The following is a 72,089-nucleotide window of genomic DNA, read 5'->3' as shown; positions in this document are numbered from 1 at the left end:
ATGACTTTGATTCCATTCCTTTTATCAAATTGCACCATAAATTCTTGGTATGGATGGTAGATCAAGTTGATAGACCATCATCCACTTCCTTGCATTGATTACTTGGCCAAGTCTTCCATCATTCGATAGCCATATGAAACTTTAGTTACTCTCGACCTCGCTCGATAGAGTCTGTGACCCAACCTCACTTGGTAAGGAAAGTGACTCGGTAGAAATAGGTACCCTTTCACTTGATGATCCCTTTTTATCTTGAATACAGATATGGATCTTTTGTTCTTTCAATATGGGACTAATATGAATGTCTTCTTTAGTAACCTAGTCCCAGTTTCTCCTTTGAGAAATCAAGTAGAGATTGTGGAGTCACCCAATTCTTGAGTGACTTGTTCATCATTGTTTGGACTTTCATTCTCAGTAGACTTTGGAACCCATTACTGTCTCATCTTTTTTCAGATGTTATCAGCATTTTCCTTCTTCTCATCTTCAATTCTACCAGTATTCATGTAGTTCTTGGAAAGATGACCAAATTCTGTATAAATAAAACATCTTTTAGTAGTATCTCTTTTCCTCAAATGATGCTTTACACAATTCATTCCAATGTGTCCAAATTCTCCACAATAATGACATCTACACCAAGTGTTGTAGTCCCAACCAAATATAGCTTTCATAATTTGTTCTGCTAGATTTGATATATTGGTTTTTCATTTTGATGATTTGTACCCATGCTTCTTACATTTGTGACATTTGCCTTCAAATCTTGGTTTTTCTTTGCATTCATTAGCTTTATGACCAGTTAATTACAATTGTAACATTTTTCATTAAATTTTTCTTTTCCATTGCTCCAACATTTGTTTGAAGTATGACCTATCTTACCACAGTGATTGCAAGTAGGTCTTTGATTCTTTTGAGCTCCTTGCTTGGATGATTTTCCTTCTTCTATATATCCAATTTATACTTTTCCTTTTTGTCTATAGAGATTTTGGTCATTCAACTGATTCATGTCTGCTTGTGATTTCATCATTCTTTCATTGATTTATATTTTAGAGTTTAGGTCATTCCGCAATCTTTCATTTTCAGATCTTAGGCTCATGATTTCTTCATTTGCATTGGAGAGCTGATTAATGGAGTTTGCTTGCTGAAGTGATTGGTGATGGATTTTACTATTCTTTCCTTCTATCTCTTCTCTTATCTTGTTCTTCTCTTCCATAACTTCACATAGTCTTATTGACTAAAATTCTTGCTCTCGAAACCATTCTTTTCTAGGAGTTCTTTGATTGCTTCATTAGCTTCATCTAGATTGCTTGAATGAAGGTCTTCAATTCTTTCTTCAATGTAGAGATAATCATTCATTTGAATTGCAAGCTCTTTTCTTCTTTTTAGGGATTGAGAGAGTTGCTCCTTTGCTTTCTTGAGTTGAGCAATAGTCATTTCCAAATCTAGCTTCTCGTTGTCAATAGCTTTGTCAAGTCTGAATATCTCCATGGCCTTGATCTTTGCTCAAGCTGTCAAACTTTCTCCTGAGAACCAGAATGCTCTGAGACCAATTGTTGGAAATATTCTTAACAAGGCTAAGTTAATGAGAGGGGAAGGGCGAATCAGTAACTTCTAAAACTTTACAAATTTTAATCCAATTAACACTCAATCCAATATGAATATTCTGATCTAATTGCATGCATGAGAAATTGAAAACATGAAAGCATTCATAACACTTTGACACAAAGATTTGGTGACCCAGAAACAAATAGAAAGTAAAATTGGGGTGGGGATGATACCCACAAGCTTTAATACTATAGTATAAAGTTGGCCTGTTAAGGTTTACATTGATCACTTCTGATGATCTACCCTATTAGGAGCAATAAGGATTGCTAGGTCCACCTTGTTAGAGGATTTACAAATATACAATGAAGTATGCACTCAGTGAAGAGATTTGTAAAAGACTATTAGGTCTACCTTGTTAAGGATTTGACTAATCCACCTATTAGGATGAAGCAGTGGTTGATCTCTGTTCTGCAACTTGATTTTCTGAATGAGATTCCTTTAAGTGTATAAATCACCTTGTTGTGATATATGAATCTTTGTTGCTCCTTACACTACTGTAGCCTTTGCAATTCGCACTTTCTACTCTTCTCTAATGATTACATTGATTCCATGTATATATTTGCACATACATTCTCACTTTGGATGTGATACAATACATTACATATATACCAATCCAATTATACAAATTACAAAGTCAGTCACAATACAAGTTTACACAAATATTACAAAGTCAACTCAAATGTAAACACTCAAGTTTTGAAGACTAACTCGGTGAGGTTCTGATACTTGACATCCACTGTCACTACTTAGCATTGTCATGCACTCGGTAGACATAGAAGCTTGCTCCATATTGATCACTTCCAAGTAGTCTTGGACTTGGTCTGCACTAGTGACTTAGTAAATACTATGAAACTTGTCATATAAACTGAATCACTTGTTTAACACTACATAGCTCGGTAAACACTATCTCCTTGTCACTTGGTTAACACAAAGAAGCTCAGTTAACACTGGACTTCCATCACATTAACTGTGAACTCGGTAACCACTGCACAGCTTGGTTTGCACTGGTAAACTCAACATATATTGCTGATCTTTACACTAACTGTAACTACTCAGTAAACACTGGAATTTGTCCAAAGGACTCAGTAGTAACTGTAGAACTTGGTAACAACTGAGATGCTTGGAAAACACTGTTAACTATATAATAAGCTCAATAGATACTTACAACCTACATAAGTGTATGTAACTAATAAAAAACTTGACTGATATGTCAACTATTTTACTTTTGAGATTGTTAATTTCACTGTGTGGACTCTAGTTGCATAGTTTGGAGAAACTCCTGTCATGTTTGCATCAGTCTTGTATCTCTATCTCTTTTATCCTTGTGATGTGGTCTTAAGAACATATGACATAATCAACCACCCTTTGTCCATTGTTTTTTTTACAAATAATGTTTCCAAAATTTGACCACACTTTCATACCATTATATATGACCATGTTGTACAAGCTTTATAAGCCCAATAACTCTATCCAATAATGAATAGTATTGTTTTTCTTGTCCCCTAAAAATCTTTTTCAAACATGATCAATAACATATTACTTCTTTCTTTGTACCATCTTTACAAATTAAGGACGATTATTTGTTGTCCCAACATTGAAGTCGCCTATTATAGGCTATACTATTGCAATGAGTTTTGCTAACTTTTATTAAACTCAACTATATCAACCAATTATAACTCAACATTTTTTAATTTATAATTTTTTAAATTGTTGTCTAAACTATAAATGCAAAAATTTTAAGTCAAAATTATAACTCTTTAATTTATCAAATAAAAAGATAATGATTTATGTATTTTTTTAATTATGAAAAAATGATTGAAAATAGATAATAAATCTTATATGATAATGGGCGCAACTATCCTCCCTACAAACTGTGTAGTTGACCAATTTTCAAAAAATCAAAAACATCATAAACATATTACACCTCTTAAGGTTTTGTGATGTTGAATCACATTTAAGTTTAGTTAATACTAAATCCAATACATTAGGTTTTGAAAATACGATAGTTCAATTTTCACTAAAGGTTGTCAAGTTTCCATTTCATTATCAAGTATTATAGATTCATTAAAGTTTTTGAGTCGACACTAGTCTCAACACTCAAAAAATCATAAAAAGTTGTTTAAACATAATTTTCATAGCTCAATTTGTTATCAAAACACAATATTCAATAAACATACACATTATAGTTTTTTTTGTCTTTCCAAAGTATTATATTTACCAAGGTTTTCGAATAATAACATTTCCCTAGCACAATAAATCATTTTCATATAAAATTGTACCATCAAGCAAAACCCGATTTTACCAACTTTTCCCCAATTCACAAATCACAATTTGTTGTACAAATATATTTTAATAATAAATTAATTAAAGACTTCAATTAAATATTATTAAAATTCAATAGAAAATCATTAAATTATTAATGATTAAAATTATCTATTAATAAAATAACTTATGTTAAATTATTAATAAAATAATTACTAATATATTAATAAAATTATAATGAACAATAATAATAATATAATTAACAAATTATATTAATTAAATTAATCAACAAAAACCCATATTTAAAAATATTTATTAAATTACTTAAAATTTAATAATTTTAAATTTTAAAAAAATTATATTAAAAAATATCATTAAATTAAAAAAAATACATAACATTTTAGGCCCGTCAGCCCTACTATTTGTAATGGCACTGTTGTTGTCACAGCCCTAACTACCTTTGCAACTAGCAGCCGAACCTTGGAGGGAAGGGGGATGGAGGATGTCATGGTCCTCGATCTTCCAATTACATATATATATATATATATATATATATATATATATATATATATATATATATATATATATATATATATATATATATATATAATTTAGTTATATTTTATAAACAAAAACATACAACACCACATCCCCCCAGTAATATGCAGTTTCACGATTTTTGTTATGATATGTGATAAAAATTATCACAGTAAATTTATTTACTAGGGTAATTTTTATTAGCATATTTTTAAAAATAAATTCCTATGAAAGATCTAATACAACAATTACGAATAACCAATCTATTTTTACAAATCAAATCTTGATATCTTTTCCCAAACCCTCATCTCAATTTTAAAAATTCCAAATACGAATCTCTAATTCAACAAACAAGGGTTTCTAATTTCAATTTATTTACAGAGATTTTTTGAAAATGAAGAACAATCAAATTCATAAAAAAATCATATTTTCTCTTATAACTCATATCCCAAATTTTGACACATGCAAATACAAAATCCCCAAATTCATCAAACAAGGTTTCCAATCTCAATTTTGTCTACAATTGTTTCTAAAATGAGAAACAATTATCTTCACAAACAAGGCTTTCAACCCAAACTAAATTTTGAAAATAGAAACACAACAAACACAGAGAAGACATATATCTTCAATGCAAGAACTACTATGCAAAACTCACAAGATCTTGCTTGGATCTTATGCTAAAAAATGAATGCACAAAACATGCAAGAATTTTCCTTCTCTTTCGAAAACCCTCTTCCCAGAAATCAGCTCCTCCAAACATGTGTTGTGGAGAAATAAACTCTAATTTCTTGATAAAGGGGTTTTCTCCCAAATCAAGGCTTTGATTTTGTAATACTGTGAAAACCCTTTTTTCTTTATTAATTTATTATATTTAAATTTCATGCACAAGCTTTATGCAATTTAATTAAAATAAACTTTATTAAATTGATGCTTTCTCTCTCTTATTAAATCATGAGATGCTTCTAAATATAACATTTATAATATTTATTAATTTAACTAATAATATTATTTAGAGTTTATTAATTAAAATAAAACTCCTAAATAAATCATTATTAAATTAAATAAATATAAATATGCCAAAATTAGAACTTCGATTAAATCTTTAAAATATAATTCTTTTATTTAATTAATTTATCCATTAATTAAATATAATTAAACATTGAATTTTCTTTATAAAATTTCCATTAAATTAAATACTCTTTTAATATGATTTAATTATAACAGAAAATCATCACAGACCCACAAAACCAAATATGAAAACTCAACTGAAAGACAAAGCACATAATCAAACTCCAAGATCAAATCAAAAATTCACGTCACTTAACAAATTCAAATGGGAAAACAATTTAGATACTTGTCCTACTTTCTAGGACAATTGACTTAAGTTAGGGTTTGGGCTCAAGAATTATCTCCCCACTTATACCATTGAGATACTATGATAGGGTACACTCATCTTGGTTATTCAGGGAAGTTGATACCTAGTACTTGTAATCTGCATAAAATTCACACATGTACATACTCATATATTCTAAACTAAAGAGGTAATGACGGAGAGTGGTACATCGTGTAGATCCCGACTAGTAGGTGACTATGACTCTCTCTCTCAATGACATCAAGAATGTCAATCATAAAGTAAAATATACACGTGCACCATACACATGCAAGTATGGGGTAAGTATCAATTAAATATCACACAATAACTGTATGAACATACATATATCATCATAAAAATAATCATGAACACATGAAATAACTTAGTAACTCATCACATATATAAACTCAGTACGAAATACCTTTAATCTAATTTTCTAACCAAGTACCAATAATCATAATCATAAACATAAAATAAGCCTAAAAGAATCTAACAATAGAGCAAGAAAGTAAACTAGGAGTAAGCATTGCATGATCTGCATAGTTTGTAGTCAGAAACAACAAAAAATTTAGAAAAAAATCACTATGTTTTTGTGAATCTAAAAAATAAATAAATTTGACTTTGTTTTGTCTTTAGTGCATTTTGTTTGAAGATTAGCTTGTCCCTATGATAATGGGTTGAAGCTTAGATTAATTATTTATTTATTGAGATTAATTATTAGTATGTATTAAGCTTAAGCAAAATCAAAACCAAGATCTTTCATCTAAGAGGCTCACAAGTTACCATTGTGTTATAAACTCCTACCTATGATTAAAATAATATATTATTATTTCATAATTATACAATACATACAAGGCAAAAGGCTACAACACAATGGTAAATTATGAGTCTCTTATCGAAGAGGTCAACTTTGACTATTTAACACTTTTAGTGTTGGAGTGAGGCTTAGTATGTGATGTTTAAGCCATTGACCAATGTGTCCTAAGCTTCTCACTTTTGATTTAAGTTAAAAAAAATTGCCTACGACCACCAATCACTCTCTCTTCAACCATCTTCAACTATCATCAATCATGTGCCAAAATTTGATGTCTTCAAGTCAACAAAATTGATAATGAGTCTTTATAATGAGGTATTTTTGGCTTGTAACTTTTTTTCTCATTTATAAAATAAACATTTTTAAGAAACTAAGCTAAACTGATTGTCCTGAATGGAAAGTGCTAATTAATTGGATTGGAGGGAGAAAATCGTTCTATTCCACAACATCATGACAATATGAGCAACTTCAGATTATCATGAGTAGCACACACAGAGAAAATTAAGGAAAATAACAAATAAAGTTCATGTGACCATTGATTTACTGAAAACATAAGAACTTTTCATAGTACACCAACATGTGTCAAATGAAATGTTGTTTGGAGATTCCTAATCCCATTTCCATGTTGATAATTGCAAGAGAGCTATGAATAATACAGAGGTAAGGTTGAGTTATAAATTGAAGGTCTATGCGTTGAAGCATAAAAAAGGTTAATTAGGATGCATTTCAAGAATAAATGTTTAAACATCTGTCTCAAGATAATTCTACACAATTATGTCATTTAAACCTTGGTGTAATTCTACACAATTATGTCATTCAAACCTTGGTGTATTGTGTAGTGGACACCCCTGATTTATTGGCTTTCCTCTTGAAATTTGGGCATATAATGTTTTGCCAACACCCACCAATGAAACATGCATTATTTTGGTAAGTTTCATTCAACTCATAGTAATTTATTTACTAAAGCTGATATAGAAAAGTCTTACAAGCTATTGTTCTAGAATCAAGATATTTTGGCAAGATAGTTTGGCATTAAATATGGACAAATAACCAATATATGATGCTAGCCATTGAAATTTTTATATAATGTTTTGGAGGTACAAATAAAAGAAATAGTAACTAGAATATTATTAACTAATGAGGTGAATTTCTTAAAGAAATAAACTCTTAAAAAAATAAATTTCTATTGTATCAAATGAAGACAACCAATCAAGCTTAGTAAGTATTTAAAGCTAACAAAATTATAAATAAAATTACAAGCTTTAAATCTAATTAAAAAAATTCATAGCAATTTAAATATTATCAATCAATAAAATATGCAATCAAAAAAATTATTACAAACAAAATCTACAAATTTTTAACTTAACAAAAGTTATAAACAAATTTATAAGTAAGCTTCAATTTTTTTTGGCCATTGGATATATATTTATATGTATTTTATTGATATCAAATATTAATATTTTACTAACTAAATCATAAATTTGAATTTAATCCTAATTATAAGTTGTTCTCTAGACTTTGCAATGGTTATTCTTGTGGTTGAAGCATTGACACACACATATATAAAGCTCTCATTGTCTAAGATACTATTGAATAAATAATATACTTAAGGAACAAGTTAAAGTAATATACTAGGCAAGAGCCTACAATGCATCACTAAATTGCGATTGGTTAATATTTTGAAACTTTGGAAATATTTATGTGAAAAGAATTAAAATTTAGAAAAAGGTTGAAGTAAATAATATTAAACAATTTAATATTAATTAAAAAGTTAAAGTTTATAGAAGTTAAAAGTATCTTACCATAATACTTATAAAAATAATTAAAACTAATAATATTTAATTATTTAATTATTTTTATTTTATATTACATTCAGCTTGGGATAGTAGTATCATCTAGGAATGGAAAGCTATACACATTCCAATGGGAACTCATCCAAATCCAAAATTAATTGGTAAAGTTGACAAATCAATAGTCATATGGACTCCCCCATCATTTGGTTTTGTTAAGATTAACTTTGATGGTGAATCACGTGAAAACTAGGCAGATTAGAAATTTGAGCTTACATTAGGATCAAACCCCAACCTTTACCTCCAAGGACAAATAACATGGCAAAGGCACACGCTTTGCTAGCTGGATTAATATTAGCAAGAAGAAATGGTTTTCATTCAGTTCATATTGAGGGTGACTCAATGATTATAATTAATGCATGTCTCTCAACAAATTCTTACAAGTGGAAAATTACATATATTCTAAAGTAGATATGATGGTTATTTGATTTGTTTTGAGAGTATCAGTTATCTTATGTTTGTAGGGAAGGTAATTTAGTGGTCGATTATTTAGCAAATATTGGATGCAATGATCAAAATGTAGAGTTTGTTGCTTTGGCTATGCATCCCATTCTTAATACCCATCCAAATGTTCTGTCTACCTTTCCCACTCTACCATAACTTTTTATCAAGGACTCAAATTAAAGCTACCAATTGCAGCATTTTGAAGTTTGTGTATTTGTAGTGAAAAACTTTTGCAGGCTTATTCATATATTGTGGCTTTGTACACCTTTGCCAAAAAATAAAAATAAAAATTATATTATAAAATATTTACATTTTAATAAATATATAAAATATAAAATATAATATAAATTTATATAGTTTAAAAACCTTAGCATAATGTTCTTGTCATTTGATTTAAAATATTTTGATAAAATGATAGGTTGTTCAAAAGCTTGTATCTTTATTCATATTTATTGATAAATTTAAATTGAAATATAATATAGTTTTGTATTTATTAATAAAATACCTTACAAAGTTTGGTAATAAGATAGCTATGAAATAAAAATAAAATTGACACATTAAACTTTGTTAAGGTTGTGTGATTTGGTTTTCCTAAAATCCTCCATTATGACTCATTTGTTTTGTGATTGGGTGAAGTTAACTTGTTTAATACTAGTTAAAGAAATGTCATTGCTTATAGTTCTATAGCGTTACGGAGGAACTAATAATAATTAATATTAACAAGATGTTACGCAAACATTTTTCAATTCAAAAAAGATGAATTGAAAGTGAAGTAAAAAAGATTCAGTATCAAATACCTTCAATTAATCTTACCGAGCAGAATCTTTTTAATTTTTTATGAAAGAAATGATGCATTTTAAAAATCTACTTGTTTGAAAAATAAATAAATAAAGTAATCAAATTAAAAAATGTTTAATAAGTAATTCAAAAAATACAATATTTTATTAAAAATTATTATCTTGTATTTAATACTTTATAAATTATAACATGTTTAAAATAAAGAATGATGATAATAAGGTTAAACAAAGAACCTTGACACAAGTAACAAAAAATGTGATCTTCTTGGATTAAATGGTATGGTGAATGAAAAGTTTTTTTTTATTTTAGTAAGAGTTCATTTCAAAAAAAAATGTGATCTTCTTGGATTAAATGGTATGGTGAATAAAAAGTTTTATTTTATTTTATTAAGAGTTCATTTCAAATTGTTATAGAATGTGTTTGTTAAATACTACAATAATAGATTAAAAAACTACAATTAAATCTATAAAAAATTAAACAATACAATTTAAACTATGTCATATTTTAAATTCTTATACTTTCACTATAAATATGTTTATAATTATATTATAATTTAAATTAGAAATATATTGCAATAGTTTTATTAAAATATTTATAATTATTTTTATAATTTTAATTTACACGATGATTTATTATTTTAGCATTATTGTACTTGTTGTAGGCAATGTACTATTGTATTCAATTTGAATTTATGTATAAATAAAAAGATGTACATATTGAAATTAAGCATTAATACTATCCAAAAATTAAAGTGCAATATATTTGGTTAAATAAATACTTGCTTTTATTATAAGACAAAAATGATTAACCAAAACTCTCAAATTTAACAAGAAAAAGAAGAAATATATAAAACAAGAATACAAATAAAATTGATTTTGTAGGGAATCTTTTAAAAGTTTAAAAGTGATTTTGTTTAATAATAGTTTAGAGTTATCTAAATTTGTAACTATTGATAATTATTTTTAATTTAGTTAATAATAAATTATCACATATATCTGTTTTAATATTTCACTCACTTTACCACATTAAACCATTAACAATAAACTATCACATATAATTTCTATCTTTTTAATAATTCACTCACTTTACAACATTAAATTTTAGATTCTTTGATATCTAGATTATAATATTTATGAATAGTTATAGAAAGTTAGATGTGAAGGGGAAAAAAACATCTTAACTTATGAACTTATGAACAGTATTTTGGAGTCTTCTAGATGTTCGCAACAAGCCACCATGTAACCAAGATGATTCCAAAGTTTTACCTATTGTCCAAATACATAAATCCTCTGGGCTTACACTACCAAAAATCAACAATCTACATTGGCATAATGGAGAGGGCTTGATATTCACAACCATATCTAGAATCAAGTAAAAAATATTAAATAAAAAAAATCATTTCTGATCATTTAGTGTATATATATATATATATATATATATATATATATATATATATATATATATATATATATATATATATATATATATATATATAATGGAGGGTTTAGACCAGCGAGGCACGAAACTTATGAGCAATGACCTAAATACATACATATTTATATTGCGAACCATTGCACCTTCTTTTGGTGCAAATGCTAGTAATACCTTTGAAGGATGCAAGGGTTAAGCCGATAGCCTTGTATACTTTTGATGATCTTCTTGAATAGTTATTAATAAACTCTTTCTATACACTTCCTTACCCCAATCTTTATATTTCTCGTATTCATACATGGACAAACCTATCTCCATCTCCATCTCTATTTTATCTGATCCTCTTTATTGTTTATTCCTTATGTATCTACATGTATAATTCTTTATTTTTCTTTGATTCACTCTATGTATGTACTCTGACCATCTATCTACCCACTATCCATATGTCACCTCATATATCTATATCATTCTCTCTATTTATTACCTCCCCTCCTCTTTGTCTCTCTCTTTATAGCTATCCTCCACTTTGATATTTTATTTTAATCTATTTGTCTATACATACACTGACTCTCAGTATGTTTCCCTATCTATTTTTATCTTTATCAATATTCTTACCTGTTCACTTCTCTTTTTCTTTTAGATTATTCATGTTATTCACTTTCCCCCCATGCCCCTCACTTCTCTTCTTATCTCTTATTATAATTATGTATTTTTTTGTTTGATATTTCATAAATGAAATGGGCAACGTAACTATTTTTTCTATATCATCATTGCTATTATTTCCTCTCCATCTTCCGTATATTTATATATTTTTCTATTTTTACTCTATGTAATTTGCACATTCTCCCTATCTAACTTAATATTTTTTCTTTTCTTTCTATGTATTTCTTATACACATAGACTCCCCAACTTATCTTACCCCTTTCTTTACAAGTCACTTTTCACTACCTATATTTTATTATTTCAATTTCTCTTTGATCTCTCTCTCTCTCTCTCTCTCTCTCTCTCTCTCTCTCTCTCTCTCTCTCTCTCTCTCTCTCACACACACACACACACACACACACACACACACACACACACACACATTAATCATATCTCTCCATCTCACTGCTCTCCTCTGTCCTTTCTCTATTTTCCTAGTGTTTCTCTCCTTTACATATGCACACCTTGTCTTGCTAATTTTCCCTTTTTATTTTTTATGACTATGAATTTTTTTATTCCCCTAGCATGTCTTCTCTTATCCTTTCCTGTCACTCTAAAATTAAAATTAATTATAATATATAATATTTCAAATTTTCTATTATCATTTGTATTACATTGAAATTATAACATGTTAAATTATTATTATTATTTTTTGATCAATAAGAGGTCGAAGCCAAGATTAATTATCATGTATTGTGATTAATTATTATTATTATTTATTAAGCACGAGTAGGTTCGAACCCAAGACCTCTTCAATAAGAGACTCACAATTTACCATTGTGTTGTAGATTCTTGCCTACAACATATTAAATTATTAATATATTATTTTATTTTATATATAATTACCTTTTTTCAACCATGTTAATTAAAATTCATCAATTAAAAATAATCATTATAATTCTATAAGTAATAAATATTTAAATATATATTTGAACACTAAAACATCAAAAACAATAACTAAAACAAAATATTAAAACTACTAAAATAGAAGAACTGCTACATAATATGAATTTGTAAAAAGCAATCAATATATGTAAAATATGCTTAACGAAAGAAAAAAATAGTAAGGAAAAAACACTTAAGCTAGGCTTCGAATGAAATGCTACGTACGTCATGATGACTACTCATTAAAATGGAATGGTGTGAGTTAAAGAAGATAATAGTAATAATCCAAAACAATTAAGAAGTGGAGTATTTTAGAAAAGGAAAATATGTTATGAATACATATAAAAGTGTGAATAGAAATTAGCAGTATAAAATGACTAAGCTTAGTCTATTTGATATTATACAAAACTGGAAATAGATATATCTAAAAGACATCATATTTTCCTCTTAATATGGATGGCTGGAAATGTATTTTAATCTTTAACATTCAGTATTGGTCCATTACTAACCTTACATCAATATGAGAACTTGGAAAGTAGGTTAAGGGATCTAGAAAAAATACACAAATCTAAACTCATATAATCATGTTTTAATAAGTATTTTATCATGTATATTATAAATTTTACTAAATATTTGCTCATATAATTTTAAAAATGTAACTTTTATTAGATTTTAAAATTGTTCATTTTAAAATACATTTGACTATATTTATGGTTCTTATGGTGAACTCATTCCTTAAATAAAATAGCTTGTGTTTGACTTGTATACAAGATACTAAGTGGCATTATATGTAAAGATTGTGTTATATTTGTCTTTAGTAAAATTTTATTAAATATTATTTAGTTGAGAGTTTCACCATTTTTCATTTTCCGGTAATTTTGATGGTTCACAAGTCATATTTAATGTTCTATACTCAATAGGTTAAGTTATGTTCTTGTGTATCCAGATATGCTAATTCGTTTGGGATCATTCTTTTAGTTCAAATTTACTTCCAAATAAAGGTTGGAAAGTTAATTTGGGTATATCATTGGTGTGTGAAGATTCACATTCTTTTTAAGTGGTTTATAAGGTGTACTTGGTCAATCAGTTCTACAAGCTTTAATTTCATATTTACATGTTACATTTTGGTGATGAAATTGATTGATATACAAACCATTAGACCTATCTTAGAAGAGTGTGTTTAGATATATTTGGATCCTCTCTTTCTCTTGGCATGAAATTATTCACGTATCTTGGGTACAAATGATGCACTTTTTGCAATATTATTTTATCTATAAGATATTTAAGGACTTCAATTCAAAGGTAGAGCATGTAAGTAAAAAATTGTGGAATAGATGTGTGAAAGAAGAGAGTTGTATGGTTCTGAACACAAGTATGATCATAAAGAAATATTTATAGAGAATGTGTTGTTGATTAAAAGTTTGAGGTTCATGTAATATATTTATAGACAATGTGTTGTTGATAAAAAATTTGAGGTTAACATAATATATTTATAGACAATGTATTGTGCATCAAAAGTTTGAGCATGACAAATAATAATATTATAAAATGGATAATATTAAAAAAAGCTATATAACATAAATAATTCACCACAAAGAGTTCACCACAATTAGAACCTACATGATAAAGACTGAAATAATTTTAGATTTTAACAATCTCATTTTTTTCAAGGGAATGCCATTTCTTAAACCCTAATGTTCTTAAGAGTAAGAATGTTCTCTATAAAGGAAAATAATTTCATCAATAAGACTAAATCTAAAAGGACTTCGATCAATAATTCTATTGTGAAATTAGGTTTTAAAAAATTAAATTATTTTACCAAAACAAATATAAGTAACTTGTTTTGGTGTATGAATAATAATCTTACGACAAGACACTCAATCATAATGCAAGTATTTGAATGGTTTTAAATTCTACATAATATTTTACATCACAAATGTTTTGGTAAATGGAAGGCCGTTAACATATGCCAGTATTCTGGCATGTTGATCAATTCTATATATTTTCCCAAAAAGTTCTTTTTCCCAACAAAGTTCATTTTCATAGATACAGGATAGAAGAATGATTTACATCTAATTGTTGGATAATAATAAGTTGTCAAATCAAATTTTATTTCAACCAAGATTATGAATTCTATTTTAAAACTCAAAGAAGAAAAATTATATTGATGTATGGCTACCAACACAAAAGTAATCAGAAATGAGGAATGACATCCCTTCATAGAAAATCCACTTGCGGCAACAAATTTGGGTGAAAGAATTGTAACATAGATTTTTAATTAATGAACATTGTAAAAACAAAATTCAATCAAATGGATATCAAACTCATTTAAATACAAAAGAGAGAACAATCAACCATTGTGCCTAGCTGGGATCGTTGGATCATGTCATGCATTGGTGACCATCTTGAGTCCCTGCATAGTCGAGATCATAGAGTCTACAGAGAATGAGGAAGGGGATGTTGTGAATGAGGCGTCTATCTTGGTAGAACAACCTTTCAACAGGGTTTTGACATTAACATTTTCTAATTAAGAGGTAGGCCATGGCAGGAAGAATGAAATTGCAGAGTGTGGAAAGTGGGATGCTGTAAACGAGGTGTCTTTTGGTGAAATTGTTGGTGGGTACTCAAGTGGCAATATCTTTTCCCTTTCGGTGAAAAGGAGGGAATATTTTATTCCTTCATGTGTGCCCATCAAAAAACTAATTTGTTGGAATGCGCAAAAGGTTGAAGTGTAAAGCGGCAATGTCCAAAAACCTAAGCAGAACTTTCGGCAGAAGTAGCGGCAAGGACCAGCCCTCGTTTACCAAGATTTTTCACTCAACACCTATAGTGCACCCAGTACATCCCAAAAGCCACGGGCAACCATTTCGACATGGGCTTCAGCACAAAGATTCCTTATCTCAGCCACGGAGACATCAAAGCATATTTCAGGGTAGAGCTCATGTCCAAGTTGCTTTTCCTCGTAGGAATGCACAATCCTCCTTTCCTCGCAGCATTTGGGAACAAGGTTCTGCAACAAACCACACGCCCTTTGATATTTGTATCAAGGATAGACTGATTCAGGATTACTTGCCCAAAAGTGAGGAGGATTCGAAACTGTCAAATCTTAATGTATAGAAGAGGGCCAACTATAATAAACAGGCAGTCCCTCATAATTTTTCCCATATTTTTCGCAGACAGCCTATAGTTCAAAAAGCTTTTCGCCGTCAGAGACCCTCCCCACCCACTTCTGATGAGCTTGGCGTCCTTGGTTCAGGGCCGCCAATAGGGCTTTCCCACTTTCAAGAAGTTGCACCCCGTTCTGGACATTGCATAAGGTCAAAGAAAATTGGAAAATACTCAAACTCCCTAGATAGTACGAGGTTTCTTCTACAGGAGACTGGCATAGTGAAATCCTGGTTTAGAGCTCATAACATGCAAAAACAAGCACACAGAAAATGGTTTGGATTTCATAAATGGGTTTCAAGGAGGGAAACTTACAAAGGAAAACAACCAGTTTCTGATATATGTGTTGGTCTGTCGCCTAGGTCTCAGGGAGTGTCTATGCAAGAAGAAATAGAGCGAGAACAAGGAGCAACCATTCTTTCAAGTCATAGTGGGCAAGATAATATGGAGAAATCATTCTAGCCAATGGAGATTGAAATTCCAGAGCACATGATCCAACCGAATATCTCAGTCTTAGAAGGGATGACTCTCATTGGTAGGTTTTCAGACTCATCTCTTCAAATTGAGGAAATTTCAGCTTGGGCCAGGGTTCATTGGGAAGGTTTCAAAGAAGCTTTTTTTGTAAATCGAGAAGCTGAGTTTGCTATTTTTCTATTTGATTCTTCAAGGGCAAGAGATCTTGTTCATAGATTTAAAGGGTGGTTTTGTAAAGGAGTAGGACTAGCTACTCTACCTTGGACTCCAAATTTTCATGCAAACCCATAGATTTGTCCTTTTCTACCAAAGTGGATCTCTTTCCCTACCTTACCCTTAGAAAACAGGGATCCAAAAATTATTGAAACAATTGCTAATTATCTCGATATTTTTGTGAAGCATGATCTAATTTTGTTAAAAATTTTACAACGTGATGTTAGAGTTTGTTTGTTAGTTAGTGATCTGAAACCTTTACCAAAGGTGGTTTCTATTAAAACAAAGAGAGATTCTTGGGAATAAGAGCTTGTTATTCAAGATAAGGTGATCATAGAGAAGTTTTCTAATAATCTAGGTCATTTTAATCATCAATGTCAATTTAATTTCAGGAAGAACAAGAATGTTTGTAATGATACTGTTACAAACCCTTCTCTATGTGCTTTCTACTCTAACAATCTTCAAACAATAGTGCCCTTCCGAGTTTCAAATAACCAGACTATGGTCAGTAAGAATATCAGAGGTATACAACTTAATCTTCATTTTCAAAAGGATAATCATCCTGAAGATAGATCATTTAAACTGCTAGAGTTCATTCTTCATCTGTTCTATGCTTTTCAGCGACATTGGACAAGTGTGAAGATTTTAGGACCTGGAGAATCAGAGAGCAAGAATTCAAATCCTCATTTAGAATCTCATATTGAGTCACCACCTCCTTCTGATTTTCAAAAGGGAATAATTGAGACATTGATGTTTCAAAATAAGCCACTACAATTGTCTCAAATAAGGCAGATTGGAAAAAAGTGTAAGATGCCTGATGATCAGTTGGAGAGAATTGCTAATGAGATGTTAAGATCCTTGGCTTTGGATATGATTGATGAAATTGCTCAGAAAGAAGGAGCTTGTTCAATAGAAGAGGAAGACATAATGGGGTTGGGAGTTATCAACCAGAATAAGGATTCATTAGGATGTCAAAGGAAAGTTTTTTTTAATAAAAATATCTTGGTCCAGCATGAGGATTCAGAGGGTTTAGGACAACTGAATGAGGTTGAGGTTTTACTGGTTGTTCCCCCCTTTTTTTCTGATCTAAAATGTCAAACTCCAATTCCAATAAAAAATTTAGATTGCTCCATGACTGAACATGATTTAGAGGAATGTTTTAACGAAAAAGATGAGTTATGTTCACAAGATTTTCAAAAATTTTAGGGAGATAAGGAGTCTTCAGATTCAATGGGAACGAAGGTTGATCTTGGCCCTGATAAATGCTTTGACTATTCTCAAACTTTGTCTCTTTCACAATCAACTGCAGTCAATTTGACACCAAAAAAGATGCCTAAAGTGAGAGGCAAAAAATCTAAAAGCATGATAACAAGAGAGGAGGTAGAAGCAGGCTTTCAATCCACTCTTGATGAAAATTTTTCTATCTTGACACATTCGACAAGGAGAGCAAAAGTCTCTCCTTGTCAGACATGAAGATTATTTTGTGGAATGTCAGAGGCATTAATACCTTGACAAGAGACAAAGAATCAAGCAACAACTTGAGTCTTTGAAGGCAAATATTATTATGTTACAGGAAACCAAGTTATTACAAGGAAATTATGAAAAATCAGTTATGACATGGAAGGGTTGGTGCTCTATTCATGTGCAGGGAATGGGTGCTTCAGGGGGTCTTGGCATCTTGTGGAATCCTAAGACAGTGCAAGTCCAATTGATTCAACAACAAGCAAATTGGCAATTGATAAAAGTCCAACATTTTCAACTTTCTTTTCATCTTTTTAATGTGCATGGTCCCTCTGCTACAGATGATAAGAGAAGGCTATGGGAAACTTTAATAGGTGTTATTTAGAGTATCTAGGTACTTAATGTTATCATGGGTGGTGATTTTAATGCTATTCTCAATGCGGATGAAAAAATTGGAGGTATTTGCCCTCTAGCTAGGACCGTTCAAGACTTCTCCTCTTTCCTTTTGGATAATGATTTCTTAGATGTGATTCTTGATTTAGTTGGTTATACTTGGTCTAATAAGCAGATGGGATTCCATCAAATAGATGAGAGGCTTGATAGATTTTTAATATCTCAGTTATGGAGAATTCAAAATTATAGTATTTCTTCAGCTACTTTATCCTTCCCAGGCTCTGACCACTTCCCAATTGAGCTGTTAATAAATCTTCCTTCTTTGGCTTATCACAATCACAAGCCATCTTTCAAGTTTGAACGAATGTGGTTCAGACATCCCCAATTTCATCTTTTACTGAGGGAGTGGTGGTTAAATGCTCCACGTGTTAAGGGCACCAAGATGTATCAGTTTTGGTCAAAACTCAAACATATGAAGACTCAGATAAAAAAATGGAATAAATTTATTTTCAAAAATGTTTTCTTTGAGAAAGAGGTGGTCAAGTAAAAACTTTATCAAATTAACAATCATGTCATTCATCATGGTTTGTATAGTGATACCTTTATGACAAAAACATCTACAAGAAGAGTGGGAGGAACTTTGTTCACGAGAAGAGGCTTATTGGAGACAAAAATCACGAGAGCTTTGGCTACAAGAGGGGGACAAGAATACCAAATTTTTTCATGCTACTACAAAACAAAAGCAGGCTTCCAGAACTATATTCTCTATCAAAGATTTAGATTCAGGCAATTATATTCTTACTGTTGAAGGTATTCAGCAAGAAGGTGTAAAATTCTTTAAAAATTTATTAGACCCTCAGGAGGCTGATGTTCCCTCACATCAACAACAAGAAGAGTTATTGAACAATATCCCAACTCTAGTTACAGCTCAGGATAATTGCATGTTGATGGTCCCTTTCACTATGGGAGAACTCCATACAATTGTGTTTTCCATTTCTCCTGATAAATCCCCAGGGCCTAATGGTTTCTCAACCCTTTTTTTTCAAAGATGTTGGGATTTTATTTGTTGGGACCTCTTGGCAGCACTGGAGGAATCAAGGAAGAGTAAAGCCATGCTTTGTAATTTTAATACCACTAATATTGCCCTTATTCCTAAGGTCAAAGACCTTAAAATGTCTGCTAATTTTAGACCCATTTCATTGTGCAACGTGATCTACAAAATCTTTACTAAAGCTATTTACCTCAGATTGAAGAAATTAATTCCTAATCTTATTTCTCTAGAGCAAGCGGGTTTTGTGCTAGGAAGGGAAGCTTTGGAAGGTACCCTGGTGGCACATGAAGCTCTACATTCCATTAAGACTCACCGGACTCAAATTTTTTTTGTTAAGTTAGATATGATGAAAGCTTATGATAGACTTTGTTGGGACTTTTTATTCAAAGTTTTGGACAAGTTTGGTTTCTCTGATGCATGGTGTAAATGGGTAAAAACATGTATATCTGAAGCATGGTTTTCAATCATTATTAATGGTTCTCCAACTGGTTTTTTCTCTTCCTCACAAGGTATCAGACAAGGTGATCCACTATCTCTGATTCTATTTATCTTGATGGCAGAAGCATTCAGTAGGTCAATTAAGTCCCAACAGGTGCAAGGAGTATGGAAAGGTGCTCTAATTACAGGCACTAATGAGTCTGTTACACATTCTCTTTTTGCGGATGACACACAACTTTTTGGTTATGCCTCCATTCAAGAAGCGAGACAGATAAAGATAACCCTCCAAGCTTACACACTAGCCTCAGGTCAGAAAGTTAATTAGCTCAAATCAAAAATTTATTTTTTCAACACAGAGTCTGTTTTGGCTTGCAAAATCCAAAATATTTTACAATTTCCATTGGGTAAACTTCCATCAACATATTTGGGAATTCCTTTTTTTGTGGGAGCAAACAAAGTTGTCTACTGGAACAACATCATTGAGAGGATAAAACATAGACTTGTAGCTTGGAAAGCAAGATGGCTATCACTATCAGGGAGAATCCTATTAGTCAAAACAATGTTAACAACAATTCCAAATTATTTTTTTGCTATCTTGAATGCTCCTGCCTCTGTTATTAGCCAGATTGAGAAACTGATTAGAAGTTTTCTTTGGTCGAATAATATGTCTGGGGATAACAAGATTCCCCTAATATCTTTAAAAGAGATGTCTCATTCTAAGTCTAAAGGAGGGGTGGACTTGCATGAACTTCTAAGTAGAAATGAAGCATTTGGAGGCAAATTCATTTGGTTTATGTATGAGAAACCAGATAGCAAGTGGTGTTCTATTATGCATAAGAAATATTTGGATATTGATGACCCATTGCATATCTTCACTTTAGCAAATCCTCCAAAGGGGTCAACAATTTGGAATTTTATGATGGCTTCGAGAGAGGTGGTCTTCAACTACATCATGTGGGAAGTACATAGTGGGTTATCTATTTCTTTCTAGTTAGATTCTTGGTTGGGCTTCCCACCTCTTGTTAACTCTTGTAATGCCCTGCCCGAAGATCCTTGTATGGTCGATGTATCCTTAATTAAATGTTTAATTTAAACCTTTCGGTGATTATTAAATCCGAACTCATTTGCATTATGTGATTAGACCAGTAAGCGTGTCTGTGCATTTAGAGTTTCGCTTTGTTGCGAAAGTTGTTTAGGAGATTTATGTGTTTTTGGGTTTTTGGGCTTTTTAATTGTTTTATTTTAATTTCTGGTAGCTTTTCCATAGATGAATTTCTATTTATAGGAATAGCCTGTTTTCATTTGGGTCGATTCGGGGTTTAACTAAATTGGCTGGTTAAATGCCCTAATCGATTATTCACCCAAAAAGTGAAGAAGTATCCAAAAGGAATTTAATTCCTCACTTCTCACTTTTGAATTGGAAAGTTGGAGAGTAAAACCCAAAATCCTCTTCATGAGGATTTACTGTTTTGTTCGTTGTGGGAGCTACGGGCGTGGGATCATCGCGAGGTTAGGCTCATTGGATCCAGCTCGGGGAAACCTTGGATTGCTGCGATTTTCAGCCACTTCTGCGAGATATTTATTTTATGGTTCAGATTCTCGTTTTGCCCTTTTGGCTGTGAGGTAGGGCTTTCCTGTTTTATTGTTTCTGCTTCTGTTTTTGGTAGCCGTTTGTTTGGAGGCTGAGAACTAGTGTTCCCCTCCGTTTCTGTATGTTAGTTCTACCCAGTTGGGTGGGTATGAACATTTCCTTATTTTTCGGGATGAGGATTTGGAGTTTCGCACCGTTATGCTGGCCATTTTTGCATATGGTGTTCGATTTCATTTATTTTTGGATTTTTGGGGTTTTTGAACCCAAATGCCAAATGGGTTTTAATTTTGAAGTTTCCCAAATTTTTGGGGTTTTTACCTCATTTTGAGTGCCACCCTATTTTCTCGGGTTTTATTGGCACAATGTGGGTCATGGACCTTGATGATCCGTTTGGATATCAGTCAGTCCACTTTTGCACTTTTATGTTGCTTTGGGATGCATGTTGCATCCGTACTCCCGACGCTGTGTTCGGTCGAGTGATTTTATACTTGTTATGATTTTTTGTTGGACCTTTGCTTTTGTTTCATGAACGCTAGGATTCGTGTAGAATCCATTCTCTCGGATTGAGGCCAGTTGAGTGAGTTCACGATGTTTGGTCTTGTTACATCATTGGGATTCGTGTAGAATCCATACTCTCGGATTGAGGTCGGTTGAGTGATTTCATGATGTATGTTTATATTGGCTTTGGGATTTGTGTAGAATCCGTCCTTCTCGTGTTGCTTTCAGTTGGGTATTTTCTTTGCATTGTGTTCTCATTCCTGTCCTTTTTTTTATGATCTTCGTGATGGTAGTGCGCCACACACGAGTACGTTCGCGTACATTTGTCGAGTGACTTGCGAGGCTCGATCTTTCATGGTACTTTCAAAAGTTATGATCATTGGGGTTGGGATGGGAGTATGCATGCCCACGGGCACTTGTCGTAGGATGAGCATGGGTAGGGTAGGGTAGCATATGGAGGGGCCTTCTATCCTGTAACCTGGTGACTACTTCCTGGTTGGCAGAGGAAGTTTTATATAAGTGATAATTAAATTAAAACTTTGGGTGGTAATAAATACAATATAATTAAAATGTGTGGGTTGTGCGCCTTCCGTCGTGAAGAGTAGCTGCCCTAGGTTGTGCGCCTTCTATTGAGAAGAGTAGCTACCTATGTTAGCTTGGGCTTGTCAATGCCGAGTGACTCTCCATGATGTCAATCCCTACTTAGTAGCCTATTGAGCGTCTGACCAGGACCTGTACTCCTTGCATTGTCTTAGGTTCTTGGTTCAGCCATCATACTGTCTGGCATGAGTGTTAGCCATGGATGTTGTGATTTTTGTGTGTTTGTGGTTGGATCATTATCTCCATTAGCACGGTGGGTGTGGACCTATGGGTGCCACGTGGTTGGGAGGCGTAGCTACCTTCACCATTGCTAGGGACTGGTGTACAAAGATGGTCTCTTATCCTAGTGCAACCGTTGCTGGATGTTTTCACTTGGTACTTCGAGTTCCGAAGTATGCTTTCTTGTGATTTATACTTTCATTGGAATGCTTGGATACCATGTTTAGATGATGTTAGTTTACTTGACGCATTCCCTTATCATGATGTTTAGCATATGATTAGATGATGTTATTTGATTTAGTAGTATATCTATTGCTTATTGTTGTTTAGCATGTAATAGGAGATGTTATCTACTGTAGGATTATCTTATGCTTTACTACTAGCATGTTAGATTTTCTTATGCTTATATTGTTGCATGTTTTAGTAGTGATATCCCTATTACGACAGTACTGACGATCTGGTCGGTGGCTTGGGATGTTACGCGCGGGGGATGGCTATTATCCACGATGGTCTTATGATGCTATTGATAGTTGGGAGGAACCGCGTACTTAGTTTGTTTGTTCAGCTCTCTGCGATGTTTATTTCAGTGTGTTCTTTGCTGCTGTAGTTTAGATGGATAGATGTTCTCCTTTCTGTGTTGTTCTTGCACTCGAGTGTTCATTCCTCGAGCCTTTGTGGATCCGGTACTCCCTGGTGTGGAGGTTCTTTGCTCTAATTTTGGTCCTTTTTGCTTCTGGGAGTGTTTTCGTGTTTCTATGGGTGGCATTTGTTCAGCATGGTGCGACACTTTAAAAAGTATTGCACGCCCATGCAAACTATGTCGTACGACACTATAAAGTATCGCACGCCTTCTTGAGAAATGTCGTATGACACTGGAAGAGTGTCGCACGCCTTCTTGAAAATGTCGTACGATGCTGGAAAGTGTCACATGCCTTCTTGAGATATGTCGTACGACACTGGAAGAGTGTCGCACGCCTTAAGGAGAAGTATCAGCCTCCCTTAGTAAAAAGTGTCGCACGATTTTTGTGGAAAACCTGCGCATGCCATCAGCGAGCACTTTTCTTCGTGATCCGATCTTTTTGAGAGTGGTTTTGGATACCCTTTTGGGTGTTCTTTGACCCTATGCTATTGCATTTTGAATTCTGTCGGTTTCTCTTGAAATCAAGTTTTCGTGTTTCTGTTTTAGTCTCTTGGGGTTTAAAATATATCGTTTAAGTATAAGTTGACGTATATTTTAATTTCTTATATCGTTTAAGTATAAGTTGACGTATATCATTTAATTTCTTACACTTAAGATATAGTTTAATATATGCGACAAATCATTTGAGATAGGTTTCAGACCTCTCGGAGATAAGTTATGGATTCTAGGAAATTTCAGGGCTTCAGAAATCTAGACTTAGCCAATTTTCAGGGCTTCAGGATTTCAGGCTTAGCCAAATTTCAGAATTTTGCATTTTACCCCAGTTTGGTGTTTTGTTGATGAGTGGTCATTTCTTGTGCCCTCATCTTGTTGTGGTGGTTGTTGGCTTTTGTTTGGGTGTGTCAGTTGGGTAGTGGCATTCGAAGATTCGTTGGTTGCCAGGACTGTGTTGAAGTCTTCCGTTGCGATCTTTGTGATCCCTGTATGATGTTGTCTTGTGCATTCATACTTGTAAAAAAAAAATATCTTGGCTTGATTTGAATCCTTGTTTCCAAGGATCTCCGGGCGGGGCATTACATCTAGTATTAGAGCCCATGTTCAAACATTGGGATCTCTGTGTTATGTTGCCCTTGTAGTTGTTGCTGTGTTGGTTGAGTGTGAGTGTCCTGGTGAGAACTCGTGATCTTGTTGCTTTGGTATCTACTCGAGATGGATTTTCTTGTCCAGTAGATGTGACTAGAGCAGTTCATGGAGAGGGAAGTGAGTCTTCCTAGTTTGGTAGCGGAATCAATGTGCCTTGGTTGGTTGGCTGCTTGTGTGACCCTTTTTGGATGGAACCACTAATTGATTTCCATGTGTTGGCTTGTGTGCCTCTTCTTGTTTCTCCTTGTGGGGTTAGGTGCATTGTTTACTTGTTTTCTTCTAATTGTAAGTTGATAGATGAATCTTATTGTGATTCCTTATTTTGTTGTTATAATGATGAATGGTTCCTTTCATTGAAAATGAGTGTTATTGTGAATCATTGCAAAGTAGTAGTTTTGCATTATATCCTTGGGTTAATGACTTAAGTCCCCAATCTAATTACTTTTTAAGCTTATGGAAATTTGTATTAGATAGATGAATCTCTAAATGTTGCATTGCATGGAAATTTTTGTTTTTGTTTTTTTGCATATGCATGAGATTACTGATGGTATATTGTTTGATGTGTGTGAGTGTGTTCTCTAACATTGCTAGGATGATGTATTCCTTAGCATTGTGTGGTCATTTATCCCTCTTGTGTGACTGTACTCAGTCATCACCTGTAATGTGATTTGTTTGATACTTTTTTTCTTTTGGCTAGAGGTACTTTCCTCATGTTGTTGGGCTAGCATTGGTTTTCAGTATTTTCCTCTCTTGGAGTAGTCATCAAATTTTATCTATTGCTCTCTTTGTGGCAGTTGTCACATTTGACTTATTGTTGAAATTAGCTCTTTTTGGTACTCACTGTTGGAATCAGCAATTCTCCCATTTGGGCTTTTTATTTTGTTTCATGATGACTATTCTGGATGTGTTTTACTGCTGCCCAGTTGTGTGTTGTGACTCTATCATGTTCATCTCGAACCTCTAGTAGTACGTTCAAGGGATAACATCATGGAGAACATGCTAGTGTGTCTTTGATAGATTTAAAGTTGTTATTGTAACTGAATAGTTTAAATGGTGATTAAACTTAATGTTATTTTTTAAAGAAATTGAAAGGTATGTACTTGTTCTATAGTGACTCTTGGACCCATGCTTGAAAATCTTTCAGTTCATTGTGCATTAGTGCTTATATTATGTTTAATTAATGAATTTATGAAAGAAAAGTAATGATGGTTTCAATGTGTGACTTACCTTTCATTCCATGCCTTATGTTGTTTTGGGCATGTGTGCTCTTGTGTGGATTTGGACATTTCATCTGTTGCTTGTCTTGGTGACCAAGGCTGTTGGTTTTGTCTTTGTTGTTTTGATTTGAGTGGTGGCTCAGATCATAGGTCTTGGTCTCTCTTAGCTTCTTCATGTTTTAGTCCTTGTCGATATCTTTTCGACGCTTTTCAAATGGATTCAATCCGAGTCTGGCTGTGAGGCTATGGCTTTTGGAGTTGTTGATCGATGTTCTGAGTACCTTTTCGAGTAGAGGCCAATTCAATCATGAAATATCATATTTATGGCCATTGGAGAAGTTTAACTCTTCATGTTATTCATATGGAAGAGTTATCTTGTTTTCATAATCTACTAGGTACCTGTTGGGGTTCGTGCTTGGGTTTTGTGTTTCCTATTGCACTGAACTGCCCTTGTGAGGTGTAGTGTGGTTTATGAGCGTTCCTTGTTGTGGATGATGTTGCCTTGTCTTTTGGGAGTGACTCAGTTCTTTGATGAGTCTAGATTCTCCTTTCTGGATGTTGACTTTGGCACATCTCCATATCCTCTTCTCTCTTGTGAGAGTAGGCTAGCGTGGTTATGCCACTAGCTCAGTTAGCATTTTCTGTTGAGTATGTTGATGGTTGGGGGAATTGTGAGTTCCCTAATGCATCTTGGGCTGATTTTGTGCAGAGGTTGAGAGAGACTCCCTCTCAGTCCTAATACTCTATAGTATCCTTCTCCCTAAGCTTATATCATCATGTGGATTGTCTCAGTCAAGTTTTCTCTTTAACTATTGACTTGAGGCTAGAGATTGAGTTTAGCAATAGGTTGGGTGTAGTTTTCCTAGCATGGTGCTAGAGGGACATGGTATCGTTGGGCACATATTACCATCTCGTGAGTTGGTATGCAGACATTACATGATTGTGTTCACTGACAAAAGTCTTTGAACCTTGTGGAAAGGTGATATCTTGTCTGGTTGGGTTGTGTTACCCTAGTTTCCAATGGTAGCTGAGTTTTTGTGCCTTGGTGAGGTGTCGTGCTCCTACGCTTGGTGGTGAGTAGTCCTTTGGAGTGTGTCCTTTTGTTGGTAAACTTTCATCCTCTTTGTTCTAAGGGTGAGTTTACATGGATTCCAAAATGATCATGTGTGACATGATAGTATTCTTGGGAGTTTGGGATGGTTATTCCCCATGATTCCAACTTTTGTTGGAAGTGCTTAGTGTTTTGACCTGGTTTTGTGGTCATGTGGTTGGTGCATGTCATGGTTGGGCACCTGTTGACAAGGTAGAGTGGCTTATTCCTTACCTTGTATTGTTGTTTTTATGGCTAGTTGGTTTTTCCTAGCGCATAGAAGGTTCCTTGTTGGAGGACCTTGTGTCTGTGTAACACCCATTCTCTCGTAGTTAACCAATTTGGGGGTTAACGTGAAGGTTTGAGAATGTTGGAGTGATTTGGGTTTGACTTGTAGAGAGTTTCTTGAGTCATTCCTATTGCTCGCTTTTGATTTTGGTTCTTGTGTGTTTTGGTTTCTATTCTTGGATTACAGGCTTCCAGGAGTAAGCCTAGTCTTTGGGGGGGATGATGTAGTGCCTCTCCCATTTGACTTTTGTAAGTCGTCCTGATGGATGCACCCTTGCTGATCTTTTGTTGTGATGGATCATGATTGTGACCCTGAGTGGTCTACACCGTTGAGGTGTTTGGATTTATGTTTCTTTATTAGTTGTGTTGATTATGCTTTTGACTGATCTTTGAGATTATGATGTGATTTTTGGTTCATTGAGGTTTGTGCCAGTGGTTACCAGGATCGATGTGGTATCATGAGGTTGTTCTATGATTACCCTGAGATGTGTGCAGAGATTGCACTGTGTACTATTACCATGCTACACTGGACTAGGTTCCTGTAGCAGTGGTTAGTCATGTTTATGACTATGTTTGCTTAGGTGTTTTAAATGCCCTTTTAATGCAGAGTAATCAATCATTATTAAATGCTTAAGTAATTAGAATGGATTGTTCTTGTTGGATTATTTGGTTATGTGCTGCGGACATTTACCTTGTTTTATTTTGATTAGAGAGATATTTGTTACTCATGTTATGATTTACATTTGAGATGACTTGAGGGTCAAATGCTACTCTTTGATTCCAGTATCATAGATATTAGACTACTATGCTATTCAGTTAATCATATTGCATGATGATGCTATTTTGAGATGACAGTGTGTTTTATGATGATATCTGGTTATCTGGTATTTGGACATACCTCTGAGTTTGTTATGTGATGGATTTAATGCTATGGTTATTTACTTCATTCCTGCGTCGTTATGCGAATGTGAGTGATGTAAATAGATTGTTTTAATATAATTAAATAAATGGTTAAATTAGGTGATTTAATGCATTATTGCTTCAGCTATGTTACTATATGCAATTGCACTTGATCATGTTGATTAGTGTGCAGGATTATATCCCTGGCAGTGGCACATGGAGTTAATGATTCAACCTTTCATATTTTACCAATGTCGTCCTTGTATGGTCGATGTATCCTTAATTAAATGTTTAATTTAAACCTTTCGATGATTATTAAATCCGAACTCATTTGCATTATGTGATTAGACCAGTAAGCGTGTCTGTGCATTTAGAGTTTCGCTTTGTTACGAAAGTTGTTTAGGAGATTTATGTGTTTTTGGGTTTTCGGGCTTTTTAATTGTTTTATTTTAATTTCTGGCAGCTTTGCCATAGATGAATTCCTATTTTCGTTTGGGTCGATTTGGGGTTTAACTGGATTGGCTGGTTAAATGCCCTAATCGATTATTCACCCAAAAAGTGAATAAGTATCCAAAAGGAATTTAATTCCTCACTTCTCACTTTTGAATTGGAAGGTTGGAGAGTAAAACCCAAAATCCTCTTTATGAGGATTTACTGTTTTGTTTTTTGTGGGAGCTACGGGCGTGAAATCATCGCGAGGTTGGGCTCGTTGGATCCAACTCGGGGAAACCTTGGATTGCCGTGATTTTCAGCTACTTCTGCGAGATATTTATTTTATGGCTCAGATTCCCGTTTTGCCCTTTTGGCTGTGAGGCAGGGCTTTCCTGTTTTATTGTTTCTGCTCTATTTATGGTAGCCATTTGTTTGGAAGCTAAGAACTAGTGTTCCCCTTCGTTTCTGTATGTTAGTTCTACCCGGTTGAGCGGGTATGAACATTTCCTTGTTTTTCGGGATGAGGGTTTGGAGTTTTGCACTATTATGTTGGCTATTTTTGCATACGATGTCTGATTTCATTTATTTTTGGATTTTTGGGGTTTTTGAACCCAAAGGCCAAATGGGTTTTAATTTTGAAGTTTTCCAAATTTTTGGAGTTTTTACCTCGTTTTGCGTGCCACCCTATTTTCTCAAGTTTTCTTGGCACAATGTGGGTCGTGGACCTTGATGATCTGTTTGGATATCATTCAGACCACTTTTGCACTTTTATGTTGCTTTGGGATGTGTGTTGCATCCGTACTCCCGACGTTGTGTTCGGTTGAGTGATTTTATACTTGTTATATTTTTTGTTGGACCTTTGCTTTTGTTTCGTGAATGCTAGGATTCGTGTAGAATCCATACTCTCGGATTGAGGTCGATTGAGTGAGTTCACGATGTTTGGTCTTGTTACATCATTGGGATTCGTGTAGAATCCATACTCTCGGATTAAGGCCGGTTGAGTGATTTCATGATGTATGATTTTATTGGCTTTGGGATTCATGTAGAATCCGTCCTTCCCGTGTTGCTTTCAGTTGGGTGTTTTCTTTGCATTGTGTTCTCATTCCTGTCCTTTTTGTTATGATCTTCATGATGGTGGTGCGCCACACAAGAGTACGTCCGTGTACATTTGTCGAGTGACTTGCGAGGCTTGATCTTCCGTGGTACTTTCAGAAGTTATGATCATTGGGGTTGGGATGGGAGTATGCATGTCCACGGGCACTTGTCGTAGGATGAGCATGGGTAGGGTAGGGTAGCATATGGAGGGGGCTTCTATCCTGTAACCTGGTGACTACTTCCCGATTGGCAGAGGAAGTTTTATATAAGTGATAATTAAATTAAAACTTTGGGTGGTAATAAATACAAGATAATTAAAATGTGTGGGTTGTGTGCCTTCCGTCGTGAAGAGTAGCTACCCTAGGTTGTGCGCCTTCTGTTGAGAAGAGTAGTTGCCTATGTTAGCTTGGGCTTGTCGATGCCAAGCGACTCTCCATGATGTCAATCCCTACTTAGTAGCCTATTGAGCGTTTGACCAGGACCTGTACTCCTTGCATTGTCTTAGGTTCTTGGTTCAACCATCATATTGTCTGGCGTGAGTGTTAGCCATGGATGTTGTGATTTTTGTGTGTTTATGGTTGGATCGTTATCTCCATTAGCAGGGTGGGTGTGGACCTATGGGTGCCATGTGGTTGGGAGGCGTAGCTACCTTCACCACTGCTAGGGACTGGTGTACAGAGATGGTCTCTTATCCTAGTGCGACCGTTGTTGGATGTTTTCACTTGGTACTTCGAGTTCCGGAGTATGCTTTCTTGTGATTTATGCTTTCATTGGAATGCTTGGATATCATGTTTAGATGTTGTTAGTTTACTTGACGCATTCCCTTATCATGATGTTTAGCATATGATTAGATGATGTTATTTGATTTAGTAGTATATCTATTGCTTATTGTTGTTTAGCATGTAATAGGAGATGTTATCTATTGTAGGATTATCTTATGCTTTACTACTAGCATGTTAGATTTCCTTATGCTTATATTGTTGCATGTTTTAGTAGTGATATCCCTATTATGACAGTACTGACGATCTGGTCAGTGGCTTGGGATGTTACGCGCAGCGGATGGCTAGGATCCACGATGGTCTTATGATGCTATTGACGGTTGGGAGGAACCACGTACTTAGTTTGTTTGTTCAGCTCTCTGCGATGTTTATTTCAATGTGTTCTTTGTTGCTGTAGTGTAGATGGATAGATGTTCTCCTTTCTGTGTTGTTCTTGCACTCGAGTGTTCATTCCTCGAGCCTTTGTGGATCCGGTACTCCCTGGTGTCGAGTTTCTTTGCTCTAATTTTGGTCCTTTTTGCTTCTGGGAGTGTTTTCGTGTTTCTATGGGCGACATTAGTTCAGCATGGTGCGACACTTTAAAAAGTATCGCACGCCCATGCAAACTATGTCATACGACACTATAAAGTATCGCACGCCTTCTTGAGAAATGTTGTACGACACTGGAAGAGTGTCGCACGCCTTCTTGAGAAATGTCGTACGATGCTGAAAAGTGTCGCATGCCTTCTTGAGATATGTCGTACGACACTGGAAGAGTGTCGCATGCCTTAAGGAGAAGTATCACCCTCCCTTAGTAAAAAGTGTCGCACGATTTTTGTGAAAAACCTGCGCGTGCCATCAACGGGCACTTTTCTTCATGATCCGATCTTTTTGAGAGTGGTTTTGGATACTGTTTTGGGCATTCTTCGACCCTATGCTGTTGCATTTTGAATTCTGTCAGTTTCTCTTGAAATCAAGTTTTCGTGTTTCTGTTTTAGTCTCTTGGGGTTTAAATATATCGTTTAAGTATAAGAAATTAACTTATACTTAAGATATATTTTAATATATGTGACAAATTGTTTGAGATAGGTTTCAAACCTCTCGGAGATAAGTTATGGATTCAAGGAAATTTCAGGGCTTCAGAAATCCAGACTTAGCCAATTTTCAGGGCTTCAGGATTTCAGGCTTAGCCAAATTTTAGAATTTTGCATTTTACCCCAGCTTGGTGTTTTGTTGATGAGTGGTCATTTCTTGTGCCCTCATCTTGTTGTGGTGGTTGTTGGCTTTTTTTTGGGTGTGTCAGTTGGGTAGTGGCGTTCGGAGATTCGTTGGTTACCGGGATTGTGTTGAAGTCTTCCGTTGCGATCTTTGTGATCCCTATATGATGTTGTCTTGTGCATTCATACTTGTAAAAAAAAAAAATCTTGGCTTGATTTGAATCCTTGTTTCCAAGGATCTCCAAGCGAGGCATTACAACTCTCCCCAAGCTTTGGAGATCATGCATATCACTAACCAACATTGGGGCTCAAAATTGATTGATTTTGTGGTTGCAATTGAGTTACACTCAGGCAAGGGTATTTGGAAGAATCTGACATCCTTACCGCTGGACAATAATCAATGTTCCTTTTTATTGGGATTTTTTAAGGAAATAAATATTTATTTTTCTTTAGATAAGGATGTAGTAAGATGGGCTCCTTCTAAAGATGGTAGGTACTATGTTAAAGAAGGTTATAAAGCATTACAAAATCTGGCTGAAATTAGGCCCCCACATCGTGCTTTCAATCTTTGTTGGAATAATGTTGTGCTCCCCAAAGCAGGCTGTTTCACTTGGCTTGCTTTAAAAAAAAGGATTTTAACTAGTGATAAATTGTCTAGACTTTCAATAGCTCAACCATTTAAGTGTGTTTTGTGTGAAGAAACATGGGAGATTGCAAATCACATACTATTACAATGTCCTTATGTGCAACAGTGCTAGTTACATGTGCTCAAGAAACTCAATTATGAGATGCCACTTCCGAACAGCTTGTGGAATCTTTTTCAATCATGGCCCTTGCTTTATCCTAAGTCAATGTTTTATGGTATTTGGAAGTGTGCTGCTTTAGCTATTGTTTGGACACTTTGGTGGGAAAGAAACAAGAGTATCTTTTGTCATGTTTCTTCACATATGAGCAAGGTGCAAGATCAGATTGAGAAATCTATATCTGAAAGCGTTAATTCTTCAATTGCTTCTGTTAGTTTTAATCACTATTTATCAGATTGGGATAGTAGTATCATTTAGAATTGGAAAGCTATTTGCATTCCTATGGGTACTCATTCAAATCCAAAATTATCCGGCAAAGTTGATAGATCCAATGTCAAGTTGACTCCTCCATTATCTGGTTTTGTTAAGATTAACTTTGATGGTGCATCACATGGAAACCCAGACAAATCAGGAATTGGAGCTTGCATTAGAGATGAGCGTGGAAGGGTTTTAGCAATTAAATCTCAACCTTTACCTCCGACGACAAATAATATGGCAGAGGCACACGCTTTGCTAGTTGGCTTAATACTAGCAAGAAGAAATGGTTTTCATTCAATTCATATTGAGGGTGACTCAATGATTATAATTAAAGCACGTCTCTCAAAAAATTCTTTCAATTGGAAAATTACTTATATCCTAAAACAGATTTGGGGGTTATTCGTTTCGAGAGTATCATATATCTCATATATATAGGGAAGGTAATTCTGTGGCCGACTATTTAGCAAATATGGAATGTGATGATCAACATGTAGAGTTTGTTGCCTCGGCTTCACATCCCAATCTTAATTCTCATCCAATTATTCTGTCTGCCTTTCTTGTTCTAGCAGAACTTTTTATCAAGGATTCAAATTAGTGTCTCCAATTGCAACCCTTTGTAGTTTGTTGTCATAGGGGAAATCTTTTGTGGGCTACTTTTCTTCTGCTTATTTCTTTTGTATTTCAACGAGGAAATGGGGTTTTCTTTCTAGTTCTTTCCCCATGGAGTTATCAAACTAGCTATTTTAATATATAGTTTGTGGCCCCATCCACATTTGCCAAATTTTTTTTTTTTTTTTTTTCAATCAAATGGGAAAGAAGAATATTTTCATGTGCTAAGTATAGCAGTATAATAAGGTTGATTACAGACTACATATTAGCTCCCACAACTAACTAAAGATCGATCAATTCATTTAAATCACATTTTAAACAATTTTGTAAATCATATTATAATTGTAAATCTTCCCTAGAAAATCACCACATTACATACCAAGCTCCTAGCGCAGTTCAATTTTTAGAGCAATTTGTAGAAGAATTACCAACCGTGCCCAAAATTTTTTTGCCATTTTTCAATTTTGACCTTGCCTGACATTGCCGGAAAGCTAGATTTTTTTGATGAAAGTCCCATATAAAAAAAAGCCTATTGGCTCAATTATCATTTATTAAATTTTATTTAATACTAGCAATTACATGCTTTTGTGCTTGCAACGATAAGTTGATAGGTGCTCGATAACAAATTATTTTTAAAAATATAATCTTATGTAAACAAATTAGATTATTAATAATTTTCAATTTAACAACCATAATATTTACTAAACTCTTTTAAATAGATTAATAAAATATTATTTATTTAAATTCAATTTATCAAATATGAAAAATCCCCCCTCAAAAAATCTATTATGAAACATTAATAAGAAAAACACAAACAAAATAATATGAAAAATAATGTCTTACTAAAAAATAATATTTAAAGAAAAAATTAAAATAATATAAAATAATTAATTTAACTAATTTAAAAACTAAAATCTAAATCAAGTTTAAAAATTAAAAGTTAAATAATACAGATCACAGCATGAGTTAATGTGGAGATCACAAGTAATTATTTTTTAAATAAATAGGAAAATAATAATAATTGAAAATGGAGATTTAAAACATAATCTTATGTGAACAAATTAGATTATTAATAATTTTTAATTTAAATAACATAATATTTACTAAAATCTTTTAAATAGATTAATAAATATTATTGATTTAAATACAATTTGTCAAATATGGAAAAAAATCATTTAAAAAACCACATAAAAAATCGACTATGAAAAATTAATAAGAAAAATTCAAAAAATAATATGAAAAAATTAACAATGTCTCTAACAAATATTCTATTCACTAAATTATCAAAATTAAGAAACAATATTTAAAGAAAAAACTAAACTTATATATATATATATATATATATATATATATATATATATATATATATATATATATATATATATATATATATATATATATATATATATATATATATATATAAAATTTAAAAACTAAAATCTAAATCAATTTTAAAAATCAAAAGTTAAATAAATAGAGATCACAACATGAGCCTACTCCCACAACTAACTAAAGATCGACCAATTCATTTAAATCACATTTTAAATAGTTTTGTACATCAGATTATAATGATAAATCTTCCCTAAAAAATCACCACATTACATACCAAGCGCATAGCGCAATTCAATTTTTAGAATAATTTGTAGAAGAATTGCCAACCGTGCCCAAAAGTTTTCTACCATTTTTCAATTTTGACCTCATCCAACATTGCTGAAAAGTCAGATTTTTTCGACGAAAGTCCCATACAAAAAAAACGTATTAGCTCAATTATCATTTATTAAATTTTATTTAATACTAGCAATTGCATACTTTTGTGCTTGCAACGATAAGTTGATAGGTACTCGATAATAAATTATTTTTAAAAATATAATCTTATGTGAACAAATTAGATTATTAATAATTTTCAATTTAAAAACCATAATATTTACTAAACTCTTTTAAATAGATTAATTTATTTAAATTCAATTTATCAAATATGAAAAATCCCCCCTCAAAAAATCTATTATGAAACATTAATAAGAAAAATACAAATAAAATAATATGAAAAAATAATGTCTTACTAAAAAACAATATTTAAAGAAAAAATTAAAATAATATAAAAGAATTAATTTAAATAATTTAAAAATTAAAATATAAATCAATTTTAAAAATCAAAAGTTAAATAATAGAGATCACAACATAAGCTAATTTGAGATCACAAGTAATTATTTTCTAAATAAATAGGAAAATAATAATAATTGAAAATAGAGATTTAAAACATAATCTTATGTGAACAAATTAGATTATTAATAATTTTTAATTTAAATAACATAATATTTACTAAAATATTTTAAATAGATTAATAAATATTATTTATTTAAATTCAATTTGTCAAATATGAAAAAAATAATGATTTAAAAAACCACATAAAAAAACAACTATGAAAAATTAATAAGAAAAATACAAAAAATAATATGAAAAAAATAGCGTCTCTAACAAATATTCTATTCACTAAATAAATTATCGAAACTAAAAAATAATATTTAAAGAAAAAACTAAACTAATATAATTAACTCATGTTGTGATCTCTATTTATTTAACTTTTGATTTTAATTTTTTTTTATATTAGTTTAGTTTTTCTTTAAATATTATTTTTTAGTTTCAATAATTTATTTAGTAAATAGAATATTTGTTAGAGACGTTGCCATTTTTTTCATATTATTTTTTGTATTTTTCTTATTAATTTTTCATAGTGGATTTTTAATGTGATTTTTTAAAATATTTTTTTTAATATTTGACAAATTGAATTTAAATAAATAATATTTATTAATCTATTTAAAAGATTTTAGTAAATATTATGTTATTTAAATTAAATTTATTTTTCTTTAAATATTGTTTAAATTCAATACTGGTAACAGAGACTCAGGGACCAAGCAAACACACTAGAGCTCATTCTAAGAAGAATGAGGATGTGAGTAAAAAAGACGAGGTGAAGGTCATTGCTAATAATATGCATATTCTAGCAGTTCAATATGTTGACTTGATAAAGACTTCTTAGCTGGTCAATTGCTGTTCTTTTATTGTTCTTTTGCTTTCTTTTCCAACTTTGTCTTGGGTGACCTCATGGCTGTTCTTTTTAGAGGTCTATCTCATGTTGTCCTGTGCTGCTTTTCTTTGATGTTTACATCTCTTGTTTATCTCTAGACTTTTGTTATTTTGTAAAAGGTTTTTGGTCCTTTAAAACTTTTTTTTACTTAATCAAAACATGGGCTAATATGGAGATCACAAATACTTTTTTAAAAAAAGAAAAAAAGAAAAATAATAGATAAAAGTGGAGATACTAATTAATAAATATTAAAGCAAGAGTTAAAAGTGGAGTCAGATAAAAATTGACCAATAAATAATTAACTGGAAGGATTTATAATTTTCCAATCAAATTGACAACTTTTCTAGCCAAATTGACTACTTTTCAAACCAAATGACAACTTTTCCGGCCAATTGACAACTTTTATGTCAAAAATTCAATTTTTAAGAACAAAGTTCTCACAAATAGCCTATAGACTATATTATATATATAATTATTCGTCAAATAGTAATACTTTATTACAACTTCACATAGTAAGAATTTTTTTTTTTGGACATTGAGAGATCTTCCTGATTGTTGTTATACTAATATAGATATCTTAAATAAATATATCTAAAGAAATGCCAATAGATATCTACTACAAAATAATTATAATTTAATTTACTACATCTAAAATTATTTATATTTCTTTTATCTCCATTTATTTAGTTTTTTACTCAAGTTTTTTATTTTAAATTAATAAAAAAAAAATGTTGTATATCTCTAAATATTATAATATTTATTAAATTATTTTTTGAAGTATATTTTATTTATAATAAAATTTGAATTTTTGACGTGTAAATGATTGTCAAATTTAACGTATAATAAAAGCTAACATTAATACGCTCCCACCATCGCACTCCACCCATTGTAGAATGCGTATCGCTATTAATAACACCAAAATCCCACAGGTCGCAATCTGCTAGTCAATTTTTTAATTGTAGGTCAGCAAATTAGATTCGTACACCAGAAATTATAGCGAAGCATTTGTTGACTGTTGAAATACAGAATCAGGAGTAAGAAATCGTCTATGTAAAACTTAAATTATCGGCTTTAACCTATTCCGTCGGGAATTTTATCACGTTCTAATGTCCGCCATTCCAGATGAGATATGGATGCGTATATTGGAATTAGGCGTACAACACAACATATTAAATTACAGAGATTTATCATCCCTTGCAATCTCTTCGCGAAGGCTTTCTAGACTAAGCCAACACAACTTTCTCTGGGAATCGCTGTGGATGAAAGACTTTCCTTCTGATTCCATTCCAGAGTCTCCCAATAAGGAATTGAAGCCTCTGTATAAACTAAAGTAAGTTCAATTTCTAGATATTTTTGGTTGATAAGTAGGAGATATGTTTTGTTCTTTTGGTCCGCTATTAGAAATAACGCTTTGGTGCGTAAGTTACTTGTAAAGACTATTAGGTTTGAACTGTAATAATAAATTAGTGCGGAGTTTCGCATTTAGATGCTCTTCTTTAGACCCTTATTTAGAATTTCTGGACGGCGCGGTTCCTTTGGTTCCGAGAAGGATTATTGGAGTTGGTAGAAAATTTATTTGTGTATGCAATAGAGATGATTTTATAGGGTTTGTTGATTTGAATGGACTGTGTTTGGATACAACGATTTTTTGGGCAAGATAAATCTCGAGGAAATTTTGCGAGCCACCTTTAATGATGTGTGGGGTAAACCTGAAGCACAATTTGAGGTTTGTAAAATTGGGTCAAATAGTATTTATAGGATTTGTAAACCCTACTGGAAGCGAAATTTTAGTACTTATTAACAAAATTGAACGGCATTGATGAGATTCGTAATCCCGGATCACTTATAAGTACCCTCTAGCTGACATATCACAGCCTCAATCCATGTCCATCAGATCCATAGCATGCCTTATCTCGGTGACGGGGTTTTGAACATTGACCATTTTTACAAGTTGTCACCTTTCCATTTACACCATAAATATTTTGGTATTTTAATCCTATGATTTTTCGGCGATCATTTTTCTCCCAAAATGGGGATTACACAGTGTTCATTTTGGTGGTGTTCAGGGGTTCAGAAATGCGTAGTTGAAAACATGAGCAGTGGAAGAAAGGGCTGGCAGGTCAAAACACTGGAACTTTGAGGTTGACAGAAGTAATTGGAAATGGTGGAAACTTCTGAATTTCCTTATAGATGCTATAGAAAACTTTTTGAAAATAGTGCTCGGATTTGCCTGAATGAGTGGAAGTTATTGAAACCTGATTCCAGGCAATGGAAACTTGATAGATGAAAATATTAGGGATTTTATTAATGTACTGGAATCTATTTTTTCTTCTTTAGTAAACTTTAAAATTCTTTGTGACAGATGTTTTCTCTCAGGAATTCAGAGAGTGTTGACAAGCTTGTGTTCAACAAGTGGGAGACTGTCACTTACTCTCAACAGGTGTTCTCAAGTAAACCTTGGAATCAGAACCCACAGATGGGATTTGTTCTATTTCAAATCAGAGTTTCAGGTGACTCAATTTTATTAAAATAAAATACTTTTCTGTTAAATTTTCTAAAATCATTTACTCCACGCAGGCTTCCATTAGACAGTAAGGCAGTATTTGGCTGCCATATGACAATATGGAAGTGGTTGGCTGCCATTTGACAATCAGGCAATGATCCTTTAGAAGGGGAATTTAGTCTCTATTTGGAGATAAATGGTTCCACGACTCCTCTCTCTTGCTTTCTCCTACCTCCTCTCTTGCTCCCCCTACATTATGTCTGTGTATGTATGTGCACGTGTGCATGCTTGGTTGCAAACTCTCAAACTGGGATGCTGAAGATTATTGAGGGTTACCTAGCATTTCTTATTTGGCTACCATATGCTAAGGCAATGGTCTCATTGAAGGAGAATTTCATTAAGAAAATTTAGGCTCTTTTTGGAGATAAATTGTCCTTCAGCTCTCTCTCTCCTTCCCTTGGGTCTGAAAGAAATATTATGAAGTTTACATGGCATTCCTTATTAGACTATGACTGAAGCAACATGCATTGTCTTTCTCTCACAAGTCCTATTTTGATGCCTTCTTTGTCAACAAATTCTCTTTCTGACTCAATGCATTTGCAACCCTTGTTTGATTTTCCAGTCATATCTTCAAGACAAAATATTAACTTTTCATAAAATCAAACCATTCCGTATCTTTGATTCAACTTACCTTGGTTATCAAATATTGCAATATATGGTGATTTTTGTAGAATGCAATTTTTTTCACAACAAGTAATGTTCGCATTTCTTCAATGCTTGGATTATGGGATAAAGCCAATGTTGCTAGATCTGTTTTCAGAGCGGCAGCTAATGGACACTTATAAATATGTAGGGATGGCAATGCAATCATTATAGAACCTTAATCTTCAATTGCCTTCGCTGTTTCACAAGCAAAAATGAATAGTCAACCTGTTCAAATGCTATTAACCTTTCTGCAATAGAAATGAGCTGAAATTAACTTGTTTTTGGTATTTGATATGTTTTAGAAGTGAATTTGAGGTTTTAAATTTTGTTTTAGGGATTACAAGTCAAAATTGGGAAAAATTTGCAAGGAATGACACATTTGCAATGGGTTTGCTCAAGTTTCCTTGGACTTGTTTTGAGTTCATCCTAATGGGACTGAAGGTGTTTGGGAAGGGGAAAATGAAGGATTCTGAAAAAGTATCAAATATATAATACGAAGAATACTTCCAACATGACAAATTGATATGCTTGATAGTGAACCATGCCACTGCAGGGAACAGGAAAATATGAGCGATTGCAATGATAGAAGGACAAACAAATGGTACAGGTATGATCAGAAGATCTCTATCACTGCTACCATTTTCAACAAAATCATGATTAGTCCTTGCAAAAAATTGTGATTAATCCATGCAAGTTTTTTGCTGGGAATAAACCCTAAACCGCACCATAAATTGCCCAGTTTTTGTATTTATTCACTGTGCCCTAAATCCCTAAATCCTAAATCCAAATTTTTCCTGATTTAAAAAATAAACTCTCCTCTATGTTGCAGATATAGTCCCCAAATGATTTATGCTCCTATATAACAGACAGCAGTATATATTTTTACATAGGAAAATATGCCAAAACAATTAATTACAATTTACAATACTATATATTTTTACATATGACAATATACTAAGAAACAATTAAATACAATTTACAACATTAAATATTTTATATGACATTATGCCAAGAAACAATTAAATACAATATACATCACTCTTCTCCCTCCTAATGTAATTTAATACATCAGGCATCAAACAAGAAGGTAAGTTTTTATTTTATTTTTTAAAGGGGTAAATGCTTTTGAACCAGAGCTATGAACCAATGAGATCACAAATAGGGGACTTCATTCCTGATAGAAACATTCGACAACAAACTCTCCAGTGAGGTTTAAATCTTTATGGCAAGAACAACACTGCCGCAACTAAACAATCACACCATGCCAATATTGGTGAACTATAAGGTAAGTTGGTATCAAAATGATGACTTATTCCCCTCAAAAAAAATGTTATTCTTCTCCACTGTATCCAACTTAGATGCTTTTGTCCCTTCTCTCTCAAATTTAGCAAGATTTTCTTTACTAAGTATAACATCACTGTGTTCTTTGATAGCCTAATTAGCAAAAACGTCATCTATGTAGATGGTGTTATGAGAAGGACCTTCTGCCATTTTGGTTGGAAGGTGAAGGTTGAACAGAGACATGGTCATTGAATTGCTCTTGGTCAAGCTATTTCTCTTATATGAATGCTTTCAAATGGCCTCAACTTTTCTTATGCCTAGAAGTATGAAGGTGCTGTAACATTACATAGAACAACCTCTAGAAGTTTGGTATCTATTTGGAGATAAGGTCTAATGACTCTCTCTTGCCCCTTCTCCTCCTCCCCCCATCCTTTTTCTGTGTACGTATTTGTGTGTGGATGCTTGATCTCAAACTCTGGAATCGGGATCTTGAAGAATTGTTTAGTTTTACCTAGCGTTTCTCATTTGGCTGTATTTGCTAAGGCAGTGGTCCTATGGAAGGAGAATTATATTCAGAAAATTTATTCTCTATTTGGAGATAAACTGTTTTACAGTTCTCTCTTCCTGGCTTGGATCTGAAAGAATTATTCAGAATCTTACCTAGCATTTCTTATTGGACAATGGAAGAAGCAAAATGCAATATCTTTCTCTCACAAATCCTACTACTTTCACGTTCATCTTTGTTGATAAATTTGGTTTTTTACTAAATGTGCTTGCAACCTTTTTTATTTTCCACTCCTATTTCTAAGACAAAAGAATAGCTTTGCTTAAAATTAAACCATCCCATTCAAGTGATACAGGGTTGTCCACGACTGATGATCATCAGCACCATTTCAAATCAACCCTTCAAAAACTTGGTGGAATTAGAGACATTCAAACTCTTATTGACAAAAGTAGGTGACTAATGGACAACAACCAATTCTGAGCGTTCAGGCATATTTGTTGGAGGGAAGCAGTCTGTGCCAAGATTGAGCTTGTGGGTGTTGTGAAAAATGTATGCAAGAGGAGCCATGTGTGGTTGGGTGGAGGTGGAGTTAGAAATGGAAGAAGAAATCCTCCATATGCTGTCCTTGGTGATGATTTCAGAGCCTTGAGAAGGAAAGTTGAATGAAGCTTTACAAGAAGACATTAGAAGAGGTTTTGCTTGAGGAAGATAACTTGAGAGCAAAGAAGATGAAGTTACAAAAAATGACAATGATACAAGTGGTGAAGAACATGCAGCAGCAACAACAGTTGTGAATCATTATTTAGTGAGGGTATTGTGATGAATAGCAAAGAGACCAAAGATTGATCTCCCTACTTCAATGACCAAATCTGAAAATTGAAGAGTTGATTGGATAAAAATGTGGAAGGTTATTTTGAATTTGAAGAAGTTGAAGATCTTGACAAAGTGAGATCTGTAATGATTAGATTGAAAAGGACGTGCCTTTATTTAGTGGAAACAGGTGTAGCTTGAAAGAGGAGGAAGAGGTAAATACAATATAACTAAATGGGATAGGATGGTGGAGAATATGAAAAGGCAGTTTATTCCACTTGATTATGAATTAGATTTGTTAAAGAAGATGTGAAGTCTCAGACAAGGAGAAGAATGGTGAATAAATATACAAAAGAGTTTCATAGGATTTTGGTCCAGACATGTCATTTAGAGGCTTGCAAAGAGAACGGTAGCATATTACATTAATGGGTTGAGTCCAAGTATACAAGAAGAGATGGCTTTGTTAAGAGATTACATAATGGAAGATGCATACCAACTTGCCTTGAAAATTAAAGAAAGATTGATCAAGAAATCTGAGAACAAGCATAGAGCAAGTGGCCAATATGAAAAGAACGAGGGAAGATCCTCTGGAGATTGGGATGAGGTTTCAAATCAGAAAAATCAGATCAAGGCAGCAGAAAAAATTAGAGATAATGATTCACACGGTCCTAGACCTCAAATTTCAAGAGGTAGAGGAAGATTTGGTAGAGGAAATTACAAGATAACTTGTTTTGATTATGGAGAACAGAGATCGTATGAATGTCCAAAACATCGAAACAGGAAAAATAAATAAAGGCAAAGTGAGAGTAGCAAATGTTAATGAGAAAGATGAGTCTTCACAATTAGAGGATACCAAAAATGGAGAAATGCCAGTCGCTGGGAGAGTCCTTTTGAATGAACTAATTCAAAGAAGCAACTTGTTTATAACAAGATGCAAATGTCAAGAAAGGCATAATGTTATCATAGATGGTTAGAGCACAAACAATCTAGTTTCCAAAATGATGGTGAATACATTATAGCTAGAGAGGAGAAAATATCCACATATAGGATAACTTTATACAAGATAACAATTAAAGTTTTGGCTGGTAAACAAAGCTTGTTAAATTTTAAAATGGGAAAGTATTATGGTGAAAGAATGTGTGATATTATAGGAGGCCTTGGCACTTTGTTAGGAGAGTAGTGTATGATGGGTATGCTAATTTATACTTATTAGTGAAGGATAGAGTGAAACATAAGTTGAAGCCATTGCAAAGAGTAACGTAAAAGGTATGAAGCAATGCAAGGGTTTATTTAGTAGATGACATGGATGGTGAGAAGCAAGAACACATTTGTTTTGCTAGGACAAACCAACAAGAGGTTGAAAGAAATGATTTGCTGATGTGTATTGAGGGAATTGATAGAGAATGGTCAGAGTTGATTTCATGTGGGACAATGTTTGCAGCATTCCCATATCAATAGGAGAAAGAAGAAAACAAATTAAAGAGAAAAACAAATGGTGAATGAGAGAAAGATAAAAGGTTGTAGAATATCCCGAACTAGCCAGTTTTAAAACAAAGCTTGTTAAAATTTATGATGGGAAAGTATTATGATGAAAGAATGTGTGCATATGAATGTTTGTCATGTTTTGTTAGGGAGGCCTTGACACTTTGTTAGGAGAGTAGTGTATGATGGTTATGCTAATTAATACTTATTAATGAAGGATAGAGTGAAACATAAGTTGAAGCCATTGCAAAGAGTAACGCAAAAGCTATGAAGCTGTGCAAGGGTTTGTTTAGTAGATGACATGGATGGTGAGAAGCAAGAACACATTTGTTTTGCTAGGACGAACCAACAAGAAGTTGAAAAAGATGATTTTTTGGTGTGTATTGAGGGAATTGATAGAGAATGGTAAGAGTTGATTTCATGTGGGGCAGATTGCAACAATCCGAAAATAGGAGAAAGATTGATCCTAGTGCTATGCATCAACTCTAGTTTGAGTTTCACTTGGATTGCCACAAACCCTTTTAAGGGTGTACATTTAGCCAAGTTGGTGTAAAGGCGAGTCCTTAGGTGTAGTGTTAGGCTAATGATCATGGCGCTATGCATCAACTTCAGTTCTAATCTCACTTGATCACCACAAACCCCTTGAAGGGCGTGTGTATAGTCGAGTTGGTGCGAAGACAATTCGTGAGGTATAATGTTAGGCTAATGATCTTGGTGCTACGCTTTAGCTTTGGTTCGAGTCTTACCTAAAATACTACAAACCCTTTTTGGTGTTAGGAAACAACACGTAGAAGGAGACTCACAAATCATTGTAAATGCAATTATCAAAGGTGACATGGAAGCTTGATACCTACAAAATAATATTAACCAAATTTTGGCAGTTTTAACTTCATTTTACTTCAAATTGACACATATAAGAAGGTAGGGAAATAAAGAAGCCGACACGCTGTTAAATTAGGCATTGACTCTTAACGTGTATGAAATCACACTTCAAGATTTCCAAGACATTAGGATAGTTGTGAAATAAATCGTAATAACTAAAACCTCTTTTTTGGCCACGAACAACTGCAACCATTTAATGTGGCATGTAGGTGACATCGGAGATGTAATGAGGGTATATGGTGAATTTAGCTGAAAATGCCATGTAATCGCTTTTGAACAGAGTGATTTGATGGGCAAGGTTTGGTTTGTGTGCTTGCAAGAACAAATCCAATGCGTGTCCCTTCCAAACATTTCATTCTCTCTACTCAATTCCTTTGCAAGTGTAAGAGACGGAGACCTCGTTTATCTCATTTGCACAAAATAACATAACCCTTTGCATGGACAAAGCAGGAAAATAAGATTAGGCAAAATGTTAAATATCATGAACAAAAGGCTTACGAAGAGTGTTTAAATTATTCTAGGAGAAATGTTCTATCAAGTAGAGAATCATCACAAGATGAATGTAGACATCTACTCCATGATCATGACCTGGGCATTGCTGCTACGAGAAGACATGGTTATCGTCAAATTGATCATGGAAACAATTGTTCCCCGGGAAGCTCTTGGAGGAGATTTTGATTACTTCTATTCTAGGAATAGGAATAAACTTGGGTGAGAAACATAGCGACTTCCCAAAAATTGGTGGCATGAAGTATACACCCTTTGTGTGGTGCTTTGATGAACGACTGAAAAACCAAAGGTTTAGAATGACGTGGAAAGGGTGTTTCTCTTTGAAACTAGTGGTAAGCATCCACTTTCTAGATGGCGACATTGAAAGGATGAAACAATACGTTGGATGGATAGAGGAGCATGAGGTTAAACTCCAAGAAAAACAAAGACAAAGTCTGGAGGCTGGAAATAATGAAGAAGATTTCCCAGAGGCAAAAATTGGTGGAGTTGTGGCGCAAGGTCAACACTAATGGGTGCCTCCAATCCTACCATGCCTCTCTTCCTTCTTCTCGAAGGTTTTTGCACAGCTTTGTGATTGATGTTTTTGTGCACTTGTTTCCTCTTCGAGCTTTTTGGAATAGGTTGGGTTTGATTACCATGCATCCAGAGGAGCATGGGAAATTCAAAAATGTTTTTGATGTTGTAAATTGTGAATTGGAACTTTGGTTTTTATTAGCACAATGGATTGTGAATGGTACTTGTTTGTCAAATCTCTTGGTTAGTTTCAATGGTGGGTAGCTAGTGACACACAATTTGGTGTTTTAAGTTTTTTGAGGGATGGTGTGGTTGGTGGTTTGACATTTTCAGGTTGCGGCTGAACGAGGTGTTATAAATTTGATGCCATACCTCCATTTTTGATGTTATTGTAATTTTGGTTCTTATAACATTTATAATGTAATGTAAATGCAATTGTAACTGGTTTGTGGGTTTTGGGTGAACTTCTTGCAAATTTATTGTATGAACAAATTGCGTTCCTATAAATATTGGTAAGTGTGGGTTTGGGTTAGGGGTTTTTAGATAACTAGTTCTATAGATCTGTATGTTGTAATGGGTAGTCAATTACTTTTGGGGAGTTTTTATGATGTTTCATCAGTTATGGAATTTCTACTGTACTTTCTCTCTACTTTATAAGCAAAACAAAAAATTATTATCAGAAAAAAAATTGCTCTAGTTCACTTCCATTAGCACCACAATCAATTTGGAATATTTTATCAAAATGGACAATGCTAAATTGCCTTATTTGGAATATTTTAATACCTTTTATCTTTCCCTTATTCACTATTTATTTTTCTCTTTAACTTTTCTCATTCTTTCTCCTTCTATTGATTGGCCCTTGTTTTTAATATTTCTTTCTTTCCTACTTTGCCTATCGCTCTTTGTATATCATGTTTTTTCTCATTGTCTTTTTCTTCTCTTTTTGTACTTCATTTCGAAGTTTCTCTCTTTTCTCTCATCATCTAAATCATTCTCTCTGTTTTGTTCTTTCTTTTGTTATCTCTCTCTCCCCTCCCCTCCCCCCTCTCCTCTTACTTTTCCTCACATTGTTTTTAGGAGCTTTAACTGTGCGAATTCAGGGGGTGTGTATTGTGTGAGCACATGTTTAATTTTCTTTTGTGCTCTTCTAATTTTGTTGCCATGGGTAATTCTAAGTTTTATTTCTCAACTCCATGTAATTATGAGGAAAATCAATGCATGTAGTAAAGTAATGGAGGAAGGGTTAGCTCACTACATTGATGGAACTATTCAAGAACCATTAGGTTGTAGGTGAAAATGGATTGGTTTATTAAAAGTACTATGACTCTTAGAACATTGAGGAAATATGTACCAAATGTTCCGATCTCTCACATTGATAAGTGTAAAACAATTTAGTATTCTTTGGTTAGACTTGCACAATTATATGGCAAAGTTGATGAGATTAGAGGATATAGGCTTGATGACGATCTCACAAATTGAGATCTTAAGAATTTTTATATAATCCAAGACTATGTGACTAAGGCAAATGAGCCAAGAGCACAACTTGAAGTTTACAGCATTCATAAGAAGGATGCACAGTTGGTCTTCAATTTGTGAGATAAGCTTCCTTCAGGGTCCATTTGTTTGGTGGAACTAAATAATGCTAGAATTGCCAAATTCCAGTATTTGACAATTCAGGAAGTTTACAATCCTGAAAAAAGTTTTTGGAATATGGTTGGAACTGTTTGGTTTGCCTGGAATTCATATTGAGTAGATGCATTTTTTGCATTTGTTTCTTTAATTATGGGATTGGAGCACCACTTGAATAAGTTTTTAATTTTTTTTTAATAGTGAGAAGATGCTTGGGAAGATCCCTTAGGTTGAATTTTGATGTATTTCTCACTGCATTATAATTGTTGATCCAAATCCAACTATATAAAAGTTATACCCACGCAGATGGTTCGGATGGCTTTCACTTGTGAAGATATTTGTCCCCTGAAGAATAAATTGCTCTAACTTGTTATATTTCAGTACTTTGACAGTGGTGGTTCTCACGAGAGACTAAATGCTCCTACTTATGCTCTGTCTAGTGTAACTAAACTGCTTGAGAGGAATGGCAGGGAAGCCCTTGCTGAACACTCCTTTGGTGCTGAAATGGTGGGCTTGCACTATTAAGGTAGTTGCGGGGAGTACGGATGAGTGGTTATTCATGCTCGTTGCAAACCTTGTTCCTTTCGAACCTCCACAAGAATTGTTTGGGCAGGGAATGAGTCCCCCCACCATGTTGAAAAGATGCTCATCTACTCTCTAAGGAACAAAAAGATGGTGGTCTTCCGAGGGCAGGCTCTTTAGGCATGAAGAAAACTTGGTGGTGGTTTGTGTGTCACTATACAAGGGAAGTTGGGGCATTACGGGGGAGCTTCATTTGTTGTATTCAAAAATGGAAGAGGTGATGGTGTTGGCATATGCATGAGTGACAATGTAGTAACTTCTTGCTGATTTGACAAAAGTCACAAGCACATCTGTGGTTTGGACAGGACCCAACATCAAAACACTTGTTTGTAGGGCTTTGTATACAAAGCATCCACGTCTACCACAGTCATCTTGTGGTTTGTAATGACCACAAACAGATCAATATTGAGTGAAGCGTTGATCATCTTGTGCTTTGCAGTGGCTGGGAAAATGAACATAAGGTAATAGGCGAACAATGAAAAATTAACAAATTTGATTTACCCTCAATTCCCATTGAAGTGGAATTGGAATTCATTTTCCAATTCCACCTTTTTAGATGGAAGATTAAAATGCTGGTTTTTGGGGTAAATGAGAATTAACAAATCCCTATTCCGTTTTCATTTTTTGAAAACAAACATTGAATATATCAATTTCAGGAATTGACAATGATAATTCCATCCCAATTCTACAAAACAAAGAGGCCGTCAGAGTATGCAACATTTCTTTCTAGTTTCCAAAGTCATCAGTTTCAATGGGGAGTGCCTATTAATACCTTATCATTTGCTATGTTTATAAAGATGTTGATGCTTGGACAAGCAAGGCTGATCACAATGGTTATTTAGTCATCCAAGCTACATGCTTTGGTGGCTAGTCAAGAGAAAGGATCCAACAAGAAGCAGAAGCAATCAAAGCCTTCTCCTCAACAAGGGGATTCTACATCCTTTCTTAGGGGGAACTATCTAAGAAGGAGAAACTTACTTGTGCATACTCCAAGAAGATAGGACAGGGACAACACTATTGTTATCAGGACAGTGATAAATTGAAGCATCGTTTTGAGAAGAATAGAATCGATTTGCCTTCTAGAATTGCCACTTCGTTTTCTTTCAAAGAAACAAAATAAATACACAGGTCACATATTTGGGACAAGTAAGAACAAACAACAAGCTCTTTGTGCTACTACAGGTCATGTATTAGGGAGTTGGATTCTAAATTCCTCTCATCATATGACATCTTCACATTTGTCTCTCTTCATTTGTGCTTTGCAATATGCCCCCTATATTGATGTGCAATCCTACATTTATTTAATTCATGCTTCCTGACTGTTCACTGTGACATTTCATATTTCACCATTAAAAATAAAACCAAGGAGGCAGTCACGCCAAAAGTGACGATATACTGCCACTTTCCTGAAGGAACCACCATATACATGATGAGGTGGAAGGAAAGATGCATAAAATAAGTTTGAGCATATTAACTCGTGTCCAAGCTTGGAATATGAAGCACTCAAACACGAATGGCTGAAATACATAACTCACGCCAAAAACTGAATAATCATACAACAATATGAGGATGTAGTAGAGAGCATGATAATGGTAGACATCAAATAATAACAGGAAGCCACTATGAGCTCTTGCAGAGATAGGCGACAATGAATCATAGAGTGCAAAGTATCTGTAATCTAACGAAGGGGGAGATCTCTATTGCAGCTACCACTTATCAACACTCATGAAATTTGCAACAGATACACGAGCAAGTGAAAAGGGACTTCCTTAAATGCTGTTATCTAACCCACTTTGATGCCATGTTAATGTTTTGCCCATAAATAATGGTAAACCTCAATAAAGAAAATAGAATGAAAATAGGCACAAAGAACACAAGACATTATCCTGGGAAAACCCTTCAACTTGAAGGAATAGACCCAGCCACACCAGAAAAATATTTCTTTTATTAATAGTAGAAGTTCAAGTACAATGCTTTCCACTTGATGTGTTCTCTATTCACACAAGGCAACTGTGTATGTATATAGAATTTGAAGATCCTTCATATCACAACCGAAGGCCTCTTCAATATCCAAATACAAGACTTCATATTTCTAAATGCATGATACATCGTATGATACATGTCTCTCTATATAATATTCTCTCAAATATTATCATAATATCTACTCCAGCTGTTGACACAATACAAAGGTATTATCTCTAAATGAATAGATAGCAAAATCAGAGATAAAGATCTCTATCGCAGCTACAATTGTCAACAGGATGGAGTCGACTTATGATACTCTCATATGCAGTGGGCCAAGGGGTGAATGAGTGCCTTTGGGCTCAGGGAATTTCCCAAGTACTCCAACCTGCAATGGATATCGTGGGCCAGGGGGACAATAAGTACCCTTGGACTTGAGGTTTCCTCTCAATTATGCCATCCCACAATGGATGGATTGAACCGTACCCATGATCTGCAATAATTTCCCTTTGAGAATATGGTTTGCATACATTTCCCACAAACTCCTAATACAACTATCAAAGGAAAATTGGTTAGTTGTGGACTGATTTACTATATATTTAATGTTGAAAATCTAGTGTTGTAACTAACAATTTTATATAAAGTTTGAATTTGAATAATGCTTTTCAGACCTGAGTTGGAATTGTATTTTTTTGGCAAAGTTGCAGGTGGAGCCCCAGGAGGGATAGTGCGTCTTTTCATTGTTTCTTTCTTTTTCATTTTCTTTTATTGGTTCTGGATTTGCCTATATTTATTGTCACATTCTCCATATTTAAATTTTGTATGTGTATGCGTGTGCACACTTTTTGATCTTAAACATGCTTTATATCTTTTGTATGAGCATGTCTGTATAAATCCATTTACAGGTTTTCTTGAAAATTAATGTCATATACTTCTGTTCCCCTTTTGTGTGATAACTTTGATCAACATTAAGATATAAAATGTAATATCTTATGTATGAACATGTCTGCACCAATCCATTACCACATATTCTTGGAAATTGATGTTATACATTTCTATTCGTGCTTCTGTTTCAGTTTCCATTTACTTGTAAATTTGGCTTTATATTAAACTTTCTTGCTACAGATGTAAGGGTGAATGTTAGTGTTTAATAGAATGCTGGATGCAAGTTTGTTTGTAAGTCTTTTTTTGTGATTTTCATTTGGACAAAACATGTTTACATTATTGTGACCATATAACAGGTTTGAAAGAGTAAAATCAACTAAAATTGCTGCTCATAAAAGGTTCGTTTTACGAGTTCAAAGTCAGGCGCTAATGCTTCAAAGAGAATGTAAGGATCTAGATAGCCTACTGAATGGAGAAAGGAGAAGACTGAACTCTACTTTGTCAGAATTGAAAAATATTGAAAGGGCAAGGTAGGTTTTGAGTTGGTGTCAATCATCGAGTAGTTGAATAAGAAGAGTACTTATTTCTAAATTTATAACTATATAGTTTTGTTCTCCTCTGCAGTCTAGACATTTGCCTTTAGCTTTGGTCATTTTCGCTCCTTATTAAGGACATTCATAGAAGTGCAATTCTGGACATTTCATAGTACATCAATAGTTGCAGCTTAACTGGAAATGTTACTCCTATGCCTAAGTAACACCATTTCATATCTATAGTATGTGTGCCAAGTTAAATTCATTGAGTTGATATTTTTATGCAGACAGTCATCTGTGGCATTAAAGATTTGGCAGCCAGAAATTATTCGTACGAGGCAGGAGGGTGTTGTTGAACAAACACCAGTTCATACAGATTTTCGTATCCAGTCACTGAAAATGGAGATAGCTGTATGCAAAGAACGCATTGAAAGATTAAGCAGAAGCATTGTAATGTTTTTTTTTTTTTTAAAATTTGATAGTTAAGTACCTGCTAAGCGGCAGCACCCCTTTTTAATATTAATCAGAAAAGGATTTACATTTTGGAATAATGTGTAAGCAATAAAACAAAGTCCTATGTATGCCTTGGTATCCCCATACACACAACCACAACCCCAGACCATCCAGACTGAATGCCCATCATGCACAAATAGGCAGAAGATTTCCAGTATACAGATAATCTGCACATATACTACTTTACTAACCTACCAACGTGACCAAGATGCCCACAGGGCCAAAAAGGACACATTTCAACTACCATCAAAAAACATAACAGAGCCAAGGAGCCAGTGACCTTACTACAGAAAACAAACTTTTTGGAAACACAATCAGGGAACCACCTCACTGGTCCTCCACATCATCTGTATCTACCCCCTCACACATTTTGCACGCTGCCATCTCTTTTCATTCACCACCACACAGGGAATTGGCCGGAACCACAACATTATCCTCCACACCATGGGAGTTGTCTGGAATCCATTCTTCTCCCAATCCGACACTTTAGTCATTGTCTAATTTCTCCACCTCCCTTCATTAACACCTACACTGTGACGCCCCCACAGATATTCTGGAACTACATAATGCTTGAGCCAATTACCATCAGCCACTGGTTTGATTTTAGTAGCACACATGAGGAACTCCCCACCAAATTAAAGCAGTTGTGCCAATGGCAAAACCCACAGCCAGAAAAAGAATTCATTTTCTTGTCAACATTAGTTGCAACAACATTAACCCTGTGCTTCTGACACAGAAACTCTCAACTTTTCTACAAATGAATCCAAATCATCATTCATCATGGCAAGAATACTTGGGTCTCCTGGCTATCTGACCTGGAATCCAGCTGCTGCATTTTTTGTTAACAATTCAGTCAAAGAGTTGCCTTCCTGATATATATGACTGATTTTTCATTTATGTTCATTTTGAAAGGATATATTGAAATCTATTTCATGTGTTTTTGAGTTACTAATTACTTATGTAGAGTTAACACTTGTTTGATGATTAATGTGAGCAGTGTGAAAAGCATAGTTCGATGGAAAAAGTTAAAAGCAAGCTGGAGTCCCTGCAATACAAACCATTGCCAGAATCTTGTATATCCTGCTTTGAGGGACCATTAAAGAAAGCAAAAATTATGGATAGAAGGATAAAAAATACCAACGAATCTAACTTTTGCTCTTTGTAAAACTCATGTTACTTATTTTATTCAAATGGAGATGAATTTCACAAGTGTTTGGCATATATTGTAGTTAAGTTAATTGTTTTCTTAGTTTCCCTGCATGTTAATGTTCTTGATCATATGCTCTTGTTTTATGCATCTCAGATTTTCTAGATTGTAGAAACCTGAAATTGTTTTCTCTGTGTAGTAATATGAAATTGTTTTCCCTAAGCTAGAAGATAATGTGTATATTCTAGCTTAGGGAAGCTGAACATTTGAGAGTACATTTTCATGAAAATTATATATCAAGCGGCAAAGCACTTCGTGTTTCAGAAATCAGTATTTTGATAAAATGCAGCAAGTTTCAGGATATTCAAGGGGTTGATTATGGGGAAGGGGAGGATATTTTTTCTGTTGCTAATCTCAGTTCAGAATGTAATGTACATTGCATAGGGAAGGGGGTACTTGGGTAGTATGTGTACGGGTATAGCTATTTTTCGGAGTAGGGGATAGGGGTACTTGGGTATGTCAAATGTTTTTTGTGATTTAATATTAATAAAAAATCTGAAATATGAGTCACAATAATGGTTTTTCAAAATAGGAACAGTGATGAAGTTTGTAGATGTAATGTACTGTTTTCAGTTTCAGATTTGCAATATGTTTACAATAGTATTAAATAGAAGGCAGACTTTAAACATGAACAAGATAATAAATCATATAACAATGACATTGCAAATGACTTGAGCAGTGATAAAGTTTACTGTTAATACTTAATTAGTATTGTATTAAAAGTTTCAAATTGATTAATTGATAAACATCAAGCTCATATGCAAACAAAAAAGCAAAACAAATATCAGAAATCAAGGTCATTAGCTATGATGCTCTCTATTGAGTCAGTACTTAGGGTGGGTATGCATCACAGGGGCATGGGTATGCGTACCCATGCAACATAGGTATAGGTGTAATCTGTATAAAATTGACTCGAGTTTCTAATTTTTTTTTGGAGTAAAACTGTATAAAATTTTATATCAGTGGAGAAAATTGATGTAAAGTGTAGCGTCCCTTTTTGTTTTTGGGGAAACTAAAAACTAAACGACGACTTTATAAGTATTAAAATGACTTATTTAGAGCTTAGTGAAAATAATTAAAAGTCATTCTAATTTTCAAAAGGGGATTTAAAAAGGGACAAAAGAAAAGAAAATACGAAGAGATACACGGGGAAACAAAGTGTTATAAAAGAAATTTCAGAGGTTCATTCTCTTCATGCGTGGAATATGTTTGATTTTGTTTTCTTGGAGAATCTAAGAAGCTTTGGCTTTCACAAAAACAAAGTCATAGGGATGTGTTATAAAAGAAATTTCAGAGGGTCATTCTCTTCATGCGTGGAATATGTTTGATTTTGTTTTTTTAGAGAATCTAGGAAGCTTTGGCATTCAATAGGTTTGTAGATGGAAACCCTTGATCTTGAAGGCAGTGTCTCACTTTGTGCTTCAGATTCATATTTTTGGTATCTAATTTTTCTTCAAGTTATGTGACTATAATTGGATTGGATATTATGTTGTGGTTTCTTTGGAGTTTTAAATGCAATGCTTGCATCTCATTTCAGAATCTCTATTTTAATTGGATATTTTATAATTTCTAGTATAATATTGATATCAATTGCAAGGAAATTATTTATTAATTTTTGTGGTAAACATCTGGAATTAATGTTTTTGTGGGGATATTATAGTGATAACAGAGCTAGTTCTCCTACCAGCTTGTGAGCTTTCATGAGTTACAAAGCAGATGGGCAGAAGCGTGACGTCTCCATGAAATAAAAATCTCGAAGTTCTGAGTTTGTTCAGAGAATATTATATATTTGATTCGGTTTTATTGAGGGAATAAGGATATATTTATTCTGAATTTGACAAGTTTAGGAGAGGTTTAAAATATTTCCGAGTCTGAAAAATAATGAGTTTAATTCAAAGTAGTTAATATTTTCCAGAGTTTTGTGGGTCTTAGATTCTTTATTGGGTTGATTTTCTAAGTGCTTAATATTTATATAAGCAAGTGGAATCTGAATTTTGTAATTTCTGAGTGGAAATTGATGTCTATCTTCAAATTGATGAAGCAGCTACTGAAAGATTGAGATCAACCAAAGGATATTATTTGTTTTGTGAGGTGTTACATTCTACAATGAGAGATCAAAATTTTCTGTCCTGATAAAGTACATTACTGGGCGTGAGGGTGGAATAAAACAACTACTGGCATACAAACCAAGTGATATCACCCACTATAAGTGGAAGAAACGGATGACAGGAGTTACAGTCAGGAAATTTAGAGTATATGAAAATAATAAATGGAGGAGGCCTGGATAGGAACCAATGCCAACAATTTAATTAAAGTAAGTTTCAACATTCTGGAGTCTCTTCTCATTCTCAAAATTCCCTCAACAAAGCGTACAGGATAGTTGGAATTCCGTGTACCTGTCCCTTTATCAATTTAGTACGTGTATTGGTGGTGAAATGCGAATCTTAGATGATTGCAGTGAAGACAACGGGAGACGGAGGAGTCATCTGTGGAGATACATGTATAATGTTTCATAAAGTGTACGGTTCAAAGATTAGTGTTGCACTGTGAAATTTTCACCAAAAACTATTGCCTTGAGTGGAAATTTTAAAAAAAAATTAACACAGTTTGTGGACCAGGCGTTAGGAATTTGTGCGAGTCGACAACCTTCATTTTAAAAATTTGGGTGTATTATATTGCCGTCGGGGATCTGAAACAAACCTTTTTGGTAACGAAATATTGCGGCCTACTTCACACTATTTTCAACTTAAGGTAGAAGCTAAGGATATATTATTACTTGCGCGTCAAGTGTAGTGGATTAACTATAATACTTGAGAGTCCATTTTTTTAATATTTTCCGCGAGGAGCAAAATTTGAACTATTGTTTCAAGTGGCCAATTAAGCTGGACATTCAGGGAATGGAGTCAAGTTGAATTCTTTCATTTGTTGGTCTGCCATGAATGAATCTTGGCTGTACATTGTACTATAATTTTCATTGCAAGGTGATATATTTTAGCAATCCGTATATCTCTGGTTTCTGCCATTGTCTGGAAATAATTGGAAGTTGAGCCGTATCATCTCTAAGAAAGGAGTTAACAGAAACAAATAAATAATATTCTGGGCACAAAATCGTGGTAGCCTGATCTTGGGACGTCGTGCTTCTTCTGTGAAGACACCGGTCTCTGTTCTGTGTGTGTTTTTTGATGAAAATATTTGAGAGCATTTTAACATTTGAATGGGAAATGTGTTTGACAAAGTCGATCAGATAGTACAAGGTTTACATTTTATGGTTGCGGACAATATTTTATTCGATTATTGTTGCCTAGGGAATGACAACATGTTCTAAATGCTGATTCCAACACTCTTCTTGGCGTTGAAGTGCTTGGGAATTGTGAGCCGATGATAGTCCATTGTAGAACTTGTCGTGAGATATTTGTTACTCCTTGGGTGGCACACACATTCTTATTATTTTGAATTTGTCGATAGCTTTGAATACCATAGACTGCCAAAGGTTGGGGGTTGTGTTTCTATGCATGCATTTCTTGTTGGAGTTACCTTCAACAGAGACACCGCCATTAGTCTACAATTTTAATTTGGCTTAAGCTTGGTCTCCAATGATGGTGCTATGAACCAGAAATATGTTGGAAGTCCGATTTTGAAATTCTGCTTTTTGTGAACGATCTATTTAACATCTAGATTATATATAGGTTGTTATACTTATTGATATAACTGCCCACTCTATATGTACTTGGAACTGGTGAAAATTCTCAGAAGTTCCTTCCTTCTGAGTTGCTTCTTTTAAGAGATTAGTTTAATAACCTCTGAGACAAGTGACCCGATGGTCATTTGAAGAAATTATTGTGGAGTTGAGTGAAATTTTCTAGACTGATACATCTATAGAAGTTATTGACAAATGTTTGACCAAATGTCTATGCCACGTAAGTGAGATTGTGTTTCAGTTTTGGTTCAAAATAACTAAGGATCTAAGGAGGATCGAAACTTCATTCAATCTGGTTAAAATGACATGTACCAACCATTGCAATTATATTTATGACATATTGAAGGGAATTCAGAGGAGATTTTGGTAATCATCCATGTGTTCTGCTAGGTCTTTTGAGGACACGTTTGAATGGCCAGAGACGTTTTAAGCAGTCCCCACACAAGATTGAAAATACGTTCCCCAAACTTCGGAAATGGTCAACACATTTCCAGTTGGCGTTGACTATCCCGGGGATTGCCCAGCCATTTCTCGTCCATCTAGGGGACTTAAGGATTCTGATTTTTAAAAAAAAAAAAATTGACATTTTTTTGCCCATTTGCAAACCCATGCATTGGAAGTCATTAAATAAACAAAATAACATTTGTATGTTAAGTTTAACATATCATTTGCTAAAGATTTGTACACTTCATTTTTTTTTTTACTTGTTTGTTGGACAGAAGACGAATGCACGAAGAGAAGGGTTTTGTTGGACGCAGAAACAAAAGATTTGGACGCATAAAATAGCAGAGGGATTTGAAGTTTCGAGGTAAGTTTCCTTTTTATTAAAGTTTTATAGTTTACTGTTTTTTTTTTTAAAACAAAGAAATATTCCATCTATAAGTATTCATGAATCATAATATAACTTATAATGTTATAAATATTATTATTAATAAATAGAAATTCTTTTTAAAAAATTCATAATATGTTTTATAACTGTTATTATATATATACACACACGTGCGCACACACATACACACACATATATACACATGCACGTGCGCACACACATACACATCTAGTCTTGAAGAGCTTAATTTGGATACAACTTACGGGATGGGTGAAAGTTAGCTTTGATTCTTAAGGGATCTTACATGTGTGCGAGGTTCATCTCTACATGCTAAAAATTTCCTACTATGAGAGATACCGAGATAAAGAAATCATTATCATTGTTGGCTGGAGTTAAGAGCAAATATGGAAGACATTTGATTGATGATATCACCACTTGCATGTGGACATTTAGTGATTGAAAATGGCTAGTAGGAGTCCCTTAACAGTTAAATGCATTAAATAATGTAGAGAGGTCAAATCTATTCCTTTAAAACTATTTCTTCAAATGATGTTCTTAATGTGAGTAGCATGCTCTGTAGTTTGGAAAAACAACTCATGAATTGTTATCCATTCAAGGATGTTCTTCTTAAGAAGTTGGAAGAAATGGAAATGCACTTTTTAAAATTGGACCAATTTGATTTCAATAGTTTAAAGTGTGCAACATACATTCCTTTGGTCGCTTTAGTCCAACCTCAAATGATGAGGTATTCCGATGAAGATGTGAGACTTGTAGTTGACGCTTGTCCTAGTGACATTACAAGGATCTTAGCTGCTATTCTTCCTTTTGAAGATGAGATAAAGAGGGAACTTCTGCAATTGATCATTGATAGTTTCCATGGGATGCATGATACTAGAGGCTCTTCTAATGATAGGAGGGTGAAGATTCTAGAATTAATGGCTAGTGTTATGAATTGTGTTCTTATGATTGATTTGGATTGTGATGGTCTCATTCTCAAAATGTTTCAAATGTTCATAGCCACAATCAATAAGGATCATGAAGACAAAATATTATTTGGCATGTGAACCATTATGGGCCTAATCTTTGATGAATGTGATAATATCTCTCAACCTTGTATATCTATATTATTGTCTATTATAAGAAAAGAGCTTAATGTTTCTACAACTACATATGAGTTGATCAACAATATGTGCAATTGAACCCTGCTACATTAATGAGGAGGCTAATACACTAAATATTAATAGAGAGATTTCCATGGAGGATGAAGGACTTCAACATGATTATTTAGTTGAGTGTACAACTGCTAAGTATGAGGATGTGAATAATGAAATCGACAAAAGAACAACTTTCATAATACTTTCGGAACAATCAAATGGAATTGATAACATTATTGTAGATGTTGGAATAGATGAGTATCTTCCTAACAAGGAGGGATATGTAACTAGAGATGAGTAGAGTTACAGTTGACAGGAACGTCACAATGCCCAATTTTGATATACATCATAGCACCAATTCTTTTGATTTGCATGAGCACAAGTGGAAGACTAAATTCTAGGCGATCATTAATAACCCATTGTTTGAGATGGGCGATGAGATTGCATATTATAACCCAGTTTTTGAATTGGGTGATGGGGCTATTCTTGATTTCAACATTGACTTGGTGTAAATAATAAGATTTGGTATCAAAGTGTTGACAAGATTGGTAATCTGTTTCTTATGGATAATGTTGAGTTGCTCCGTGTTTCTTATGGATCATTATAAGTTACCTCACACTTGAGGAATAGTGTTGTTATGTTGAAGTGGTATTTTTTAGATTGTCTTGGATCCAAGGATATTATTGATGGATGAGTTGCAGTTTAATATTTTGCTTTTCAGTGTGGCATATTTTGATTTTACTTATTCCAGAATGTGCCATAGAGCAACTTGCCGATTTATATGGGACCTTGCTATTAATATGCAAACTTTATTAAGTATTAAAATGACTTATGTGGAGCTTACAAGAAATTAATACTAGTCATTTTAGTTTTGAAAAGAGGATAAAAGAAAAGAAATATGAAGAGACACGCAAGGGGAAATGAAGAGTCATAGGGATGTGTTATAAAAGAACTTTCAGGGGCTTGTTCTCTTCATACCTAGCATATGTTGATTTTGTTTTTCTGAGTCTCTGGGAAGCTTTGGCTTCCTGTAGGTTTGAGGATGGAACCCTCGAGTTTAGAGGTAGTGGATGGAAACCCATTGTTGGTTGGAGATATCACACAGGTGTTTCACTTTGTGCTTCAAATCCATATTTTGGTGTCCAATCTTCTTGTAAATTATGTGACTACGATCAAATATTTTGTTGTAGTTGTTCTAAAGGTTTAAATGCAATATTCATATCTCATTTCATAATCTCTATTTTAGTTGAACATTTATAAATTTTCATTATAATATTGAAAACAATTGCAAGAAATTATTTGCTTAATTTTCATGATAAAAATTTGGAGCTAATATCCTAGGGGGTATATTATATAAAGACTTTTACTCAATTTTCTCCAAAAATATTGACGAATTCATGAGCGTGGATATTTAAGGGGGTTTGATTATGAGGAAGGAAAGACTATTCTTTTGTCGTTGATCTCAGTGCAGAATGTAGTTTGCATAATGTGTATACCTTGACATCTTTAGATAAAATCTTGTAGAATTTTTCTCATTTGTGTAGAAAACTGATGTAAAAACTTTTGCACAGTTTTCTCGAATAAAATTTAAAAACTCATTAACATGGACTCTAAAGTAATTCCTAAAATTTTACTTTTAAATCATGGTAGTATTCTCTTCATAATTATCAGTACATTGAATTTACAACAAGATACTCAATATTGATCAATGGATGGACAAATCCTATAAAAAATAAATACAAAATGTAGGGTGTGCATAAAATTTCATGTAGCATAAACGATGACATCCTTTAAATGATTTTATTTTTGTTAGATTGAGTGCTAAGGTTTTTTATTCCATTTATTTCGCTTGGTATCTTTTTAATCTACTATGTTTTACAACAACAAGCATCTTGTGTTTGATGAAGAGGGAAGGCAAGTCAGAGAATCAAAATAAACATGATTTGTTGTTAGGATTGTTTAAGTTGCTAGAAGATCATTATGCCTTTGGGATGTAGAGTTTCTATTTGAATTACTCTTAAAGCTATCTTCAAAGTAACTGACAAATAGTTTTTTGAAGACGTGTCTCATCTTGTTGTGTGTGAGGTCGATCAGTTCTTTTATGACTGGTGATGCCATCGTAGAAACAAGCTTACTTTAATTTCTTTTGGCAATAGTAGATAATCACATTGCCTCACCCCCATGTTTCAATTTACTTAACCATGTGGATTTTATCATTTAGAGTAGTCATAGGATAAATGAAACCTTTATTTCTTCCACGCCTTATCTTGTAAGGATTGTTTTTTTTGTTTTAAAAAACCTTTAACGAATTAATTGGTTGGCCACATTTCTTTGCTCTAGTCCTTATAATAGACTTTGGTAGGCAATTCTATCAAATAGGTGGGTGTTAATGTTCCTTGATTACAATTAAATAGTTATTTCTCTACATGGTGTCAAATTGTGTTTCTATCTATTGTGTAGTAAAATGAAGCCTTATGATTGATGTAAAACCCTACCCTTTTTCTATCATTGAAGATCATACTGTCAAACTCTACGAGACCTTCCCATGTGCCTGTTAGCTTCAGTTATATATTTTGATGTATCATGATATATGGATTATTTGATTATATCTTGTTAGTTTGGATAGTGATGAACTCTTTCTTATGATAATGATATACTATGTGCTTTTAGTTGATGATTATGATTATTCTCTTGATAATGATTTATTTGATAATATATTATTTATATTCATTGATTTATTAGTTTTAGTTACCCCAAACTTACATGTGTTTGGTTATCTTGTGTGTTTACATTCATGTTTGATGTTCTTGATTTGGTTGGAGGAGGGACATCAAACATAAATGTGTTCTTGGAAGTTTTGAAAATTGAAAATCTCAAATGAACAACACATTTGCATGTTGAAAATGTTAGAAAGGAGCAGGAGAAAAAAAAACCAAAAAGGGGCTTCTGATCAAGCATCCTATCTAGGAAGCGACACCAATGAAGAAAGACAAAACCATGCTTTCTAAATTTTCCTTGTGGAACAAACATGCGAACCACCAAAATAAAGACATCTTGACTCTTGCAATCCAAGCACTAGAACAATTTAATAGAAAGAAAGAAAAAACCACCACATCAAATCACAACCAAAACCAAAAACATTCCCCACTTAAGGGTTGACAAGAAGCATGAAATTTCTTCATCTTTGGGCTCTCTGATGAATCACTCATGATGTCCACCCTAGCTTCGGGCCATTCATTGTCTCCTTGGTTGGCCTCCACTCGAGCTCTTTGGCACTCCTCAAGCGGGGCTTCATCTTCTTTGGTCCAACCAACCCTTGCCTTCATTTGCTCGATGTCCAAATCAATAATGTGTTGCATTACTAGCAGTTTTAGAGAAAACTAACCTCTTATGACCTCTCTAAAATGTTTGTGCCTCTAGCTTTCCACAAATATCCACACGAATGGTGTGAGTTTTGTGCCTAAGATTTTGTCTATCCTTGTTTCTTTTTCACCCAAATGAATTCCCTAGCCAGGAACATATGTAAAAAAGATTTCTTTTGATCCACCTAGAGCTCACTTTAGAACCAGTTGGTGCATCATAAACTTGACAATGTCCTTTGATTGTCCCACTTGTAATGCCCTTTCCAATATTATGGAATATACATATGTGTTGGTGCAATAACAGATCTGCACTTGAAAGAAAATCTCACTCAACAACAATTTAATCACATCAGTGAGTCTAGGATGGGAAAATCTGAACATTTATCCATTCGTGTCTTCTCACTTATTCCAAGAAATGGGTTTTTCTGCTTCACATTTTTACAGTGAAGGTAGAATCCCTTTTTACACTTTGAAAATTCCTTCATCAAAATGTTGAAAATGACCTAGGCCTGTCAAGTCAAGAGAAGTAAAATGTTGAGCCAAGGGTGGCGATTTGTGTCTTTGTCAGCTTTAGTTTATTAGAACTGGTATGCTTCACACTAAACCTTACTACAGGTTTATTAAATGAAAATGAGGATGTGTCCTAGTGTGGAGGGTTGTCAAAGAGTTCGGTAGGATTTCTTCATTCCACTATAAATTTGTGAAGTCCTCAATTACTATTTTAGACACATTAATACTTAGTGCCCAATTTGACATTTTGTCTACTTCAACATTACCTATTCATTTGATGTGCATGATTTTGAAATCCTCTAGGGTGGCTAATTCTTGAATAATCTTGTGAATGTGTTATTTTAGATTCCATGCCTCCATGTTGCCTTTGATGTTAACATTAATGATAATAAGTAAGTCACCTTCCACATGTAACTTGATAACACCCAATTTTTAAAAAGCTAGATCTAATTGTCAAAAGGGTTATTTCTTCTTTTGTGACATTGTTAGTGCCATCCTAAAGCCTTATACACCTTGTGTACATAGGTCACCATTTTCATCTCAAAATATGAAGCCTGCTCTTGAAGCTCTTGGATTGCATTTGGAAGACCCATCGAAGTTGCATTTCCACCATCTAGCTTGTGGTATTTTCCATTGAACTAGAGCCAAAAGAGAAGAAGGAATGAGATTAACTTACCAGACTCATTCATGGGTCTAAAATTGAGGCCTGACCATGCCTGTTAAATGAGTTGGTCACTCTAGGTAAAAGGTTTGGAGGGAAGACATAATCTCAAAGCTACAACTCCAACAATTTCTTGAATAGAATTTTTGTTTTAGGGAATTTTGTTTAAAGATTTTGCTTAACTATATAAGATTACTCTACTGCATTCCTTCTAGATTTTCCAAATAAGAGAGGATGAGCTTAAAGTCCAAATACTAGAAAAGGTAGACTTAGCTTGAGGCATCATCCATTCTAGAAATATATTTTTGAGTTTATTCTTTAAGGACCTTGCCAATTTAATTTTCTTTGAAGCTTTGACTTACATTCTTCTGCGAATTTGCACGAGACTAGTAGATGATCCATAGTTTCCTCTTTAACATCACATAATAAACAATTGGACGAGCTTTTAAAACCCAACTTATTTCACCTATCTTTGGTTAAAATTGTAACTCTATTTGCTAGCTACACAAAGTAACCTACTTTCAGTATCCATTCCTTACCCACAAAAAGATCCACTGGCCATTCCTACTCGACCACCCTTTTTCTAAAAGGGTGTTACCTACATTCATTGGGTAGGAACCATTTTTGGCTGCATACCTAATTATCTTATCAATTTTATTGCTCCAAGAGATGGGTCTAGCACTAAATGATCTTTGTAGTTGATTTTTATGGATATTCATAATGTTAGAGTTTTTCACATCTCTCTAGCCTCTGAGCTGTACAAGGGGATCCTCTCTAAGCTCTATGTAATCTTGTAATTTACTTCCCCAATTAGCTTTACAGTAGCTTTTTAGTTGAGTCCAATCTAAAGTGTCTATTATGTTTTAATAGCCTCCCCAAGAATCCTCCCAAAATAATGCATCCACACCAACCCCCACTTTCCTAAATAAGTGATCTATGATGAAGTGTGATAAGAGACAAAAAAGTTTGAGATTGTAGATCCTTTTGCATGGTTTCTAATAGCTAGAATATGATCAATTCAATTCACATTTAAGTATTTTGATTTTAGAATTCTCACCCAAAGTTGGGATGGTTGGGTATACATGTTCCAAACCAAATTTTCTTCTAAAGCTTCATTTAGAGTTTTCTAATTCTAGAGTCTTGAGCTCCCTACCTCCTTGTTTGAACAAACTTTATCCCAAGTAAGAAGAGGAATCTTATACCGATCCTATGGACCATTCTAGAAAAACTTCCTCATCTTCTATTCAATTTTCATAATGATCCTTTTTGAGATTTTGAAATGTAAGACCCCTCCTCGTAAGTACTTGTTTAAATATAAATTTTTGTGTTAAAACCTTTATAGGAGATTTGAATCGATATGAATTAATGTTTTACAGTTTAGATGTCCTAATGGAAATTGAGATTAATTGATACATTCATGTTTTAAATACTTCGTGATTCGAAAACTACTACATTATCTCGATTGTTTAAACATTAATTTGCACTAACGATGATACGAGGTGTTTTACCTTATGATGATGATGTTGATTATGGTACCTTGATGATTAGGTTATATGCATTCAAATAGTTCAGTATGCCCTATTGATGATGTTTATGATGTTTAGGTGTATACATGCCTAATGATGATTATTCTAGTATTTTAATTCAAATTGATGAATAGGTTATGTTATATTGATTATGCAATACTGATGATTAAATATGTGCAAAAATGAGAAAGGATTATTTAATGAAAGTTTGATGTTTTGATCAACGTGATTATGCAATTTGGTTTAAATATATGAATATGATGTTATTGAGCTACTGATGTGCAAATTGAGTGTGCATGATTATTAATCATGGAATCTAATGGAGAATTAGTAATTGACCCTATGTACAATATGTGAAACCTAGGGTTGAGTCTAATAAAGAGATGTAGACCTCATTGTTTCATATTTTATATGTATTGTAATTTGAATGTGTGTATCATTTTGTAATTGAAAGGTGTTTAATGTTATGTAACAATGAATCTTATGGTGTCACTTGACACTCGTAATTCGTATATGTGTATCACCATGTTAATTAGGGTTAGTAGAGTAACCCAATAATATGAGATTGATTAAGTTAGTAAACTAAGAATAATTAGTTGGTAACTTAGATTAATTACCCTAATTAGTATTTAGTGGTAAGTTTGCATTTCTAGGATTTCTAAAAAGTTTAAATATTTTAAGCCAATTATATAGGTCCTAAAATGATTCTAGAGGCCAAAATTAATGCAATCCAAGTGCCTAGGGGGTATGTGTATGTGTTAGGGACATTTTCCACTTTCTAGATCCTTTTGTTGACTTTTATGACATAAATATCTCATTTTTCTTTTAGTGTGAAATTGAACATCTCCATGAGTTTTTCAAGTTTACACTTCACTAAAAAGGTTGTCTTAATGGTAGGATCAAGTGGGGAGACTCTAGAAGGCTTGAGTCAAGTCTGTAGTTATTGCCATTTTAGGTGGGTGAGTTTAGAAGCCTATTTAGTTGTCATTTTGAGGGTTGAAGGGTGTTCACCCATTCTCTATATTAGAGAGAGTCAAGATTGAATTTGAATAGGAAGAAGGATTAGCTCTTCTCAAAAACTTCATTTCCATATCCTTTGTGAAGGTAGGATCCTTCATGGCCTTGTTTTGTATGCTTTGTATTTTTTTGCCTAAGTAAAAATCTTGCATGAGTGTGTGTTTTGCATGTGTGATGAAACATGTGAGGGATGGGTTATTGTGGATTTCTTATTTGTTTTTCTTTTATGTTTTTCTATTTTGTTTTGTGAGAAAGCTATTAAGGGTATGTTGGCATTACTCACCCTCAGATAGGGCAGAAGTGACCATGTACAGGAGGAGGGCCTTGGTTGGACTCTAGGTTAGTATAGAGTCTCTCTTCATGATGAGGAGAGAGAGAAAGTAGGGTGTTATTGGCTGCTACTTGTTAATACAAATCGTTTTGTGTTTGGAGAGATAAGGAGTGAAAAAACAGAAGTTCTTATGATTATTACAATACAAATCATTTTGTGTTTGGAGAGATAAGGAGTGAAAGAATGAAATTTCTTTTGATTATTAGCCTTGGAAGAGGCATATGTTTGGTGTTTTGATTGACGTCTCCTACTTTGAAAAACTCCACCTTCTCCCTAGTCTTGGTTCAATATGGAACCTGTTGTGCAAACTTGGGATGAGATTAGTTTGTTGAATGTGTCTATGTGTTTGAATATGATTGTCATTTGATTAGTTTCGGTTCTCCATGGTTATGTTTATATAAATTTGTAGATTGCTTAGTTGATACCTTGATGTGGAGCAAAATTGGGTTCAGAGTTTTGGTGTTCTTGAGTCCATTGTTATGAAGACTTCTCCTTAGGAAATATTATCCTGATGTATAATTCATTGTTAACTTTATATTTGTAACGACAATGATATCTTGTTTTCTTCCCCGATTCTTTCCCGATTGAGTCTTTGACTCAGGTTTTTAATAAAATGATAGTTCCTTAGGAGGAAAGTTGCACTGAATTATTATAATGTTCCATTAGTTCATCCATTGTGATTTTGTCTTCAAATAGAAATAAAGGATACAAATTGTTTAAATGTTTGATTTGTATCATATTGAAAATCCACCCCCTTGTAATTGGTATCAATCATGAAAGAACAAAGAATTGTTTTATTAAGCATTAGCCATAATATTGTATGAAGAAATCAAAATGAATTGTGGAAAGATTTACTTTAGTTCACTAATTAGATTTTATGTTTCAAATGATGCTCTTCCCTATAGTTGCACCTTAGCTTATCATAGAAAAATTAATGGAAAAATCAAGGTGTAAAATTGATAATTGGATGATATCTAAATTTCTAGTAAATTCACTATTAAAAGACCTTAAAACATTCCATTAATATTGCTTAGAAATAAAAAGAGATAGACAAACAAAAAAAATCTATTTGGGAACATTTGTAATCTCCTACCAAAAATGCACTTGAAATGTAGAAATGACCATTAATAGGATGTTGGGATATAAATGGAGAAGGATTTAATTAAAAAAAGCATGACATTGATTATTTAATTCCATTTATAATATAAAGATTCTAATCATAATAATAGAAAAGAAAAAGAAAACATTAGAAAGGGGTGGCAATCCAAAAACATTTATTCCTAAACTAATGTTCCCATTAATTTCTTTCCCAAAGTCTACCTTCCAATCCTGAGGCGTGGACTTGGGCCACTTTATGGTTGATTGGGAGTATTGGTTTGCCTCCCAAGTTAGACCTGACACATAATAAGAGGAATGGGTACACACTTTGGAGTGGTGGCTATTAACATGCGAAGGAAGAAAATATTAAACTCTAAACTTTTTAAACTTGCATCCCACTTGCTTATAGAGCACCACCTCCTCATTTCCCTTGCATTAAAGTCTTCTTCAAACTCTCCATGCATGCTTGAATGTCCTCCCTCTAGTGTTGACTTGGATGAATTTAAAATTTGGCATTTAAAGTTATTTTGAACATGGATAGACACCCCACCCTTGTCCTTTCCTGCAATTTGATTGGTGTGGGTGCTTCCAGCTACCCCCACCTCACACCACTTCTCATTCCCTCTCACCCACGTATGGATACAACATGAGAGGAGGAGAAAAGTCAACATAATTATTAAATGATAGATCAAATATATATTAAACTTACCTTTTAACTCGCACCATCCCCTTCCTTTCTTTTGGTCTCTAGCTTTAATCGTACCATTCCTCCTTAATGGGATGGAATGTCTTGGGTACTGCTTAAAAATCCATAGATAGTGTGCCAAGTGATGTGGGACACGTGTATAGGCATGGGGAAGTGGGGAAAGTAGGTGGGACTACCCACTTGTCCCCCTTGCCAAGTGTAGGATAGTAGGGTGTAAGGGAATTTCAATTAGCATTTATTGTTGGAATTTCTAGTGTGTGTGTGTTGGGGGGGGGGGGGGGGGGGGTGAAAAAGTGCTTTAAACTTTGACCCATAAAAAATTCACCACACATCCATCTCATACATTCAATAAGTAAACTGGAATACCATGTAAAACATATACATCTAAAGTATGTAAACAAGTAAGAATTCACACATATATGATTACCCAGAAACCTTCCAATGAGAAGATAAAATTGGGGTGGGGATGACACCCAAAAATTTTCACTACTATAGACTATCACTTAGTTGATTGATGAAGAGGATTTAATCAATAAGATGTAACAAAAGCACCTAAGGGAAAGGTTGAGTTATGGTTTTTTAATGAAGTATATGGATCAATTAAGACAATGGTAAAATGATGTATTGATAATACACTTGAAGATACAGAGGTTGGCTACACTTAGAAACTCAAAGAATAAGTTATAACAAAATTGTCGGCAAAGCTTGACTAAATTCATTAGTGGGTGCTGAGCAAGTTAGCTCATGCCGAGCAGCTTATTAGTAAGTGTCGAGAAAATGCAAAATCTAGTGTGTGTCGAGTGAAATAGAAGGTGCCAAGCATGTTTAGGTGCCGAGCTAGATAAAATGTAACAGGTGTCGAGCATCAATAAAACTTAGTTGATGCCGAGTGAATCCATAGTAGGTACTGAGTAACATTGTATGTACTGAGCATCAGAAAGTCAGTAGTTCAGAGCTGCTACATTATTTGAAAAGTCAAAGATTTGCCAGATTTGAGCTAACAAGTTTTTTACCTTGAATTTTGTGAACCAGATAGAAGATAAAAATGTTGAGCTGGTACACAAAATTCTACGTTAACCATTTTTAGGTGGATACATGTGATTCCACAAGATGTTTCTAGAAGAAACAAGACAAGGGGAAGATACAAAATATCTTTCCTAATCCATTCAAACCCAAAATAAGAGTGGGAAAGGTACTCCAAACTCCTATTTAAGGAGTTACAGGTCAAGAAGCAAAAGGAATTGGAGAAATTGTGTGGTGTCAAGGAGAAGGCATTGAGAGGGAAGAATAGAGTACATAGACTCTACTTCGATAGGTGACCACAGAGGTGATTACATTGGCACAATGAGCATGGAGACTCAAGGAGACAGCTTGAAAGGAGGACAAGATGTCAGAGTTGTAGAGACCGAGAGCCAGACAAATTTGTGAACTAAATTGAGATTTGAAATCTGCAAGTTATGTTGTGAGTTATACTAGATCAAACGCCCTTATTGTTACTCTTTAGCAGTTGTATTAGCGAAGGAAAAATCCTATGGACTTAGGTTGGTTTAACAACCATTTTGTAAATCCTTTAATAGGGTGACATTCCAAGTGAATGTTCTAAAGTCCTTTAACCAGGTGCACTTCTAACAGGGTGGTTGAAATCCCTTAACTGGGTCACATTCAACAATGTGTTTTGTAGCCTTTGATAGGGCATCACCTCAGAAGAGTGAGAAAGGAGTAGGATGTTATTGGTGGTTTTTCCCAAATTGGGTTTCCATGTAAATCACTGTGTCATGTGTTGATTTTTCATGTCTTATTCTTGCATGTTGATTTATCAGTAACTTGATAAGAAGAATGTTTAGCTTGGATACATGGTTAGTTTAAATGAGTTCACTATAAAAGTTTTATTAGGACATTTGGACCTTGAATAACTTATTCACCCCCCCTCAGTTATTCTAGAGAATTTATAACAAAACCTTCCCTTTACCTGATTGGATGCATGTATTTTATATGGATTCCAACTTAAGATTCATCCTTATCACTAAAATATCATAATTCAATCTGTAAGTCGACTCAAAGATGTTTTACATAGTAGTTTGTATCAATACGAACACTATAAGAAAATTGTGTTACTTGGCATTTGAAGTCTCTGATGCTCAGCATATACTGATTTCTATACTATGACTTGACATCTGAATGACTCGACATGCACTACTTACTTGGCTCTTGGACCACTTGACATACACTGTCTTCTTGGCACTTGAGTGACTCAGCACATGAGTGACTCAACACTCATTGTTGACTCGGAATGCTCTATCTTATACATGTTGTGCTCAACATATACTACTTGTTTGACATGAACAAAGTAAATGACTTAAGTGTATAGACACTCACTAGTCAAAACCAATCTAAAATAAAAAAACTTCCCCTTTGACATGAGTGTTAAAAACACTTGGTCATACATTAATACTTTTATTCATACAAGCATGACATATCTCTTATTCGACTTCTGTAAAAAATTTCAAAAATATCAAAATTTTGCAACAACTTATACCTCAAAATCTTATAACTCCCCCTGAGTTGTTAAATCTAGTTCTGTACTCAAAATGTTATTCTTGCTGAGTAGATGTGCCTCGACTGATATCATTTTACTTGCTTGCTATTCTTTTCTTTCTCCCCCATGCTTTTCCTCTTCCTTAGCTTAGCTCTCTTTCTCCCCCTTTTCTTAAGCTAACTTTCTCCCCCTTTTTGACACTGGTGTCAATGGGCTATACACTAATAGTGTGTTTTTCCAAGAAAGATTTATGGACCTCAAGGATAATCTTATGAGCAATATCCCAATTGTCACAAGCTACCTCCAAAGACTTAATTTGGATGGCCAGATCAGTAGCAATGTGAACTAGGCCATCTAATGTAGAAATATAGGGGTCTTTCTTCATAAGAGTTTCTGCATAGCCTAACTCCTTGTGCAAAATCTCCATGTGAGGAGTCAATGTAGTTTGAATGCTTATCAGTTTAACCCTTATGTTGGCTTCATCTGTAGATAATGTTGCCAACTGACTCTGGGTCTGCAATAAAGTCCATAAATGCTTCTCACTTTGAGCTGGAGTCATGGGCAATTTTGCACCTAATGTATTTATTTGACTTTCCAAGCTCAGAATGTGACTCCTTGTCTCTTGTGTGAAGAGTGTAGGATTACATAGTTTGGTGTATAGAGAGAAAATGTTCTCAAGTACCTTTTTCACACTTTCTACCTTAGTTGCTAATGCAGCTTGTGTAAGTGCTATACCATTGGATATTTTCTCATTCACTTTACTTTGAATTTTTTTCCAGGCTATTCTAATAATTTTGCATTAGTATCAAGGTCTGCATCACTTACCTTTTCCACTATATTTGTCTTCAATAAGTGGCTTTGTTTCATTTGGAGTAGGTAGACTAAATGCATCTATTAAGATGTCTTTAATATAAAGAAAGCTTGCTTCTGCCTATGCTCCCTTCTGAGTAGTTCTTGAAGTTTCTTTCTAGCTAGGGCTTCTTGAAGTATACCCATATTCTCTATTGTCATTGTGGCATTATCATATTTTGGAAAAAAAATTTCTTCATCCAAGATTACATCTCCATATGTTATTACCTCTTCTACCTTTTATGAACTTGGAATTGGCACTAAGGATTGCAAAGGTGTTGCATCTATGCTCAACCTCTAAAGAGTGTGATTGGAAGGAGTGCCAGAATCTGGTAAAGTTATTAGTGCTTGAATTGTTGCTAGCTCCTTTAGCTTTGGTGTCAACTCAGTCTCTTCAGGCTTGTCCTTTTCTACCACATTACCTTGAATTGCACCTTGAACTTGTGCTGGAGGTGTAGATGAATCTATATGACCTCTTTGACTCTGTGTTTCAATAATGGCTTAAGTTTCCACTTTATCCTCTCCAATTGTATTAACCTTTTCTGATGTAACTTTTGTTACTTTATCTGAAGATTGTACATTAGTGACTTGAGGGGTAATTGTAGGTGGTTCTCGTGTTTTCACCTCTTCCCTTGTAGTGTTAGACACTAAATTCTGAATTTCATCTACACTCACCAATACAGGGTTGTCACACAATTTAGCCTATAGTGTAGATTGATCAAGTATCTTTTTCAAGTCTTCCTCTGTTAGGGGATTGATGTTCTAAGCAATGAGATTAGAAACATCCATTACTATGGCAGTTTCAATACTCACACTTATTATTTGTTGAGGGTTGACATTTGGCAATTGTGTATCTTGTACACTTTGTTCTTGTTGCTGCTCTTTCTCAGTTGTTTCCTGATCATCTACATTCATTTCAGTACCTCCCTTAAGTATGGCTTCATTATAGTCATGTTCTTCATCATCTTTAACCTTAATAGGT

General features: G+C 33.7%; 1 protein-coding gene across 3 annotated transcripts; it reads left to right on the top strand.

Moving 5' to 3' along the window:
- Window positions 1-37,251: 37,251 nt before the first annotated feature.
- On the top strand, window positions 37,252-52,833 carry LOC149535694 (F-box family protein). Of its 3 annotated transcripts, none has more exons than XM_089804568.1 (4): window positions 37,252-37,659; window positions 50,935-51,108; window positions 51,399-51,522; window positions 52,622-52,833. In XM_089804568.1, the coding sequence occupies exons 1-4, from the start codon at window positions 37,436-37,438 to the stop codon at window positions 52,787-52,789; spliced, it is 690 nt and encodes a 229-aa protein (XP_089660694.1). In that variant the 5' UTR covers window positions 37,252-37,435; the 3' UTR covers window positions 52,790-52,833. The 3 variants fall into 3 exon arrangements, with proteins under 3 accessions (XP_089660694.1, XP_089660693.1, XP_089660695.1); XM_089804567.1 differs by having other exon boundaries at window positions 51,399-51,561; XM_089804569.1 differs by having other exon boundaries at window positions 51,399-51,592.
- Window positions 52,834-72,089: the final 19,256 nt, after the last annotated feature.

The sequence above is a fragment of the Cupressus sempervirens genome, chromosome 10, assembly GCF_028749045.1.
Source record: "Cupressus sempervirens isolate cs-2001-9-10 chromosome 10, ASM2874904v1, whole genome shotgun sequence".
In the NCBI taxonomy this organism is placed as follows: Eukaryota; Viridiplantae; Streptophyta; class Pinopsida; order Cupressales; family Cupressaceae; genus Cupressus; species Cupressus sempervirens.
This window is presented reverse-complemented; position numbering and strand designations above follow the sequence as displayed.

Excerpts from the sequence above, each read along its gene's own strand:
- LOC149535694 (XM_089804567.1), top strand. The coding sequence starts at position 37,436 with ATGTCCGCCATTCCAGATGAGATATGGATGCGTATATTGGAATTAGGC. Across the intron at positions 51,109-51,398 it reads AAAAATATTGAAAGGGCAAG|ACAGTCATCTGTGGCATTAA; the intron begins GTAGGTTTTGAG and ends ATTTTTATGCAG. Across the intron at positions 51,562-52,621 it reads AAAGATTAAGCAGAAGCATT|TGTGAAAAGCATAGTTCGAT; the intron begins GTAATGTTTTTT and ends TAATGTGAGCAG.